The sequence below is a fragment of the Nycticebus coucang genome, chromosome 20, assembly GCF_027406575.1.
Source record: "Nycticebus coucang isolate mNycCou1 chromosome 20, mNycCou1.pri, whole genome shotgun sequence".
Taxonomy (NCBI): Eukaryota; Metazoa; Chordata; class Mammalia; order Primates; family Lorisidae; genus Nycticebus; species Nycticebus coucang.
Genome location: NC_069799.1, coordinates 25,893,469 through 25,963,646, shown reverse-complemented (window position 1 = coordinate 25,963,646; position 70,178 = coordinate 25,893,469). Strand labels below are relative to the sequence as shown.

The window sequence follows — 70,178 nt, the reverse complement described above, 5'->3', positions numbered from 1 at the left end:
GAGGAAGGCCCACACCACACAGGGCCCAAGCCAGAGCCTTGGGGAGGGCCACAAACCAGAGATGGTGAGGCCTGAGTGTGCAGGGTGGGAGAATGCTGCCTGAAGACACCAACATAGAAAGGAATCAAGTGACAAAGGTAGAGTTACAGTGAAGTCTAGGCTGAGAAGAGCTTTTGATGGGCAAGTCAACATACCAGAGGAGGCTGAAACAGCCCCTGAAACTTAACTATGGGAAATGGATTACAAAGAAGGGGACAATCCATGCAATTTATCGAGCTAGGAGGCCAAATCAGGTCAAAGAGAGAAATACTTCTGCATTGAACTTGTTTCCGTAGAAGTATTCTGCCTTGAGAGTCTATGTGTGTGTTTCTGAAGCCACAGGGACACCGGGAGTTACTGCTGTATTCCAGTCAGTCACCCAAACTACTTCCCCTTCCAGGAGCATCACCAGGAGTGGCACTTGTCAGGGAAAATTGCAGGACATTGCAGGGTGAAGGCAAGGCAGGGAGGTGAGGCAGTGGAAGCCCAGGGAGAAGGCGGTAAGGGCAGAGTTAGTGGTCAGGATGGAAAGATGTAGTGTGAGTGAGAACTGGGTCGCCATGACATGAATGGGCCATGACAAGAGAACTGCTGGGATGTAGGAGACAGGAGAGACAGAGGAACCTGCCCTCCACATCCACTCAGCCAGTCTCTCCCGGAAGGCACTGCCCTTTTGCTGCTTCTCTCCCTGCCACCTGTGTCCTCCCTTAGCACCACAAGAAGTACCAGCATGTCCATCAGAAGTCCTTCTGCTGCCCAGAGCCGGCCTGTGGGAAGTCCTTCAACTTTAAGAAGCACTTGAAGGAACACGTGAAGCTGCATAGCGGTGAGCAGTGGCACTACTTCCCTGTCACCAGGGCTCCCCCTGCGACAGGGCTCCCACTCTCCCCTCCTCTCACGTCCCAGGGTCCCCACCTCTCCTGAGCTCCTGCCTCCCTGTTGGGACTCCCCGCCTCCTCTGAGGGGCTCCCCTTGTGTAGGTTCCATAACCTCCCTCTATGGGTCCTGTCACTGCCCCCTGGGGCCCTTCCCCTCTTTCTGAGGGATGCCTCTCATTCATGCTACACTCCCTGTGTTTGGAGCACCTGCCTGCTTGAGGCCTTTCCAGGTGCTATGTGCAGCAGCGAGCAAAGCAGACAGCCCTGACCTGTCCACTCCAGTGGCATAGGGCTGTGAGGAGACAGGGAAGCAGGGGAAAGAATAGGGCATAGGAAGAGTTGCTGTTGTAGAAAGAGAGATGCTCTGAACAAGGACCTGAGTGAAGGGAGGAATGGAGACCTGTCCCCATAGTCTGCACACGTGTGAAAGCCCTAAGGTGGTATTTTCATAGTACAGTCCAGGAATAGGGAGGGAGGGAGGGAGGAAGGAAGGAAGTAAGGAAGGAAGGAAGGACACATAGATGGTTTGGCCCCTGCTTTGGGTAAGATTGGCACCATCACAGGGTCTTGAACAGAAGAGGAATGAGGCTGACCTAACAAGTCACTATGGCTGCCGTGTAAATAGGGGGACTGCAAATGGATGGAGCCAGGTGCTAAGCCTCGCTGTGACAACAGGTGTATATGCAGGCAGTGATGGATGTGCTGGTAGCTATCAGGTCAGGGAGAAGTGGCTGGAGGCTGACATGTGTACAAATGGAGCCAGGACAGAATCCAGCCATTCCTGGTGGCCTGGGCAGTGAGGTCAGGGATGACTTGGAGAACTGGGCAAAAGGTGACATAGTTTCCTGAAAACAAGGGAGAAACAGGCTTGGGGAGAGGGAAATTTCATTTGAGATATGTTAATTAAATATCCAGGAAAGCTGAGTCTAGAGACCAAGATAGGACAGTTGTTGGGCAGAAATATAAATTTGTGTTGGGAGCATACTGGTACTTCTTGGCGCCATGGGGCTGGATCATCACACACAGGGGTGAATGTGGATTTGGAGGGGTCTGCACTCAGGCCATTGCAGTGCAGGCCAAGTGCAGAAAGTGCTGGGGAGGTGGGTGACTGCCAGTGCCACAGGCCAGGATATTGTAGGGTGAGGGCGTGACAGGGAGGTCAGAGAATGGAAGCCCCCCCAGGAGAAAGGGGTGAGGGCAGAGTTTAGTGGGAAGCCATCCTCAACTAGAAGATGATAAGATGGCACAGACAAGAGGGGCAGTCGAGCTTTAGGGGTGATAGCCAGAAATGGAGTGGGTTCAGTCAGAGTGGAGCTGAGTAGAGACAGGAAGTCTGGACAACTGTGGAGTTGTACTGTGAAGAACGGAGAAATGGGGTTTAGCTAGAAGGCTGTAGGTTCTACGAATGATTCCACAGAGAGAGGAGTTTGCTGATGGGGACCTCAAATGAAAAGGGGTAGTTCTTGAAGGGCAGCCACAGAATAGCTGGACATTTTATGTGTGTGGGCACGGGGTACATTGGTTCATGGACTTCATGGGCATAGGATGTAGTGGTTATTTCCTGGTATGTTCTCTCTTCTTGGTGAGGATGATGGGCTGGGAGTATTAGAGGCTGGTAGAGAGAGGAGGTAGTGTGAGATGTCTTCTGGATTTCAGAAAGTAGAAGTGAACTGACTGTGGAAATACAGACACATAAGGACCTTTGAAGTTTGTGGTTGTAGAAGGAAAGGAGAGGCTGAGGGCAGGCCTATGCCTCTCAGGACATATGTGCAGGGCAGATTGAGGGCTGTGTTTACCCTAAGTCGGGCTTTAACAGAGCAGGTATAGACAGGGGCACAAGGGGCAGGCATATTGGTAATGAGTAAGAAAGGCAACAGACATGGTCTTGGAAGTGGACCTGAATGGGGATGGGGAAAGTGCCCCAGGACTGTCAAAGCAGGACAAGGTGGGACACCCTGGCCAGAACTGAGGCGGCTTGAAATTGCACATCTGCTGTGCTTGGACATAGTGTGGGAGTGGTGGCAGAGGAGGGTGGGGATGAGGTCATTGAGGTCAGGGAACAGAGGGCCAGAGGGCTGGATAGCAGCAGTAGCAGTGGCTGACGGGAGTAGAGGGTCTGGAGCCACAGCTGTGTGGACTGAGGGTGAGTAACAGGGATCAAGGGAGGCTATAGGTATGTGACAGTCTGGTGGTGGAGTCTTCAGAGAGGTGGTGGAGGTACAGAGGCACTATGAGAAAGAGACACCTCTTCTGTGGGCCCTGCAGTTTGGCAGTATAGGAGAAACACACAGCAGTCTGCAGGAGCTGCTGGGGTCACTGTGACACCAGCAATAGGCAGTTGTGTTGGAACTAGTAGGGAGGACAGGTACAGGGAGGAGAGAAAAACTGGGTGCCCACAGAGCACCACAGGGCACTTGCAGGGGCTGGGACAGGTGGGCTAGGCGGGCCAGAATGGGTGGAGGCTTCCAGGTGCCAGGGACTATCCTTGGGCCTTGGACTTCATTTCTAATTCCTGTCGCTGATTCCAGGCCCCTGCTTGGCTGCTGCCCAAAGCCTTCAGTCTACATGTGAGCACTTAGCTCTCTGTTCTTTGTGCCTCCTATGGCAGAGAGCCAGAGTAAAGACTCAGATGTGGGGAGGTTTGGGGTGGGGTGTCAGCATTCTCTTTGTTCCCATCTCACTCAGTTGTCCTGGCCCCGAAGGTGACAGAAGGCCAGACACACCCCATCGTTTGCACAGCTAAATAGAGCCCAGGCCTCCTGTTACCTAGTATGGGTGCCCTCCTGTGGGGACAGTGGGTGGGGGTGCAGAGGAGGGGTCCCAAGCAGGGGCAGGTATTAGAGTGTCCTTCCTGTGCCTGCAGACACCCGGGACTACATCTGTGAGTTCTGCGCTCGGTCTTTCCGTACTAGCAGCAACCTTGTCATCCACAGGCGCATCCACACTGGAGAGAAGCCCCTCCAGTGAGTGCTGGGGAGGGTATCTGAGGGCCAGGGATGGGGGTGGGGGTGGGGGTAGGGTAAGGAGGACATCTGGGCAGTGGGAAACAGGAAGAACCCTGGGGAAGTCAAGATGGGCCGAGACCCCTTCCTCCTTCCTATGTCCCTGGCTCCAGGTGTGAGATATGCGGGTTCACCTGCCGCCAGAAGGCCTCTCTGAACTGGCACCGGCGCAAGCATGCAGAGATGGTGGCCGCCTTGCGCTTCCCCTGTGAGTTCTGTGGCAAGCGCTTTGAGAAACCAGACAGTGTTGCAGCCCACTGTAGCAAAAGTCACCCGGCTCTGTTCCCAGCCCCACAAGAATCACCCAGTGGCCCTTTGGAGCCTTGTCCTAATGTTTCTGCCCCTGAACCCCCAGGGCCCAGTGAGGAATCCAGGCCCTCTCCATCTCCTCAGTCTCTACCCCTGTTCCCCCAGCAATAAGCTCTTCAGGGAGCCAGACCCAGAGACAGAAAAGCAGCAAGGAGAGAGCTCAGAGGACAAACTCCAGATGCTTGGTCCTCTAGAACTAGGGCGACCGGAGCACAGACTGGGGGCAAAACTGGGATCTAGGACATCTGGACTAACTCTAGTCTTCCTAAAGTCCAGAATAAACAGAATTTTGAGTGGGCATGTGTGGACAGAGCAACTGCTTTGGCAGCTGAGGTGCAGGAATCTGGGATCTCTTTGAAAGGAGGCTCTATTAGAATGTGCCAGAATGCAACTTAGGTGTAGGCTCTGTTCCTCCTGCAGGCCCTCACCTGCTTTGACCCTGGGGGCCCAAATTTCTTTCCAGGCTCCCTCTGGCAGCCCTTCCTGTGGAATAGGACATCCACCCTCACATTCAAGTAGAGCAGGCTATGACAGTCTAGAGAGTGCTGGGTCACCCCTGGGAGTGGAAGACACCCCTGGAGCAGAAATAGAGGTATACGATCCTAGGCCATCTTGTACTTGTCACTGAGAAAACCTAATGTGGAATTCTGAAGTCTAGCCTTCTAGTGCAGAATCTAGGGTCAGTCCCACAGGCAAGATCACTGAGTTGCCTTGGGAAGGGACAAGGAACTTGGGACTGGGAAAGAACCTGGATTGTGAGCCATTCCCTAAATCTGTGAATACAGCAGCCTTGAGTTTGATGAAAGGGGTTCTTAGCATCCGGAACCCAAACCACTCTTTATTTCAGGAGCCATAAACAAAAAGCTGTTGGCCAGTTCCAGGGGGGACTTGCCATCCTGCACATTCCTCCTCTGTGGGTATTCCCCGGAGTTCCAAGCCAGACTTAGAAACATTCTGATGCCCTACTTGATAGCACCTATCTCCATGGACATATGGTCTGGCCTAGGTACCAGGGCAAATGTCCCCAGTCTGGCTGGAGAACACTGTCCTGAGAGACACCTTGATCTGCCCTGGGGACAGGTAAGTGACCATGTGGAGGGCCCTGGCCCTCTCCTTCACCAGTTAGGCCACCTCTGCCAGGGATCAGGCAGCTCCCAGCATGGACACATCCTTCTCTTAACTGCAAATTTCCCACCTCTACACCTTCCTTCTTGGAAGCAGAGGGGTAAAACATTAGATTAACAGGTGGAATCAAGAGGCAAGACTACAGGGCCAGTGACCTGTGACAGGACAGCAAAGGGACCAGGGAAGGAGAAGCAGAGGAGATACAGGCTGCAATAAGGAGATGAGACAAGAGAAAACAACGCAGGCAGAGAAACAGGGAAGAAAACAGCACAGCACAGTCATAGCAATGGGAAATGCCAACACCTGGGCTCTCTCACACACAGGGTCTGAGAGGTATCCCCATTTCCCTGTACCTACACGGCAGTATGAGGACTAAGGTGGGGGAAAGACTTGACAAAGCAGGTGGAGAGGCAGGGCCGGTGAAGGGCTACATCAGAAGCTGAGAAGTCAGCTAGTCACTGCAAGGTCTTTTCCCAATCTCAGTCTGGGAGGTGACTACCATTGCTGTGGTGTGATGTTGATGCTCGCCCAACCACCTCCAGAGGAGCCTCTTAGCAAGTCTCTTTCAACTGGGACATGAAGAGCCCTGTCCTGCTGGCCCCACAAAGATGGGGGCTGCGGCCAGTGTGGTGGCTGCAGCAGAGCGGGTGCGTGCGTGGGTTCGCTGGTGTTGCGACAGTGAGCGGCTGTGGCTGAAGCATTTGCCGCACTCCGTGCACACCGCTGGGCGCTCACCCAGGTGCGTCTTGCGATGCAGTGCAAGCTTGGAGGCTACGCTGAAGGCTTTGCCACACTCAGGGCATTTGTGTGGCTTGTGGCCGGTGTGGTTGCGCCGGTGCACGTTGAGGTTTGACACACAGGTGAACTGTTTGCCACACAGCTCGCAGCGGTAAGGCCTCTCGCCCGTGTGTGTGCGCCGGTGCTTAGTGAGGTCTGAGCGGTCGCTAAAGCGGTGGCCACAGTTGGGGCATGGGAAAGGCCTCTCACCCGTGTGGATCCGCTGGTGCACTACCAGGTCAGATCGCTGCCCGAAGCACTTGCCGCAGGTGGTGCACGCGTGTGGCCTTGTGCCCTGGTGGCTGCGCCGGTGGCGCAGCAACGTGGAACTCTCACTGAAGCAGCGCCCACAGTCCCCACAAGTGTATGGCTTCTCTCCAGTGTGCGTGCGCTGATGGCGCACCAGTGTGGCACTCTCCAAGAAGCCCTTGCCGCATTCGGGACACCTGAAAGGCTTCTCCCCAGCATGGGTCTGCAAGTGTCGTGTTAGTGTGGAGTTCTTGCTGAAGCTTTTGCCACACACGCCACATTGGTGAGTGTCGGGGTCACAGGGGCCCTGGGACACGGGGCTCTGGGCCAGGTGGATGCGAGTGTGACTCTGCAGCCCAGCACCGCTGTGGAAGGCCTGCGGGCACTCGGCACAGCTGTAGGGTGAGTCAGCAGTGGCAAAGCTTACTCCCAGAGGGTGTGCCTGTGCCTGGTGGAAAGTCAACGCGCTCTGACGGAAGGCACGGACGCACAGTGGACAGCGGCGGGGCCGCTCAGGCGGGTGTCGGTGACGTCGGTGCACCAGCAGCGCCAGGAGGTGGGTGAAACGGCGGCCGCAGAGGTGGCAGAAGCAGGCCTGACCCCGCCGATGATAGCTCAAGTGCAGGTCCAGGCGGCCACTGTGGCGGAAGTTCTGGCCACACTCGCTGCAGACGTCGAGGGTCTGGCCAGCGTGTGTGCGCCTGTGTGCCCAGAGGTCAGTGGTCCGCGCACAGCTCGCCCCGCACTCCAGGCAGAGGAAGCCGCTGCCGCCACCCCGGCTGTGGGTGCGCTCCTGCCGCAACAGCGCTGAGCTATAGCGGAAACTCTTGCCGCACTCACTGCACGTCTAAGGTCTTCCTGGCGTGGCTGATACCGCCACGGTGAACGTGGCGAGGACAGCTCACGTGGAAGTATACCACTCACACCGTGGGGCTCGCCGCCTCATGCTGTGCCTTTTAGTTTTCTTAGGGCCTGCAAAGGGAAAGGTAACAGAAAAGGGAGAGGCCTCGAAAAGTGGTCTGTAACTTCTAGAATTCCTTCCCTCATAGGCAGGTGTTACAGCTGTTCCATAGGTGGGCAGTGCTCGGGTTTACCCTGCCCCGTGAGCCTGTAGGGAGAAGGTCTCAGTTAGCCCGGGCCACACCTGCAGCAGCTCAGTCTTAGAGAATGGGGACAGGAAGGTGAACTCTCTGTTTCCTGTCATTTCCTCAAGTGGTCCATTTCCCAATTCCCCTCTCCAACAGGAAGCAAAACTATAGGAATCCCAGAAATAGAGGGTGTACTACCTGGAAGGGCTGTGGGGGGGGGGAGGACAGACCACAGGCGTCCTACTGCTGGAGTTCCAATCCCCTGTGTAAACCAGTACCAGGCCTGTTAAGAACCAGGAGCACAGCAGGAGTGAGTGGCAAGAGAGTGAGGGAAGCTTCATCTGTATTTACAGCAGCTCCCCATCACTGGAATCATCGTCTGAGCTCTATCTCCAGTCAGATCATGGCGATATTAGATTCTCACAGGAGCATGAACCCTACTGTAAATTGGCATTGGAGGGATCTAGGTTGCTTGCTCCTTATGAGAACCTAATGCTCCTTTCCTCCTATTTGTGGAAAACTGTCTTCCAGAAAACCAGTGCGTTACCAAAAAGGTTGCTGACTGCTATCCTAGAGAACAGGCAGGAATGTATTCTGAGGGGAACTTATGTTCAGCAAGGGAGACATCAGTACTGCTTGGGAGAGGAGAGAATGCCCACCTGCTTTCTGGCCCTAGACTGTAGATCCCCACCTGGGATGCATTAGAAATAACCAAGAAGGGTGAGCCAGTGAGTAGGTCCCCCTGGGCTTAGACCACATCAACATCACCTTCTAACTCTTAAGCTTCCTGAGTCGTCATTGTGAACCCAGCCAGGCTTGGGCTGAAAGGACAAAAAGGACAATCTAATGAAGCACAGACCCTAATGTTACTGAAGTGGCTGGGGCCTGGGCAAGGGAAAGTATTTGAGAAACCCCCAAATATTGTTTTGGCTTTAGACAATACCTGATAAACAATGACCCCATACCACTACACAGCCCAAAGTTGAGAAAGCAACTCAAGTCCTATTTGGTGAATTAGCCAAAGCAACTCAGATAATAATAATCATAATTATTAATAATTCACACACATACACACAATCAAAAGTCGGCAGCAATATCCAAGAATTGGCTTTTACATTTTTTTTTTTTTTTTGAGACAGAGTCTCAAGCCCTGGGTAGAGTGCTGTGGCATCATAGCTCACAGCAACCTCAAATTCTTAGGCTTAAGCAATTCTCTTGCTTCAGCCTCCCAAGTAGCTGTGACTATAGGCATCCACCACAATAACTGGCTATTTTTTGTTGCAGTTGTCATTGTTGGTTAGCTGGCCCAGGCTGGGTTAGAACCTACCAACTTATGTGGCTGGCAATGTAACTACTGTGCTACGAGCGCCAAGCCGGTTTTCACATTTTTAAGAAAGGATAGGGATAAGGAAGGGGCATCTTTTCCAATTCTGAGTATCCAAACGGTGAACATTCTGCTGGCTTTCTTTAGGGCTCCAGCCCTAAGGATCTGAATATCCGGAGTAGCAGATAAATGCCTTTATGGAGACCACATCTGCTCTTTCCTGTGTATCTCAAATGGTAACCCCTGATAGCTTACTCTAGGCAGGCGACTGGGAGTAGGGTCAGCCTCTGTAGTACGCATGTCGAACCTCGAATGCCCTCCAGTTCTGAGTACAAATGTCACTGTGCTTCTCCTCTGGCTGGCCTCATTAATGACCACTTCCCTCAAGGCCCACAGTCTGTCCCCAGCCAATCCAGTGAGTAGGACACTGGAGATCAGATGTGGTTGTTAATTCAGTAGAGACCTGTGTTACCTAACAGACCAGAGAAAGGAAGCAAGCAAAATAGTCAGCATTTTCTTATTGGCAGATCCAAACTCATTATATACTCAGAACTTTGGTTTCTGAATACTCCCATAGTTAAAATCCTCATCTTTTTGGATGCAAATAGAGACATGAAAAAAAATCCTTGAAACCAGCAAAACTGCAATAGTGGGCTCTGGCATTTCTGTTCCCTTCCATGCTTGGGTAGGCATGGCCAGTGCAGAGTGTTCTCCTCCCATGCCTCTGGAAGACAAGGTACTGTGTCCTACCAGGTGAAGAGTAAAAATGTGAATTTCTTTTCTTTTTTTTTTAAGAGACAGAGTCTTGCTTTGTTGCCCAGACTGGAGGGCAGTAGTGAAATTATAGCTGCATTTAATGGTTAGGGCACTGGGCACATGCACCAGGGCTGGTGAGTTTTAACCTAGCCCGGACCTGCTAAAAAAAAACAACAACAAAATTGCCAGGCGTTGTGGCAGATACCTGTAGTCCCTGCTAGTAGGGTAGCTGAGGCTTGGGCTTGAGACCAAGACTTTGAGGTTGCTCTGAGCTATGACGCTATAGCACTCTACAGAGGGCGACAAAGTGAGACTATCTCAAAAAAAAAAAAAAAAAAAAAAAGAAAGAAATCCTGCACTCTAGTGATCCTTCTGCCACAGCCTGAAAATGAGGGACAGGAGGGGGAGAAAGAGAGGGAAATACTTACTGGAGGTTTTTTTTTTTTTCAAGGAACATTTTTTTTTTTCTTTTCTTTCTTTTTGAGACAGAGTCTCACTATGTTGCCCTTGGTAGAGTGCTATAGCATTACAGATCACAGCAACCTCAAACTCCTCATTCTCTTGCCTCAGCCTCCCAAGTGGCTGGGACTATAGGCGCCTGCCACAATGCCTAGCTATTTTTTTTGTTATTGTCATTGTTGTTTAGCAGGCCCAGGCTGGGTTCAAACCCGCCAGCCCTGGTTTATGTGGCTGGCACCCTAACCACTGGGCTGCAGGTACCAAGCCAGGGACATTTTCAAATATAAAAAACTAGGGAAGATAGTATCTCAAATCACTATTTTGCCACTCTTATTTTATCTGACACCACTCCTCTTCTTTTTCTTCCTTTTTTTTTTTTGGTTTAGAGTATTTTAAATCTCAAGACATCTTATTCAATGAAGATGATTTTTAAACAAAATCTGCAAATAGGGGCAGAAGCCCTTCTGCAGACACAAGAGCAGATTTTAGAGTCCCTTGGTTTGTCCAGAGGAAACTTTCACCCCAGACACTTGGGCTGCTGACTCCAGCTGGGCACAATTTCAAAAGAATGTTTGCTCTCATAAAAATAAAACATTCCCTGGAGACTCACTGGCTGATCCCAAGTACCCAGGAAAGAAATGCTATTTTCCCTCAGTGAATGTTCTGCCTCCCCTGGGGGTATCTGGAGACCATGGCACCTATTAAGACCATGTTTCTGGAGTTCAGGCTCTCCCAGGCCACCACTTTCCGAGGCATATGCCAATGGAAGGTAAGACAGAGGCACAAACAACAACATGCACATGTAAATGGCATAGAAACAAAGGTACCCTTTCTTCCCACTATAGACCTGGAGTAGGAGAGATTTTAACTAGGGTGCAGCTGTGGTGCTTGAAAGCCAGACAGAGCCCGTCAGGCCTCTCCTCTGTACATTACCTCATGCTGAAGCCTGCCTTAGAGGCAAAGGGGTCTGTGCTTGAGGGAGAAGCCTGAAAGAAAAAGTACTATAGGGCTCGGAACCTGTAGCTCAAGCGGCTAGGGTACCAGCCACATACACCAGAGCTGGCGAGTTTGAATCCAGCCTGGCCTGTCAAACAACAACTACACCCAAAATAATAGCCGGGTATTGTGGTGAGCGCCTGTAGTTCCAGCTACTTGGGAGGCTGAGGCAAGAGAATCGCCTAAGCCCAAGACTTGGAGGTTGCTGTGAGCTGTGACGCCACAGCCCTCTACGCAAGGCAATAGCTTGAGACTCTGTCTCAAAAAAAAAAAAAGAAAGTGAGATAATAAAAATCACTATCAAAAAAAAAAAAGAAAAAGTACCATAGGCCAAAAGAAGAATGACCTCTAGGCTGTCCTAACTACGAATCTCCTGATTAAACCTGAGTTTTGAAGTTATGTCACCAAATTTATTTTACTTTGGAAAAGAAGTATAGAAAAACTTAGAAAGGCAGGCAATAATCACGTGACTTTGAACAATAACATGTATTTTTTAGTAAAAATCCTTTTTTTTTTTTGTGGTTTTTTGGCCGGGGCTGGCTGGGTTTGAACCCACCACCTCCAGCATGTGGGACTGGCACCCCACTCAAAATCCTAACCGTTGAATACTTATTTTAGTAACTGTCAAGCACTTAATGCTTACTAGTTCCTTACATATAACTAATAAAACAGGTACTAAGTAAAGTAGTGGAAAAATTAACATTCAAAGTAGATTTGATAAATTTCAGAGTATCGTGTATTACTTTTTTTTGTTTCTTTAATAGATATTGCAGGTATTTCATACCATATCTAATGGGTCACAAATTACAAATCAACAATATCAAAATTAATCAAGATTTAGGACAGCCATTAATAATCTACTGCAGGAGATTTTTTTTATGGTTTGCATTCTTCAGTTAGGACTTTTTTCCCCTGGTTATGTTCTGCCATGCAGCATTTCTGGAGTGGGATAAGAGACCCCAGAAAGTCATGACTCATGAGAAGCCAAGTCGTCATCTTGCAATTCCTCCATCTTAATGCTAGAGTTGGGTAAACCCAGTCTGGGCAGCAGGGAATGGGGATATGGGGCACTGTCCAAAGCTGGGCTGTCTACTACAGTAGCCAAGAGTCACATGTGGCAACTGAACACTTGAAACCTGCCTGGTCCAAATTGAGATGAGTTGTAAGGATCAAATCACTCCTCATTTCATTAACGAGGAGTGATTAATTAATTAATTAACTTAATACTGAGTCATTAAGACTCAGTATTAAAAAAGAATGTAAACTATCTCTTTAATATTTAATATTGATCATGTGTTGAAATGAATATTTTGAATATATTGGGTTAAATAAAATATACTATTAAAATGCATTTCACCTTTTTAAAAGAAAATTTAAGATTACAAATGTTCATATTTTCTTCCCCCTTTTTGTCTTTTTTTTTGTAGAGACAGAGTCTCACTTTATGGCCCTTGGTAGAGTGCTGTGGCATCCCACAGCTCACAGCAACCTCCAACTCCTGGGCCCAAGCGATTCTCTTGCCTCAGCCTCCCAAGCAGCTGGGACTACAGGGGCCCGCCACAACGCCCAGCTATTTTTTGGTTCCAGTTCAGCCGGGGCCGGGTTTGAACCCGCCACCCTCGGTATATAGGGCCGGCGCCTTACCGACTGAGCCACAGGTGCCGCCCCTTCTTCCCCCTTTTTAAGACCTTTTTTTTTTTTTTTTGAGAGTCTTACTCTGTCACCATTGGTAGAGGAGGCGTCATAGCTCACAGCAACCTCAAACTCCCAGCTTCAAGCAATCCTCCTGCCTTAGCCTCCTAACTAGCTGGGACTACAGGCGCCCACCCCAACACCTAGCTACTTTTAGAGATGGGGTCTGCTCTTGCTCAGGCTGGTCTTGAACTCCTGAGCTCAGGCAAGTCACCTAGGCCTTCCAGTGTGTTGGGATTACAAGCATGAGCCACTGTACTTGGCCATATTTTATTTCTATTAGATGGTGCTTGCCCAAATAGCCTTTCCAAATTCTGGAACAATGTACAAAGGGAGGCTGGCTCACCTGGGAAATCTCACCTGGAAAGCTTTGGCTGGGAAAAGGTCACTGACCCTCTTAGACCCTCAGTAAATATGCAGAAGACCCTTTCCTTGTCCAAGGCCTCAGCCCACCCTATTTAGAGGAGTCCACCCACTCTTTTGGAAAGTGGATGTCTGTACTACTCACCAAGACCAGGTTGGGACCAGGGGCTGGGACTTATGAAGCACCTTTGCTCACTAAGCTCCTCTGTGGGTGGAGCCATCCCAGTGGTTACTAGCACCAACATGTGACCCTTTTGTTGTTTGTGTGTACTTCCAGCTTTCATCCTCCCAATAGCCCTTTAAGGTGGGTGTTACCTATCATTCAGCCCCTTGCGACCTGAGTTTCCTATGCAGGCTTGTCCAGAGTCGTCCAGCACCAGCGTCAAGGTGGGTCTGGGGAAAGGAGGCAGCACACATAGTGCCCTCTCTCTCTCACTCTCCCAGGGTAGCCCCTGCCCTTCCTTAAGGCCCTACTTGGGCTGCAGCAGCTCACTAAGCAACAGGGACAGGTCTGGCTGTGTGGCTTGCTGGGACTCACCAACCAGCCAAGAGATAAGGGAGAGGAATGCTGGCCCCAGGGATTTAGCACTGTGTTAGTCATGGGGCCTTGGCCCAGGAATGAAGAGGGAGCAAGAATTAGAGGTTGGGGAGCTAAGGCTGTACCAGGAGAGGCAATTCTGCTGCTGCCTTCTCCTGGAATCCTTCCCCCTTGGGAGCTGAGTGATGCTCTGTCTCCAGGATTCCCTGTCAATCCTAACCTTCTCCCTGAAATCCAGACCAGATAGAAACAAACCATCCATTTCCCACTGTGGGCAGGGTATGGAATAAAGTTTTCTTGGCCTTCACAAGCCTGATTTGGGGCCTTTCTACTTTAACTCCATCCACCAAGAAAGCTCTTTCCTCCTTCACTCAAGACTCTGCTCAAATAAGTCTGTTTTGAAATGACCCCCCCCCCCCCACACACACACCCTCTATATCCCCTTCTTACCCTGTTACTCTGTGTCATTCTGGTTTTTGTTTGTTTGTTTTGAGACAGACTCTCACTTCCTCGCGATTGGTAGAGTGCCCTGGTATCATAGCGCACAACAACCTCAGACTCCTGGGCTCAAGCTATTCTCTTGCCTTAGCCTCCCAAGTATTTGATACTACAGGTGCCCACCACAATGCCCGGCTGTTTTTAGAGGTGGAGGTCTCGCTCTTATTCAGGCTGGTCTTGAACCTGTGAACTCAGGCCATCCGCCCACCTCAGCCTCCCACAGTACTGGGATTACAGGTGTGAACCACCTCGCCTGGCCTACTCTACATAATTCTGAATCAGTGAAAGTAACAGGAAACAGACTGGATTTGGTGGCTCCCATAATCCTAGCCCTCTGAGAGGCTAAAATGGGAAGATCATTTACAAATTCGAAAACAGCCTTAGCAAGAGGAGACCCTGTCTCTACTAAAAATAGAAAAACTAGCTGGGCATCCTGGCACTTCCCTGTAGTCCCAGCTCCCTGGAAATTGAGGCATGGGGTCTTCATGAGCCCACAAGTTTGAGGTTGTTGTGAGCTGTGATCACACCACTGCACGCTAGCCTGGGCAACAGAGCAAGACTCTGTCACAAACCAACCAACAAAAAAAAGTTACAGGAAACAGTGATTCCTACGTATTCTGGAATGATTTAAGCCCAATTTTAGAAGGTGAAGACAAGGAATGGAATTCAGAGAACAAGAATGGCCACTCCTTGCTTCCTTCTCCCCTATAAAATAAACAAGGTCCAGTCAGTACTTCAAAACAAGTTGCTCTTGGCCAGGTTCGGTGGCTCATGCCTGTAATACCAGCACTGTGGGAGGCCAAGGCAAGTGGATGGCCTGAGCTCAGGAGTTGAAGACCAGCCTGAGCAAGACCACATCTCTGCTAAAAATAGAAAAACTAACCATGCATTGTGGTGGGTGCCTATAGTCCCAGCTACTGAGTCCCAGAGGCTGAAGCAGGAGGGTCACTTAAGCCCAGGAGTGTGAGATTGCTGTAAGCTATGACACCATGGCACTCTACCAACGGTGACAGAATGAGACTGTCTCACAAAAAAAAAAACAAACAAAAAACGAAGTTGCTCCTTCCAGCTTCAGATCCAGTCTGACATATTTAAGAAGCTATTGGAAATAGGACAACTTGCTCCCACCTAAGTCCCCAAGTCTGATTATGATCCAAATATATTATTTTGAAAGTTCTGGTTTCACAGATGTTTTACTGTGAAGTATGGAAAAAGTATGGACATAGGCAGGAAGAGAATATACATGGAGTTTATCTTCTGTCCTTTTGACAAACGGGTAAAAGTGAGTGGCCAGAGCATTCCAGATCAGGGATAGAAGGAACCACAGGGTCTCTTGTACCCTCCCTGGGCCTAGCAAGGAATTGGACACACATAGGAATTCAATGCCTCTCCCCCACGCCCCCCCCCCCACCTTTTTTCTAGTTCCAAGTATGGAGACTTTTTTTTTTTTTTACTAACCACTCATTCATCAGTCACTCAATGCTTTTCTAAAATGGCATATTAGGCCAGATGCAGTGGCTCACACTTGTAATCCTAGCACTCTGGGAGGCCGAGGTGGGTGGAATGCTTGACCTCAACGAGTTCGAGACCAGCCTGAGCAAGAGCGAGACCCCTGTCTCTACTAAAAATAGAAAAACTGAGGCAAGAGAATAGCTTGAGCCCAAGTTGGAGGTTGCTGTGGGCTATGATGCCATGGTATTCTACCCAGGGTGACAGCTTGAGGCTCTGTCTCTAAATATATAAATAAATAAAATAAAATAGCATATTAGAAAATCTAGTTCTCCCAGACATGAGGTTTCTGGAAGAGGGGCCTCTCTCTGTAGCCATCATACCTTCCACAGCCCTGCCCACGGCCTAAGTTTACAGAGTCAAAACTGCCATCTGCTAGACTAGAGGAACCAGAAAGACCAGCATCCCAACTCTGGTTCTTCCCATTACTAGCTGCCTGACCTAAACAAAGGATATTAGCAGGGTGTCTTCCTGCCTGGGAAAATGTTAAGAAAGTTATAATGTTTCATACGAAAAGGGAGAAGTCTGAAAACAGCAGTTTCCCAGTACTTAAGATTCACTCTCCTCTGGACAGTCCAGTTTAGGAGGACTCTAAGGGGCCGGGCTCCTGACCCACTCCCAGCATACTTAACGGTCTGCAAAGCCCTTATCAATCTTTTAGGCACGCCCCACCCCCGGGCCCGCAGCCCCGCTCCTGCGTGCCCCCTTAAAAAGGAAGGTGCCACTTGGCTACACGGAGGAGGAGCGTGGCACAGTGCAGGTCGGCCCCCGCCCCCGACCAACAGCGCTGTGTCTCAGAGCGCTCCGCAGCGCGCTAGGAGGTGCCAGGACTCTCCCCGTCCGCGCTTCCAGCCCTGGGCGTCGGGCCCTTCGCCCAGTGCGCCAGCCCATCCAGCGGGCAGGACCGAATCTGTTGTGGGGGCCTTTAACACAGAAGAAGCCTCGTGTGGTCCCTGCCTCATTTAACCGGCTTTTAGCCTGGTGATGACTGAGCGTTAGGGCCGCCAGCCCCGAAGGTCACCGGGAGGACAGGCCTGAGAGGAGCAGGCCGCCAGCGGCCCGCAAGCGCGACCCCGCCAATCGCTCGCTCCGTCGCATTTCCGCGTCACTCGTCGCCCGGGCCGCACCCGCGATAGCAGCAGACACAGTAGCCTGGGCAAGGGTAATAGACCAGCCACAGCTGAGGGCCGCTACCCCGTACCACCCTTGCCTGTCTGCCCCTTCGGTCCCCTCACCGGTCGCCGGCTGCCTCCTCTGACCCCGCGCGGCTGCCACTCCACTGGCGTGCCGACCCCCTCCCGGCGTGCGGGACTGGGGCAGGGAAGAGAGCGCACGGCCTAAGGCGCTGCGGCTACCGAGGTGGGCAGCGGGTAGGCGGCACAGCGTCTGCAGCTCCGCTGGACGGGGTCACGCCCCCATCCCACGCCTCCCCATTGGCCAGTGGTCAGTCTCGCGCGGGCAATGTCACTGGTTTCTGAGAAGACTGGGAAGTGCATTGGCTACCTGCCGATCACTTAGCCTCTGCCGCGGGAGCTGGAGTTCCGGAACAGGGGAGGGTCTCCGGTCCGGCCTAGCGCCCTTGACAAGGTCCCGCCCCTTCCGGGTTTAGCCGGTCCTATTTCCTCCTTTGTTATCCTTTCCCTGGTGCTCTAGGTCCCTCTTGCGCTGAGCCTGGTCCCGCCCACTGAGAGGAAAGGGCACAGAGGCCTGCAAGCACCCAACCTCGGCGGCAGACTCCAGTCTTCCCGAGCCCTTGTGAGCTGGAGCGCCGACTCCGTGGTAGCCAGTGCGGACGCAGCTTGTTCCCCGGGGGCTCTTCACCCATACTGTCCCAGCTGTAAGTTAGTGACTTCCTACAGTGAGGCCAGACCTAATACTTACTATCTCTCTTAATCTTCACTAGAGCCCTGCTGGGGACATTTCCTTCACTTTTCAGAGTTAGTGCCCCCGCAAGTTAATGACCCACCCAAGTTTGCAGCTCCGGGGATGGGGATGCTGCTGCTCTGCCTGCCAGCTGCCTTCCCAAGAGCTTGTTGGTGGAGCTTCCTGTCCCAATGTTGGCTCTAATGACGTCTTCCGCTGGGAGATGCTGCTAGTGTTGTTTTCTGGAAATGCCTTTGGGAGTTTAACCAAACGCAGTAACTCTCCATATTCAGAACCGACTCCCAGGCGGAGCCCGCAAGATTCTTCATTTTACTCATTCTAGTCTTTCTAAGGTCACTTAGTACCACTCATCTTGTTACACACGCAGAGCTCTGCTCAGGGGGCCTCCAAGTCGGTATACACTTAGACCTGTCATGCTTGACCTGGAAAGCTCATTTCCTTCTAATTCCACCAGTTTGTAAAGTTAATGTACAAGTTAAATGCCTTGTACATAAACCTACGCTGGAGTGTCGCGCTTCATCCAACAATCCACCCGTGCTGCAGTGCAACCCCCTACACACTGGTGTGGCTGTTACCGTTAGATCAACACTGATCCCCCATAGTTTAAGGGTCAAGCCTTGTCCTACTCAGGAACAGTCATCTAGAGCAGGAGCACAGGGCTGAACACAAGAGAAGTTAAGTGTTTGCTAACTTGCACATGACAACATGGCACAAGGACAGGTCTGGCAGTGGCAGGAACCGAAACTGAAAAACAAGACACAGGATTCAGGGCTGGATGATACAGACCTGAACTGGCAAGGGATAGAAGCAAAAGATGTAGAAAATGTGCCTTAAGTATGTATTTTTAAAATGGTGAAGTACCATACATAGAAGAGGTAGTGTTGTGCAGATGACTAGTTGAGGATAATTCCAAAGTACATCAAGACAGAGAAATGGACTACTTCAGACATTTCTGGACTCATGGCTCAGTTTTTGTTTTATTTATTTATTTTTTGAGACAGGGTATCACTCTGTCACCCTGGGTGAGTGCCCTGGTGTCAGCCTAGTTCATAGGGGCTCAAGCCATCCTCCTACCTCAGCCTCCCCAGTAGCTGCGACTATAGGTGCCTGTTACAACGCCCAGATAGTTTTTCTACTTTTAGTAGATTTGCAGTGTCCCTCTTCTTCAGGCTGGCCTCCAACTCCCAGGCTCAAGTGATCCACCCGCCTCAGCCTACATTGCTTAGTATTGATTGTCATTTTTTTTTGAGACAGAGTCTCACTCAGTTGCCCTGGGTAGAGTGCTGTAGCATTCTAACTCACAGCAACCTCAAACTCTTGGGCTTATGTGATCCTCTTGCCTCAGCCTCTGGAGTAGCTGCAACTACAGGTACCCACCACAATGCCTGGCTATTTTTAGAGACAGGGTCTCATTTTTGCTTAGACTGGTGATGTCATTTTTTTTAAGGGACACTGTTACACTTCACTGATTCCAGAAGCATGACTAGGATGATGTTGAGTAGGTCGTATAATTGAAGGGGCTGGGAATTTTTAACTTTTGACTGGTGCAAACAAAGCCTGTACGCACGTTCATTACTGACCAGCTCTTCAGTCAAAGGGTTAACCTTGAAAAGAAAAACACTTTTTTGTGTGTATAATAGCTATACACAGATTTTGACAAACTGTCATGTGAAAGAGGGCTGGATTAGGTAACTTTCCATTCTAGGGAAGCATTCAAATAATGGAAGTAAATATAAGAAGGTGGATTTTTGTTTCCTATGTTAAGGGAGTCATCACAGTGGGGGATAATAACTGGAACAGAAATACTTAGTGTATTTGAGAAATTCAGGTGAAGGATGAAGTTATGTGCATATTTATGAACTTGAAAATAATAGATCCTGGGCCGAGCATGGTGGCTTACACCTATACTTTGGGAGGCTGAGGTGGGATGACTTCTTGAAGCCAGGCATTTGAGCTTGCAGTGAGCTATGATGTCACAGCCCTCATGCACAGGCAACAGAGTAAGACCTTTTTCAAAAATACATACACAGGCTTGGCGCCTATGGCTCAAGCGGCTAAGGCGCCAGCCACATACACCTGAGCTGGTGGGTTCAAATCCCAGCCCAGGCCCACCAAACAATGATGGCTGCAACCAAAAAATAACTGGGCGTTGTGGCGGGCACCTGTAGTCCCAGCTATTTGGGAGGTAGAAGCAGGACAATCGCTTGAGCCCAGGAGTCGGAGGTTGCTGTAAGCTGTGATGCCAAGGCACTCTACCCAGGGCAACAGCTTGAGGCTCTGTCTCAAAAAAAAAAAAAAAAAATACAGGCACACACACACACCTATGTATACAGTAGAACTTCTGTAAGTTGACCACCCAAGGGTCAACATAAGAAACTGATATGTACATGTCTGGTCAATGAAAATTAGGTCAGTGAAACTGGTCAGTGTAGAGCAGTGGTCAGCTATATATCAGATTCAGACCCAAATGGTTTTATTTCCATACAAATCTACATCAATAAATGAAACCTCCTAATGTGGTTCTGTAAATATTCAAAATATTTATGAAGGTCTACTATATTCCACGTAGTGTAAAGCTCTGATTTGTCATATTCTTTGTCAAGTTTTATTTACCCTCAAATTGTTTATTCTCCTTGTATAATATTCAAGACTCTCTTTCACTTGTTGCAACCTGCTTTCCATTCTGTTCTCTCCAACTCCCCACCAATCAGGACTACTACTCACTCACATCTCTCTTAGCCTGAAAGGCATTTCTGTTACTCCTCCACCTCTCCTTGTATGCCAAAGTCCTACATATGCTTCAGGGCCCAGTTTGAACGCCAACCCATCCTCAAAGTGAAAACTCTTACCTCCTTTCTGCAGACCACCAAAATTGTTCATCCAGAAATTCCTTAAGTATTTAATTGAAAACATTTTGCCTTTGCAGGCCACAAGGTGCACAAGATACTTTATCTGCATTTACATCCTTTACCATGTACTTTAGAATAACATACATATTTATTTCGCCCTCTAAAGTGTAAGCTCCAGAGCAGGTTTGGCATGTGAGTGCACATTTCTGAATACTTGCATGTATAAGGAAATAGGCTGAGTGCTGAAGACAAAATGAAGACAAAGTCTTTTGAGGACATGATAAAGGAAAGCAGACCCCCGTAGACCTTGGCATCCCATCATGTGCAAAGTAGACAGTGGTATAAATATAGAAGGGGAAGAAAAGGATAATTCTGCCATAGATAATCAGCAAACTTCATTGACTCAATGTGTAGCCGAGATTTTGTATGGAAGTCTATGGCTAGAAGTAATAATTATTTTCTACACTCCACTCTCCCCCACCAGGAGCTTTCTGTTAATACAGGTGATGGGATTGGGTTGGGCAGAGGGATTGGATCAGTGGTTCTCAACCTTCCTAATGCTGCTACTCTTTAATACAGTTCCTCATGTTGTGGTGACCCCCACACGAGGGCCATGTCTCAGTTCTTAAGACCATTGGAAATATGTGTTTTCTGATAGTCTTAGGCGACCCCTGTGAAAGGGGAAAGGGTCATTCCACCCCCAAAGGGGTCACGACCCACAGGTTGAGAACCACTGGATTAGATGAACAGGAAAGGAGTGGGTATGCTCTCAATCTAGAATGAGGACACAAAGAACAGAGGAGGCTCAGAATCTTGCAGAGGATGACAAGTAGAGTAGGGCAAGAGTTCTAGAAAGTGGATAGGTGGAGGTGTTGAATTTCCTCAAGAAGTTTTAGACTCAGTTGAGGAATCCATTGTTTCCACAAGCTTTTATTAAGGGCCCATGAAGTCTGCACCTGGCTGGGTAACAAGACTACAGAGAAGAATCAAACAGCACAAACCTTTATGGTATAGTAGAGCAATCTGTCCCAAACCTAGAAGTGTGGGCTTCCTTCAGTGGGCAGGAGAGGAGCCGTGGCATATCAGGGTTTGTAATGCCTAGGAAGTTAGAGATCCCAGCACTTTGGGAAGCTGAGGCAGATCAGCCTGGGTAACAGAATGAGACCCTGTCATTGAAAAAAAAAAAGTAGAAAATCAGATTTGGAAGGTTAGCTCTGCTACTAGTGGTCTAAGGACAGGAATCTTATTTCAGGTTCATTCATCTTGGTCTTATAATACAAGGTTTTCCATACTTCAAATATTCTAATTTCAGTTCCACATGTAACAAAAATGCTGGCCTCTAGAGCACAAGTAGCTTTTAGGGCTTCTCCAAATGACTACACAGATGCCAGCAGACAGAGTTGAAAGAACCATGTACAGAAAAGTGAATCTAACAATTTAGGATAATGAGAACAGGAAAGACAGGGTTGACTACATCCTGAATTCCAGATTTTCCTTCCTTTTTTGTTTTTGAGACAAGAGTCTCACTATGTCGCCCTCAGTAGAGTGCAGTGGCAGCACAGCTCACAGCAACCTCAAATTCTTGGGGCTTAAGCGATTCTCTTGCCTCAGCCTCCTAGTGACTGGGACTACAGGCAACTACTACAACGCCCAGCTATTTTTTTTTTTTTTTGCAGTTGTCGTTGTTTAGTAGGCCTGGGCCAGGTTTGAACCCACCAGCCTCAATGTATGTGGCCGGCAACCTAACCACTGAGCTATGGGCACCGAGCCCAGATTTCCGTTTTTAAGGAATGAGGATTTTTATTAATCTCAAGACAAACATACCATAAATATAGATCAAATGGATTTCAGAAAGGAGGAAAACAAGTGAAAACTTACTAATTGTAGCAATAACACACAGTAATTTTAATGGTTTGATACAGAGGATTCAATGTCTTTTTTTTTTTTTTTTTTGGAGACAGAGTCTCACTCAGTCTCCCTGGGGTTGAGTGCCATAGCTCACAGCAACCTCAAACTCCTAGGATCAAGTGATCTTCCCACCTCAGCCTCTGGAGTAGCTGACTATAGGCACCCACAATGCCCGGCTAGTTTTTCTATTTTTAGTAGAGATGGGGGTCTCACTCTTGCTCAGGCTGGTCTTCAACTCCTGAGCTCAGGCCATCTACCTGCCTAAGCCTCCCAGAGTGCTGGGATTATAGGTGTGGGCCGCCACACCCAGCCTATTTTAGTTTTGCAGATGAGGTCTCACTCTGTTGCCCAGGCTAGAGTACAGTGAAACAAGTGATTGTCCTGCCTCAGCCTCCTGAGTAACTATAAGTACAGGCAAGCACCACCACATCAAGTTAAAATAAGTTTTCATAATTGAAACGACTTTAAAGGTAAAGAGTAGTAGTATAAATAATGATGGTATCACATGCAAGCATATAGCATATTTAGAAAATATTTTGAGTTTTATTATTCCACAAATTAGGGCATTTAAAATGTATGTTGGTAAATTTAAAGTATTATTACAAAGACTTTATTTAATAATCTTACATACTTTACTTACAAAACTTAATTGAGTCAGTGAAGTATTGTCTCTAAGGGCCTAGATCAGGCGTCCTCAAACTTTTTAAACAGGGGGCCAATTCACTGTCCCTTAGACCGTTGGAGGGCCGGACTATAGTTTAAAAAAAAAAACAAAACTATAAACAAATTCCTATGCACACTGCACGTATCTTACTTTGAAGTAAAAAAACAAAACGGGAACAAATACAATCACGCTGCCTCATGTGGCCCATGGGCCGCAGTTTGAGGACCCCTGGCCTAGATAATCTGAGTCCAAAGACTGACTCTGCCACTTGAACAAGTTATTTAACCTCCTTGTCCTTTAATTTCCTCAACTGTACAAGAGATACAATTTACCTCAGCTGATGATAATGAGGATCACATGAATAGATATAAACCATTCATAACAATGCCATTGACAGGACATATGCTGAACAAGTGTTTGCTGTTAGTGTTGTTATTATTGTTGTTATTAGAGATGGGTTTTGCTCTGCTGCCCAGGCTGGAGAGCAGTGACATGATCACAGCTCACTGCAACCTCAAATCCTGGGCTAAAGCAATCTCTTGCCTCAGCCTCCCGAGAGCTAGGGCTAAAGTCATGTGCCACCATGCCTAACTTTTCTTTCTCTCTCTCTTTTTTCTTTTTTGTAGAGATGAGGTCTTGTTGTGTTGCCCAGGCTGGTTCCAAACTCCTGGCTTCAAGCAATCATTCTTCCTCAGCCTCTCAAAGTGTTAGGATAACAAGCACGAGCTACTATGACCAGCTTAACTGGATTTTTATATTTTTTAACTTTTTTCTTTTTCTTTTTTTCATTTCCATGTTGGGTTTTTGTTGTCGTTGTTGAGAAGAGTCCCACTTTATGCCCTGAGCAGAGTGCAATGGTGGCATAGCTCACTGCAACCTCAGCCTCCAGAAGCCGCTGGGATTACCAGTGCTCAAAGCGGTGCTTGGCTGGGTTTTTCATTTTTTTTAATGAGTCAGGGGTCTCACTCTTGCTCAGACAAGTTGAACTCCTCAGCTGAAAGAATTCTCCCGCTTCAGCCTCCCACAGTGGTGAGATTATAGGCATGAGCTACCTCGCCCAGCTATTTAAAAAAAAATTTATTTTATTTATTTTGAGACAGAACCTCACTTAGTAGCCCTGGGTAGAGTGCCCCACATCACAGTTCACAGGAACCTCAAACTCTTGGGCTCAAGTGATTCTCTTGCCTCAGCCTTCAGGGTAGCTGGGACTACAAGCATCCGCCACAATGCTGGCTATTTTTAGAGAATGGGTTTCACTTTGTACTCAGGCTAGTCTTGAACTCCTGAGCTCAAGCAATCCACCTATCTTGGCTTCCCAGAATGCTAGGATTACAGGCATGAGCCACTGCGCCCAGCCTCCAACTAGATTTTTAAAAACAGTTTTATGGTGGTATAATTGACAAAGCATATTGAAATGTACAATTTGAAAAGTTCTGACATGTATATATACACCCAAGAAATCCTCATTCCCACCACACACAGGTTCTTCATGCCCCTTTGTAATTCCTTCCAGGCAACCACTCATGGGATTTGTGTCACTAATATGTTTAATCAGTCATATGTCATTATGTTAATATGTTAATTGATGATGGTGTTTGTTAAATATGTGACTGATGGCATGAAAAAAGTTAAAGAATATAAAAGGGCAGTTTTCTGTTGTCAGAAAAAGTAAACCAAAAAAGTGGTTTTCAATGATGGAAGGCAATTTAGGGTACCTATGTGAGGAGACTGAAAAATAGAACATGTGGGCGGCGCCTCTGGCTCAGGGGGTAGGTGCTGGCCCCATATACTAAGGGTGGCGGGTTCAAACCTGGCCCCGGCCAGCTAAAACAGCAATGACAACTGCAACAACAACAACAACAACAAGGCTGGGTGTTGTGGCAGGCACCTATAGTCCCAGCTACTTGGTAGGCTGAGGCAAGAGAATTGCTTAAGCCCAAGAGTTGGAGGTTCTGTGAGCTGTGATGCCACAACACTCTACCAAGGGTGACAAAGTCAGCCTCTGTCTCAAAACAACAACAAAAAAATAAAAGTTACCTGTACAAATTTATGAAAAATTAATTAACTAAGGAAAAAAGGTGGTTTGTGATATTAATCTATGGTACAGTTATTATCTTAATATGGTTTTCACATTTTTACATTTCACTTATTTCGTCAGTAGGGGTTAGCTGGCTTTCTACTTGTGCTAGGGACTAGAAGGGGATACAAGTGTAGCAGGATCATTTAGACCTGTCTAGTCCAATACATTAATCACTAGCCATACATGGCTATTTACTTTCATGTTTTTTATAAATCTAACAATATTTTTTTAAAAAAGCAAAATCAATCTTTTTCTAGAGATTAAAAACTGTCATTGAGTATGATCAACTGCTGCTACACCAACTCTAAAGCCAAATTTATACCCACAAATTTCTCATACATAAATGGAAACTAGTCTTGCCTTGATTTCCCTGTGAAGTCACTAATGAGCATCTGAAACTGTTGTACTACAGGCTTATATCAGCATCCTGAGGGCTGTGCCTGGTAGGGGGAGCCACGATGAACCAAGGAAGCAGACTCTGCACCCTGTCTGCCGCCTGGGCCCTGCTCTGGCAGCCAAACTCACAGCTTTGGATGAGCTGGCAGAGCCAAGAGCCATGGCTGCTCAGCACTGACATGTCTTCTGAACTATCATCTTTATCAGCAGCCACAGCTGACCATTTAATGAACTCAAGTGTTCTGCTTTTTTCTCATAAGACTGAACCCAGACGTTCCTTTTTTGTTAGCATCTTGAAGCTGCTGCTCTATTTGTCAAAAAACTTTCTCCTTTTTCATCAGGATCGTCATTAGTTGTTCTTTGACGACCATTTGTATTTTGGATCTGGGGAGTTATGTGAGCTGGAGAAGGAGAAGTTTCTGTAGTGAACGTAGCTGGTTGTTGAGATGACAGTGGTTAAGATTCCTCTGAGTCCTAACCAATCTCCTACCATGACCTTTGATGGTATTACTGTAGATAATATTGCCATGGGATGCTGCTGGCTCAAAGCAGCTTTTAATCTCATTTTTCTTCTGACTGTACTGGTTTGAGGGGCAGATAGACCTGGGATTCCTGGACCACTAGGCACTATGTTGACTGGCTGAATAAGTGGGACTACAGATGGAACATGCACATTAGAACTTGTAATTGATACAGGAATACCAACAGGCATAGTTTGTCTCTTATGAAGATACAAAGAAGAGGAAACGGACCTGGTACAGGAACAATTGGCCCCTTGGATACTTACACTTGAGTCAGAACTTGTAAGCAGCCCATTAGGAAGCTGTAATGACAGTAGATGAATGATAGCTGATGTGGGCTGTGCTGATGGCACTTCCTTTTCATCACTAATAGTAGGCTCTGAGTGAGGCAAAGGACTATCCTGGTGAGTTGGTTCTACAAGAGAAGGCTCCTCAATTTTGCTTCTTATGACAGGTGTTGCAAGAGGGGACAGATTTAGAAGCGTTTTTTTCATGTTGTCTTCTGAAGTCTTACAGAATTCATTCTCAAATAGACTTGCTAATTCATTAAACAAACCTGTTTCTTCACAGCTTTTCAAGAATCTTGTTTGTGTTGGGTTCTGATCAGCCACAACGACACTGTCTTCATGTGCTGGAGCAAATTTCAGTGTCATCTCATATTTATGTTTATTGACAGCCAAATCATCCTCATGTGTGTCGACCACATCCAAGCACAATACACAAAAAGGGTTTGTCATCACTCACATTCCACAGGTCCTTGTATTGCCTGGAAAAATTCACATGTAACTTAAATTTCATGAATTGAACAACTTATGATATCCTCTTTCTCATGGCAAGGATACTTTCTAGTTAGGGGCCGTGAGCTTTAATCACTCTGCTGCCAGGAATGCCTCGGCTCAGTGAGCAAGCAGTGCTTCAAGTTTCCATCTAGTACCTTCCCAGGTCACTAGTTCAAGATCCTTCTCATATTGAGTATGTGGCCATTTAAACTTAAAAATTTAGCTCCTCAGTCACACAAGCCATACTTTAAGTGCTCAAGAGCTATATACATGGTCAGTGGCTACTACTTTGGACAGTTCAAATATACAAATTTCCATCCTTGCTGAAAGTGCTATTGAACAGAGCTGTCTTAGAAGACCCTTGAGGTATGCTGTCTCTGATGCAAGTGAGGGGTCTAAACTGAAGCAATGGCAATGAGGTGGAAAGGAATGGTCTCTAAGATACTTAATGCGATGAAAAGCAATGTGGGGTGGGAATGAGGATTGCAATTACATCCAGGTTTTTCCCTAGGGTAAGTGGGTAGACTATAGAACCATTTACCAACATAGTAAATGTCAAAGGAACAGGACTTAGAAAAAGGGTACCAAATCAGATTTGGACCCACTGAGAGAAACAACACTGAAGACAGGCCTGCTATATCCAAGAGGATGCTGGGTCTCACAATGTGGTATGCTGGGAATCTGAGAAGACAGAGCTTCAAGGAAGGAGCAGTGGATATGGATAGGAGATAGAGCCATGTACTTGGGTAAGGGCACCCAGAGAATGTAGTCAGCCTGACACAGTCAGAAACTGACATCAGGGCCTGGAGTACACTGGCATTTAGGACACAGTTTTCAAACTGTGGGTGGGTCATGAATTTAACAAAAGTGGTCTCTATCAGCATTAAAAAGCAGTATAAAAGGGCAGCGCCTGTGGCTCAATGAGCAGGGCACCGGCCCCATATACCGAGGGTGGCGGGTTCAAACCCAGCCCCGGCCAAACTGCAACAAAAAAAATGTCGGGCATTGTGGAAGGCGCCTGTAGTCCGATCTGCTCGGGAGGCTGAGGCAAGAGAATCGCGTAAGCCCAAGAGCTGGAGGTTGCTGTGAGTTGTGTGACACACACACAAAAGCAGTATAAAAATATTAATGTACTTTGTGTACAATTTGGGTAAAGGTCTTTTCCTGAAACTCTTTAATGAATCTATTTACATACTTCTGTATATATATGTATGCATATATATATTTACATACATATATATATACACACACACACACACACATACAGTAGGTTGCAAGGTAAAACATATATCTGGGTTGTGTGAGCAAATGAGCAAAAAGCAAGACCCCGTCTCTACTAAAAATAGAAAAACTGAGGCAAGAGGATTGCTTGAGCCCAAGAGTTGGAAGTTGCTGTGAGCTATGATGCCACAGCTCTCTACCCAGGGCAACAGCTTGAGAATCTAGTTAAAAAAAAAAAAATTGAAAAACCCCCCAAAATAAAAAAATGAGCATGGAATACTATGTGGCCTTAAAGAAAGATGGAGACTTTACCTCTTTCATGTTTACATGGATGGAGCTGGAACATATTCTTTTTAGCAAAGTATCTCAGGAATGGAAGAAAAAGTATCCAATGTACTCAGCCCTACTATGAAGCTAAATTTTAGCTATCACATGAAGACTATAACCCAACTATAGTACAAGACTATGGGGAAAGGGCCAAGGAAGGGGAAGGGAGGGGGGAGGTTTTGGTGGAGGGAGGGTAATGGGTGCAGCCACATCTATGGTGCATCTTAGAATGGGTACAGGCGATTGCACTAATGTACACAGCTATGATTTAACAATAAAAAAAAGGGAAAAAATGAGCATCAGAGATTATAAGCTACATGGGAACTGGGATACTGTCCTTTTCCTTATCATCAATCAAAATTCTGGCACATAACAGACACTCAGTGAAGTTATACTACATACAGGAATAGATCAACAGGGCAGAGAAATAAAGGAACCCCAGGACAATGGTGACTCAGAAATAAGAAAGAAGAGAGAAATAACATAGTGCTAGATGTTGGTGACTTAGCAATATTGACAGCACAGATGACCTTATCTCTGCAACATCTATGGATTGGTTACACCAGAAGCCAGACTGCAGAGGTAAGTGTTAAGTGAGGAAGCAGATGCAAGACCAATGGCAGTGAAGATGAACAGGCATTTGCTTATTTTGTATTGGAGACATGAATGTTCAACATGTACCCAGAAAGATCAAACAGGAAAGATGAGCTGTAGAAATGTGCAAATAATGGAACTACTAGCCACATATAGCTATTAAAATTAAAAATAGTTCCTTAATCACACGAGCTCAATGGCGATATGGGGCTAGAGACTACCACTCCACACAGAGCTGATACAGACCATTTCCTTCATTGCACAGTGACACTCTAGAAAAAAAGTGTTAGTTCATCCTTTTTATGCTGGCTTCATTAAAACAAACCAAAGTTAAATCAATGTACAGCACTCCTTAACCTCTTTCTCCCTATAACATTATCTAAGCCCAGCAGAAAAACTATTGGGGGACTACATTAATATTAGAATCTACACATGACAGAATCACACTTGGTCTCTGTGGGTGAGAGTTAGCCTTGGGAGAGGACAGTAGAAACCCTAAAGAGGCTGCTGAACCTCAGGATGAGATCCAAGGGTCTGGGCTTTATTATGTATGTATTTATGATGTTTTCCCATTAAATCTAACAAAGGTCTGTGACAAATAGAAGCAGCTTGTGATTGTGAAGGATTGCACAGAAAAAAAGGATTTGGTAAGAAGAAAAAAAGAAATAAGATGACTGGTAGAGAACAAATAAATCATGTTTATGACTTCTGTATTTAACTTTCATGATCTATGCGTGGCACTTTTTTAACAAAAAGGAATGTAGTTTAAGACTGAGGCATCATTATCCGTCAGAAATGTCCACTTAGACGCTGGTATTTAGGGTCTCACTAACTTAACTGAAATGAGAAAAGTCACTTCTGGAATTCTAAAAATAAGACTTCCAGTTATATGGAAAAAAACTTCTGTCTTTTAAATCACCTCTTTAAAGGCTATCTTTGACCCACCTCAAATTTTTTTTTTTTTAGAGACAGTCTCACTTTACCGCACACAATAGAGCGCTGTCGCATCACAGCTCACAGCAACCTCCAACTCCTGGGCTTAGGATTCTCTTGCCTCAGCCTCCCGAGTAGCTGGGACTACAGGTATCCACTACAACGCCCGGCTATTTTTTTGTTGCAGTTTGGCCGGGGCTCAAACCTGCCACCCTCAGTATATGGGGCCAGTGCCCTATCCACTGAGTCACAGGCGCCGCACAACTCACCTCAATTTTTTTTAGACACAGGGTCACACTCCATCATTCAGGTTGTAAACCCCAGTAGTAGGATCATAGTACACTGCAACCTCAAATCCTAGATTCAAGCAATCCTCCTGCCTCAGCTCTTGAGTAGCTAGGACTACAGATGTGTGCCACCATGCCTGGCTAATTTTTTAAATTTTTTGTGGATACATGGTCTCACTATGTTACCCAGAGGGCCTTCAAACTCCTGGCACAAGTGATCCTCCCACTCCAATCTCAAGTAGCTGGGACTATAGATGTGCACTAACACACTCAGGTAATTTTTATTTATTTTTATTTTGCAGTTTGGGGTCGGGGCTGGGTTTGAACCCGCCACCACTTGCATATGAGGCCAACACCCTACTCCTTTGAGCCACAGGCGCCACCACTTTATTTTTTGTAGAGACAGGGTTGTGCAGGATGGTCTTGAACTCTTGGCTTCAAGCAATCCTCCTGCATTGGGCTCCCAAAGTGCTGGAATTACAAGCATTAGCCACCCTGCCCTGTCTCAATTTTTTTTTTTTTTAATGTGGTTATTCATCCATGAGGGGAGGGGAAGGGACTGAGAACTGCCACTCTTGGCACATCCAAACCTCTGCACTAAGAGACAACCCAATCCTAGCACGGCTTCTAGCAGCACAAGGTCGCATCCCTAGGATGACCACATGCATCCTTTCACTCCCATTAAAATGCCTACCTGAGAAAGTTCAATCCTTTCTCTTAGTAGAATTTAGTTTGGTCTAGCCTAAAGATAGGCTCCTGACCCCTTTCTTAAGAGCATTTACCAACAGCTTACACTTATGAGATCTTCAACCTTTCAAGATGTATTTGGGCCTTTACTCCCCAGAACCAGTGGGAGAATAGTACTTTATCTCAGATAACCGCCAGCTTGCAGACATACCTGGTCTAATCCCTTTTACTCTGATCAACCCTCTATAATTTTTCACTTTTTTGACTCTGCTGAGCCCCGTTCACCTTCTCTCCCTCATTCCTTTAAAATGCCAAATCACCTCTTACACGCCTTTACCGTTTTAATCACATTCTCGCTGTTTATCTTCCACAGGACCCAAAGGGAAGAGGGAGAATTCATTCCATTTGCCTTCCCCAGCCCCAGGGAAAAACCAGGTGGACTCTGAGGAAGTTCAGCCTTTTTTTTTTTCCTTTTTTTGGGGGGGTGGGGGGTGGGAGGTGGCAGAGTCTCATTGGTCACCCTCGGTAGAGTGCCGTGGCGTCACAGTTCATAGCAACTTCAAACTCGTGGGCTAAAGCGATCCTCTTGCCTCGGCCTCCCAAGTAGCTGGGACTACGGGAGCCCGCCACAACGCCCGGCTATTTTTTACAGACGAGGTCTCGCTCTTGCTCAGCCATCTCGCCTCCACCCGCCTCGGCCTCCCAGAGTGCTGGGATCACAGTCGTGAGCCACTACGCCGGCTAAATTCGGCCTTTTGTAAAGACAACACATTCAAGCCCTTCCCCGCAGGCCTAGGCTCCCGCTTAGAGGTGACAACCAAGTCGCTCACTCACTGATATGCAAGCCCAGGTAACAAACTCCTCCTCATGGGTATTCAACCAGCGAGTGCACGAATGTTGGAATTAACGCTAACTGAACTGCTGATCAGCGTTTACAATGCAACAGCTGGTCCCACCGAAACCACGTCCAAACAGGTCCTGGTTTAGGAGAGGCAGGGCCGGGGCCACAGCGGCCTCGGGCTCCAGGAGAGGGTTTACCCATCCGTCTGCCGTCCGCTTAGATGCCGTTATTAAGAATCTAACTAACTTCACCGGTGCGAGAAAAGCCGTTTCTGGAAATCTGTACTTTGCATCACGAGAGCACAGTCCGCTAATCCTCCGACTGGAGCTGCAGACCTCGTAGCCGGAAGTGCAGCAAGATACCGGTCACTTCCGGCATTCGGACCAAAGTCCCTTCCCCACAGCACGCGCTGCAGCTGCGTAACGCAAGATGGCAACGCTCTCTCTGAGGCGATTATCAGATCTCCGTTTCATTTCAACCGTTGTTCTACTCACTAGGGAATCTCGATTTTCATCACATTGCGTGGTCTCTTTTTAGCACCGTACCCTCATGTTTGTCCATGATTCATCCTTGGCAGAGAATAGACTGGAGGCACAGAACAGCAAGCCTGAGCGCCAAGGGAGTGGGGTGCCACGTTGTACGGATTCTGACAGCAGGGCGGAGCGGGGAATCCTGATTGGGCGGCAGACAAGGGCTCGCGTGAGATACGTGTTGTTTTCCTGTTAGCTAATTCCGGTTCCGCTCGACTGGGTCGGTTTTGGTTGGGCCGGCTTGTTGCGGAGAGGGAGGGGGAGGATTGTTTGCAGCCTAGGAACTCCGCGCCCGCGAAGGTACATTGAGGTAAGGCTGTGAAGCCCCTTTTTGCCGGTCTCTGTGAGGTGGCTGGGGCAAGAGGCCTTGGGGGTGCAGAAGAGTGTGGGGCTGGAAGTAGGAGGCTTAGTCCGCAGGGCTGGAAAGAGAGGAGGAGGTGGGGCGGGGCTGGGGGTTACAAGGTGAATTGTAGCTAGGTGGAGATGGGTGGGACGGGCCCGGGTTCGGGGATGGCGGGAAGGCACGAAGCGCCGAGGGAATACGGAAAGCGCTGGACTGGGAGAGGCTGGGGCGAGAGGAGCTGGGACGGGGCAAGGAGTAGAATCTAAAGTCTTTGAGGGCTGAGGAAAGAAGTTGAGGCGGAGACTGGTTCGAATACAGGGCTGGGGGATTGAGAGTGGAATCCTTCGGAGGCTGGAAGGTTGGAAGGTGGCAGAGATTCTGATACTGGCATGACATGTATTTGGCCTTTGTTTCCTCTACAGCTTCCAGAGAGACACTGTCCCGCGGCCTCTGCTCGGGCCCAGCTTTTTCTCCCCAGCTGCCACCACATCCCTCCTGAATGGTGCTCCTCTTTGCCGGCCTCGGCCCCAAATCCAGGCCTCTTTTACCCTCTGCTTCGGAGCTCTTGCTCCGGCTGTCCTGGTGGATTACCCGTGGTGGGCAGGAAAGAACTTTGGCACAGACAAGTCTTTAGCTCTAGGAAGCCCACTGACAACTTTACTCTCCACCTCTGTCTGAGGTTCCATTCTCCCTGTGCCCCATTTTTTTTGCGTTTTGAGAAGAAAAACACTTCTCATTGGCATCCAGAGTGAGCCCAAGAAGCCCCCAAGCTGGGGCCCTGGCCCCAGCATGTCAGTCCTCTCTTGTGCATAGGGCTCTACCCGCTCCCTGTCAACATGGCTGAGCTCAGGCAGGTTGCAGGGGGCCGGGAGACCCCGCAGGGAGAGCTTCGGCCTGAGGTTGTAGAGAATGAAGTCCTCAGGAGCCCAGTCGCGGAGGAGCCTGGAGGAGGTGGAAGCAGCAACAGTGAGGCCAAGTTGTCTCCAAGAGAGGAGGAAGAACTGGATCCTAGAATACAGGTGAGGAGACTGAGTGGGGGCGGAGAAGGGGGGACCCCACATTCCTGCCTTCTTGAAGAGTGATAGATCAATGAGGGCTTAGACCTGTTCTTTCTCCAGCGTACTGGGACAGGAAAGAACAAGTTTGTTAACAGATCACTGCAGTATAGTCTGACCAGGAGAGTTGTGTGTCTGAAGTGCTGATGGAATGCAGAGAAAGACCTGGCTAGAGAAGGTGGCGTGTGTTGCTGGGAACCAAAGTGAAGTGCCACATTGGCAGCAGGTGCAGAAGGCACTCTCCAGGTCAATGTGGGGCCAGGTCAGTTTAGGGCAAATGTGCTCCTTTCCCAGTAGGTAGAGTGACCCTCAGCTGTGAGTGGGAAGTCAGAGGAGGTGACTTTGAGACTGAGAGGCAGATTTTGAGTCTGAGTAAGGGAATCTTGCCCCCTTTCTCATCTTTTGAGCAGTGCTTTCCATGGATGTTTATTCCTGAGAGCAGTGTGACGTTCAGGCATTAGAAGTGTGGCAGCATCTTTAGGCCTATAAAGAAATTCCATCTGTTCAAGGATTTATGTTAGTTGTGGTCAGTTATTAGTAATATACATTCCTTGCTTGCAAGATGGTTGATCCACTAAAAGAGGTGGAAGAGTGGTTTATTTATTGCCTTGGTGTGTTTGCAGTCTAGTTGGCAGGACAGGCAGATCTTTGTGTAGGAGACTCTGGGGCAGTGGGTGAGGAAGACCATCAACATGTGGAAGAGATGCTTGGGTGGTCAGAACCAGGTCAAAGTGTTTCAGGGCATGAGCCAAGAAGGGCTTCCTGGGTAAGCTGCTTGGGTAGGTAATGACCAGGACACTCCAGTGTGTTTGGGGTGTGTCTGCCATTTGGTCTGGTCACATCTCTAAGACTGATGTTGTGGATGTGACTCACCACACCTCTGTAAGTGAGCAAGGGCAGCCCAGGGCTCTCATTCCTAGGCTTCTCTGATAACAAACATTTGCTGGATTACCCTAGCCAGTGGGGAAGAAATCAAAGCTAGTCCATGCATCGTTCCCCCTCTGTGTGTGGGTGCCCAGTATGTGTGCATGTGGGCTCCTCTTCGACCGTGTCCATGCTTGTAATGGAGCAGCAGTGAGCTGTTCATCTCTGGCATGAGTCAGTAGTTTATTTCTGCTCTGCCTCATAGGAATTGCATTTAAAACAGCCAGTTCTTTCTGCTAATTCTACAGATTTGTTCACTGAGAAAATAAGTTGTAGTAAAAAAAAAGCTTTGGGCTGAGAGTCAAACAACCTCCAGCCCCATGATTTTTGATTTTTATTATGAAGGTTACTTACCTTCTCTGAACCTCAGTTTCTTCATCTGTACAGTGGGAAGTTGGTATAAATGGTTTGCGTGGGTCACTGTCACTCTGCTCTGACACCTGTCTATAATTCTTTCATAACCCTCTTTGCTTTTTCCCTTGGTAAAAGTTTATAGGTAGTACTTTGGGGAAGAGTTCCCTTTCTGTCACTTGGGGAGGAGGGCTTTGTAGCCTGCTGGTACACCTTCCTGCGGAATGCCTTGCCCTGCTCCAGCCAAGATGTCTTGGCAGCCTTTCCTGTTTCTTTGTGTTTTCTAGCATCCACAGAGGCAAAGACAATGATATGAAGCATCACTCTTGGACAGTGCTATCTAATAAGGTAGCTGCTAGCTTCATGTATCTACTTAAATACAATTAATTAAAATTAAAAATGCAGTTCCCCCAGTGCCATAGTGACAGTGCAGCAATGTAACATTTTTGTCATCACAGACAGTTCTTATAGACAAGCTCTGTGAGGGTCAGAGTATTCTGTGGAAGCATACGATTTACTTTGCCTCCAATGAACCTGGTGCAAGAAACCCTAGTCTCTCTTGCTGAACAGTGTTGCGCATGTGGAATGCTGTGGGTTACCTAGGGAGGAAAGGTCTTGTGGTGACCACCCTCAATTGATGACAATGGCATGGTGTGGATGGGTGAGTGCTCCAGTCTTGCCATGTGGGAGGGGCATGCTTTACAGAGGCCAGTGGAATTTGGCTCTTCTGTGTTTGGGCTCCTCTCTCAGATGAAGAGGAGATTGGGGTATGTCTTCTGAAGTCTCTTTTAGTTTTGACAATGTGTCAGACTACATTGCCTGACAGTATGTTTCAGTGCTTTAAATGGGATTCATCTCTCTGGATTCTCAAGTGCAGTTACTGGGTCTCTACCCATAGATCCATCAAAACCCGCCAGAGGCAGAGGCTCATGCCTGTAATCCCAGCACTCTGGGAGGCCAAGGCAGGAGAATTGCTTGAAGTCAGGAGTTTGAGACCAGCCTGAGCAAGAATGACACTCTGCCTCTAGTAAACATCGAAAAATTAGCTGGGCGTTGTGGTGGTTACTACTTGGGAGGCCAAGGCAGGAGCATTCTGCTCAAGCATTCTATGGTCTCAAGTTTGAGGTTCCTGTGAGCTATGATGACACCACTACACTCTAGGCAAGGGTTACAGAGTAAAACGGTCTCAAAAACAAAAACCACCAGGGACCTTTAAAAACATCTTTTCCTGAGCCTCACCAGATATGTGGATTCTATATCTGGGTGAAGTGAGAAAGGATTCTAATGTACAGCCAAAGCTGAGTCCACCAGGCCAGGCAAGCTCCCAGCAGTGGCTGTCCTGAAAGTGAGGCACTCTCTGCTGTGGCATGCCCACTATCTGGCAGAACCCTTATGGAAATTGAAAGGAGGCCAGCTGGCACCTACTTGGAGTGTGCTGTCCCCTTAGAGGACAGCTGTGTATCCGTGTCATGACCTAGGTGAAGTTCTCCAGATCCTCCAGGCTGATCCTCAGCTTTCTCCCCTCCCTTCCCCCATTTCTAAAAAAATTAATTAGGCGGCGCGTAGCTCAGTGGATAGGGCACCGCCCATATACACTGAGGCTGGCAGATTTGAACCCAGCCTGGGCCAGCTAAAATCGACAATAACAACTGCAACAAAAAAATACCTGGGTATTGTGGCAGGCACCTGTAGTTCCAGATACTTGGGAGGCTGAGGCAAGAGAATAGCTTCAGCCCAAGAGTTTGAGGTGCTGTGAGTTGTGACACCGTGGCACTCTACCAATGGCAACATAGTGAGACTCTCAGAAAAAGAAAAACAAAAGGACAAACAAAAACCAAACTATTGACGGTGCCTGTAGCTCAGTGGGTAGGGCACCGGCCACATACATACACCAAGGCTGGTGGGTTCGAACCTGGCCTGGGCCAGCTAAATAATAATGATGACAACTGCAACCAAAAAAAATAGCTGGGTGTTGTGGTAGGCGCCTGTAGTCCCAGCTACTTGGGAGGCTGAGGCAAGAGAATCGCTTAAGCCCCCATGAGTTTGAGGTTGCTGAGACACTACATCACTCTACCAAGCATGACAGGGAGACTCTGTCTCAAAAAAAAAATTGTTTGGAGACATTCTTTCTCTATCACTCAGACTAGAGTGCAGTAGCACAAACATCACTCACTACAGCAGCTAACACTACAGCCATTGCCACCACTCTGGGTTAATTTGATTTTATGCAGACAGGATCTCACTGTGTTGCCCAGGCTGGTCTTAAACTCCTGGGTTCAAGTGGTGCTCCCATCTTACCCTCCCACAGTGCTGGGATTACAGGCATTAGGCCCCTCCCCGCCCTCTGCAGGCTTGTCCTCAGTATTCTGAGAGGGACTCCTGGTGGAGAGGAGGAGGAACAAGGACAAGGAGGGTGGGGCTTGCTGGGCCTCACCTGCTCCTGCTCCATGACTTTCTGGACTTTCTCTGTGAAGGGCGTTTTCTTTTCTTGGTGTGTGGATACAGTCACCTACTTCTCTCCAGACTCTTCAGGGTGTCTCTCTCTGAAAGTGGGGGGTTTAGCTTCCCTTAAGACTGTCATCATCCTGGCCCCACATACTAACTATCAGAGTCTTTGGATAGTCTGTGTGAAGCAGGGTGGGAGCATCAGTAGCCTGAGTGCCTGTTTATGTCTCTGACTTGGTGTCCTGACATCTTGGGAATGTGCCTGGTATGCTTGGGGAAGGTCACCCTCCCTGCTGGCTGCTGGTTCACTGATGGATGATATGTGCTGACTCAGGCTTTGTCCTGCCCAAACTCTACTTCAGGTGAGTGCCAGGAGTCCCTGGTGGAGCAAGGCAAATGGAATGTTACTGGCTGCCTAAAACAGTCCCCTGGGTCCTCAGTGTCTTCCTGCTCAGTCTTTTCGGGTGTGCCCCAGCCTAGCTGTCTCCTCCACCTCCCATGCTTATCCTGCTCTCAGGGCTGTTCTGCTTCCAGGCCACCTTCCTGTCCTGTTAGAGCATTTTACCTCCAAGGAGCAGACATATCAGCAAATGGGGTTTTAATTGCTGGAGGTGCAACTGGCGTATGGCTTCCCCTAGAAAAAGGTAATGCCTGCTCCCACCCCTTGCCAATAGCAAGAGCCCTTCTGTACTTTCCAATAGGGACAACTTAACAAGCCATTCACTCCTTTGGTCATTTTGTCGGAGCTGGGGATAGGAGCACTCTGGGCCATGGAACTCAGCAGGGATCCAGAGTTGGAGGGTAACTTTTACCCAACTCTCTTCTTCTCCCCTAGAATGAATGCTCACAGTATTCCAGAGGCCCGTCCTTTGCTTACCTGTGCTGCAGTTTTCCTGGTCCCAAACTCCTTTCTTTTCTGAGGTGTCCTTCCAGTGATGTCTTCAGTCCCAGGAGGGTGGTCATAGTGGCAAGAAAGTGAAATCAAAAGTCAGGTCCTAGGCTTTGCACAGTGGTTCATGCCTGTATTCCTAGTACTCTGGGAGGCTGAGACAGGTGAATTGCTTGAGCTCAGGAGTTCAAGACCAGCCTAAGCAAGAGCAAGACCCAGTCTCTAAGAAAACATAGAAAACGGGGCGGTGCCTATGGCTCAAAGGAGTAGGTGTAGGCCCCATACACCGGAGGTGGTGGGTTCAAACCTGGCCCTGGCCAAAAAAAAAACAACATAGAAAACTTAGCTGGATGTTGTGGCAGGTGCCCAGTAGTCCCAGCTGCTTGGGAGGCTGAGGGAGGAAGATTGCTTGAACCCAGGAGTTTGAGGTTGCTATGAGCTATGATGGCAGAGTGAGATTCAGTCTCAAAAAACAAACAAAAAAAATCAAGTCCTGGACCCAGACTCCACTCTGTGACAAGCCTACTGTACTCTCTTCTCCTGCCTCATTGTTTCCTCTCTGTCATAGGTGAAGGATATACTCCCTAGCAGGAGCTGTGAAAGAACTGGTCACCTTGTCTCCCAGAGAGCCTGAAGCCCTCTGTGGACCAGGTTGTGCCACAGGAAGCTGGGCCTACAGGGAGAGAGGTGGCCTGTCACCCTGACAGGAATTGCCTTTGGGGGAGCCCTTTAGGGTGATCCCAGCAGCTGATGGTGACACCACATTAAGGAGGCTCTGTAGAACTTGGTTCTGTGTTGCTGGCAGCATGGCACTGTCTGTGGTTCCAGAGTGGAGGTTATTTTATGAACAGTGGGCTATGTGGCTAGTAGGATCCCCATGTACACTATCTTCTAGACTTAAAAAAGTAAAAGTCTAGTTAATATTATTATGTTTTTACATGTTGAAACAATAATGTTTTGGATAGATTGGGTTAAATGAAATGTATTATCACTTCATGCTTTGCTTTTTAAAAACGTGGCTGCTAGAAAACTAAAAATTCCACATGTGGCTCAGGTGATACTTCACAGCAGTTGGACCACTGTGTTCAAGAAAGTTCAAGCTACACATGTAGCCCTCCTGAGGCAGGGCCCTGCTGCTGTAGGTGTGCACATTCCCACATCCTTGTTTCTAGTCCTTCACACATTTCTTCTTTTGTAGTAATTAACACTTCTGACTGGTTTCCTGTATTCTATTGATTTTTTTTTTTTTTAAGAGGTAGAGTTTCACTTTGTTGCCCTCAGTAGAGTGCTGTGGTGTCACAGCTCACAGCAACCTCCAGCTCTTGGGCTTAGGCAATTCTCTTGCCTCAGCCTCCCAAGTAGCTGGGACTACAGGTGACTGCCACAACGCTCAGCCATTTTTTTTGTTGCTGTTTGTTGCAGTTTGGCCAGGGTCAGGTTTGAACCCGCCACCCTCAGTATATGGGGCTGGCGCCCTGCTTACTGAGCCACAGGCACCACCCTGGTTTCCTGTATTCTTGCTTGCTGACCCCCAAATTTTCAGGATCAAGGCAGGGAGTGGGGATAAAGTAGTAGTAAAAGGACTCAAAGGGGGTGGCGCCTGTGGCTTAAAGGAATAGGGCGCCTGCCCCATATGCCAAAGGTGGCCAGTTCAAACCCAGCCCTGGCCAGAAACTGCAAAAAAAAAAAAAAAAGACTCAAAGGGAGATCATGCTTGTCAGCCCTTCTTCGGGTTGTTGGAAGGCCCAAGCAAGGTGAGCAGGAGCTGAGTTCACAACCTTAGGCATGGGGAGTTGGCAACAGGTCAGTGCTGGGCTGCATCTTGGCAACAGGTCAGTGCTGGGCTGCATCTACCTGGGTGGCCAGAGACCTGCAGCTGAGCACTAGGTACCTCCTTGGAGCAGAGCTGTGATGCTCCTTGCCACTTTCCTCAGCTTGCAGGGGCTCCAGGAAGATGTGTGTTTTCTCTGGCAGGAAAGGATGGATTGAGGCCAGCTCCTTGCCTGGTGCTCTGCCACTTCACTGAAAGCCCTGGGATGATTCCATTGCTTCTTTCTGCAGCCCAGGGCCCAGAGAGATACTCAAACCAGCACATCTGGTGGCTTCTTCCTAAGACTCCCCCTCTCCCTCCCAACCAACTGCGGGGATCTGGGCTCACATCATCAATTGTCCAAGCAGGCCAAGAGGCTTCTCAGACCCTGCACTCTTCCCTAACTTTGACCTTAATTATCCACCCAGCCCTTATTTTATTATTATTATTATTATTTTTTTTTTTTTTTTGAGACAGAGTCTCACTCTGTTATCCTGAGTAGAGTGCTCTGGCGTCACAGCTCACAGCAACCTCAAACCCTTAGCCTCAAGTGATCCTTTTACCTAGCCTTTCAAGTAATTGGGAGTATAGACACTCCCCCAGCCCCCCCATGGAGATGCTGCTATCTATTTCTGGTAGAGATGAGGTCTCACTGTTATACTCAAGTGATCCATCTGCCTTGGACTCCCTGAGAGCAGGATTATAGGTGTGAGCTATTGCCCCTGGCCATACCCAGCCCTTGTGTTTCTGGGTCCTGCTCTCCTTGGGACCTGCCCTCTTCTCTCCCACTGGTAGTACTGCAGACAGCACCTGGTCTCACCTGGTCAGTCTCCTGCTTCCCCTTCATTGCTAACTTCTGCCTTCCTAGGCCACAGGCTGAGTGGCACCTGGCTCTGAAGGAGCCGTTGGAAAAGTACTGGTTTCTCCTCCCTGGTACCTCAGCTTCATTGGCTTCCTCCCCTGCCAGCTCATCTGCCCAGGGTACCTGCGTACCTTTGTTGCCTGGCTCCCTCCCCTTCACTGGCACTTTTATGTCTGTCAAGTCCTAGCTGGGAGCAAGTGTTCCAAGTGTCCTACCCTGACTGCTGCTGCCCAGGTAGGTGACCCTGCCTCCAGGGGGCTTCCATGTCCACTCTCAAAAGTCCCAGGGCCTGCTGCTTACTTGTGGGTCTCCTTACAGCTGTGAGCTGCCCACTCTCTGTGTCCTGAGTTCTAGGGTCTCACAGTACTGATGGGTAGTAAATGCATGGTTAAGTGTATGCTGAGTGAGTGGCTGTGCTCTGCCACATGTGCTTTCTCTCCTCCCATGAGGGAGAGCAGCCCTTGGACCCGAGGACACTCGCCCATTTTGAAAAAGCAATGTGGTCTGATGGAGAGAGAGAAGGCTCACTGCCACTTGGCTGTGTGCATATTAGCACTGAATTCTCTGAGCCTTAATTTCCTTCCTTATTTATTTATTCATTCATTTGTTCATTTATTTTTAAAATAATAGGCTATTTTATGTTGCAGTTGACATTGTTGATTAGCTGGCCCAGGCCGGGTTCGAACCTGCGACCCTCGGTTTATGTGGTCAGCGCCGTACTCACTGTGCTATTGGTGTCCAGCCAATTTCCTTATTTTTTAAATTGGGGTTTTACTACTAATAAAGGTAGAGTTGCGATGATTACATGGGGTTGTGAGTCTTTGATATATTCAGAAGCATTTGGCAGTTCTTCCTCCATTTTTGTCTTTCCTTTCCTGAGTATATCACCTGTCCCTGGGCATTGCTCATGCACTGAAAAGTTCGCTGGAGGCTCTTCCCTTCCCCACTAACCTCCTCCCTCTCTGAGGCAGGAAGAGCTGGAGCACCTGAACCAAGCCAGCGAGGAGATCAACCAGGTGGAGTTGCAGCTGGACGTGAGTAGCCTCCTGCTCCTCAAGCCCTAGGGCTGGTCCCTGGGGGTGTCTCAGGCTGCCTCTTTCTCAAATTGAGACAGTGGCAGAGGGAAGAGTGTGGCTGAGAAACAAGAGAGGCTGGGACCCACACGCATGCCTTCTCTCTGCCCTGTCCCTTTGCCAGGAGGCCAGGACCACCTATCGGAGGATCCTGCAGGAGTCGGCAAGGAAGCTCAACACTCAGGGCTCCCACCTGGGGAGCTGCATTGAGAAAGCCCGTCCCTATTATGAGGCTCGGCGCCTAGCCAAGGAGGTAAAGCTGCTGACGTGTATTCCAGGAGGGCTGCAGCAGACCCTGACCCTGGACTCTTCTGTCTCTGTATGGAGTGTATGGACTGGTAGACAAAGCACCAGACCTAAGCACAGAGCACTGAGCCAGACCTGGCTGCTCTGAGCCAGCTCTGTGGGCTGAGGAGGCTCCCCTACCACTACAGGTCCTAGACTTGTGGTCTTTAAAATGGTGAGAGGTAAGGGAAATGCTCCAGAGCACTTACTTCAGCCCTGCTGATGTTTGAGTGTTTTCTGTGTGTTAAGGAGCCAAGCTTCAGGGCATATCAGGTATGTCAGCTCTAGTATCATAGTAACATACTGTTTCGATAGCCTCCCATTTCCTCTTTCTCTTACTTTTCTTTCCTTTTATTCACTCTTTTGTCTGCATCTTGTCTTTGTTAATTGCTGCCCTTGCAGCCATTTTTTGACACAAGTAATGTGTCTTAACTTGGAAGACTGTAATAAAAGCACAGAGCAAATCAAGGTTGCCCACAATTCTACCATGCACCTGTTACATGCTTTTTGTGCCTGGAATTTGTTTGAATCCGGTACGGTAAGGTAATACACTTGGGGACAGCTACCTGGGAAGAAGAGTTATTCCTAAGAGGAGAGGACATGGCATTCTAAGCAGGGGAGCAACAAGAATCAGGCAGCAGAAGCAGTGAGGGAGATGAAGCTGACATTGCCAGTAGCTTTCTCCTTTGTCCTTATACTCTTGATGGGTCTCCATGGGCAGTTTATGGGAAGAAATGGTGAGGCAGAGCAGGCAAGCTTGAATAGGTTTAGGGTTGGATAGTTTGAATAATTTGGTAGGCTCTGGGCTACAGGAGTGGTCTTTGGTTGTCTAGTCACCTGGCCCGAGGATGATTTAGGGCAGGGAAATTACTGGCTCAGTGAATGAATTAGATGGAGGCCATGGTCAAGGCCATGGTCAAGGCCATGGTCAAGGCCCTCCCAAATGTCAAAGCATCATAAAATATAGAAAATAAAAACATGTATTAATTAAAAGTTTTAATTAATACAGCACAGATAACTTTTTTTTTTTTTTTTTTTTGGTAGAGACCGAGTCTCACTGTACCGCCCTCCAGTAGAGTGCCGTGGCGTCACACGGCTCACAGCAACCTCTAACTCTTGGGCTTACGCGATTCTCTTGCCTCAGCCTCCCGAGCAGCTGGGACTACAGGCGCCCGCCACAACGCCCAGCTATTTTTTTGTTGCAGTTTGGCCGGGGCTGGGTTTGAACCCGCCACTCTCGGCATATGGGGCTGGCACCCTACTCACTGAGCCACAGGTGCCGCCCATAACTTTTTTTTTTTTTTTTTTTTTGTGGTTTTTGGCCAGGGCTAGGTTTGAACCTGCCACCTTCGGCATATAGGACTGGCACCCTACTCCTTGAGCCACAGGCACCGCCTAACTTTTTTTTTAAAGGAAACATTTTGGCATATATTTTTCCAGAATGGAATTACATAGTAAATGCTATTTTTGTTCCTTTGTTTTACTTGGTATTATGGTATAGTTCCATATCAATCAATATACATCCATGCTGTCAGTTTTAAGGATGATGGGTTATCTTATGTTAGATGGACTATTAACTCATTTTCCCAATGCCTTGTAAAAGTTAGATTTGTTTCTGGATTTTTCTTTCTTTTTTTTGAGACAGGGTTTCAGTCACCCTGTGGTGATTTGGGGTCGCCATCATCAATTGCCCAAGCAGGTCAAGAGGCTTCTCAGACCCTGCACTCTTCTCTAACTTTGACCTTAATTATCCACCCAGCCCTTATTTTATTTATTTATTTTTTTTGAGACAGAGTCTCACTCTGTCACCCTGAGTAGAGTGCCCTGGCGTCATAGCTCACAGCAGCCTCAAACCCTTAGCCTCAAGTGATCCTTTTACCTAAGCCTCTCAAGTAGTTGGGACTCCAGACACCCCCCATGGAGATCTGGCTAGTTTGGGATCCTGCAGGGCTGCCTACCCTTATGGCCCTCTCCTCCAGGCTCAGCAGGAGACACAGAAGGCAGCGCTGCGGTATGAGCGGGCCGTGAGCATGCACAATGCTGCCCGGGAGATGGTGTTTGTGGCTGAGCAGGGTGTCATGGCTGACAAGAACCGACTGGACCCCACATGGCAGGAGATGCTCAATCATGCCACCTGCAAGGTAAGCCGGGGGGTGCTGGCAGGTCCCCTTTGCTGGTTCCTAAACATGTTTACTCTTCCTTCATTGCCTTATCTCCTCACTACTACTTCTCCTCTGCTCCAGCCTTCCTTCATCTTGGCTTCTGTTTCAGACAAAACCTATTCATAGCCTTCTGCCCTGATTTTTCACATTGCCTTTCCCTCTGACTTAGAATGTCATTCTGGGCCTTTGGCAAGCTTTTATGTCCAGCTATGAGACTAACCCACTCACTTCCCTGGCAAGTGCCCAGGGAAGACATGGCTGCTGAGGCATTTGCCTCAAATGCAGTCCTCAGAGGCCAAGATCCCAGGCAGCAGGTCCCAGAGTGAGGGAAAAGAGCTGTCTTGGAGCTCGCTGCCACTGTTACCCTGAGCATTCGGGCTGCAGTTGGTGGAGCCTGCAGAGGTACTATCAGGGCAGCTCAGATCAGCAGCCTGGGGAGATGCGGGACTGAGGCATGGGCCCCCCTCAACGTTGTGTCTCCCTTGGCCAGGTGAATGAGGCAGAGGAAGAGCGGCTTCGAGGAGAGCGGGAACATCAGCGGGTAACACGGCTGTGCCAGCAAGCCGAGGCCCGTGTCCAAGCCCTACAGAAGACCCTTCGGCGTGCCATTGGCAAGAGCCGCCCCTACTTTGAGCTGAAGGCCCAGTTCAGCCAGATCTTGGAGGTAGCTGAGTGGGAGGGGAAGAAGGATGGGCAGGTGAGGTGTAGGAAAGAGGCAGATGTGGAAAGGGGGCAAGCAGAGGGGTGCTGGTCTGCCTGTCTGAGCCATGTTGGGGGGTAGGCAGGGTGAGGCCTCCAGCAGACCAGCCAGTGGTGGGGATATGTGCTACGCATGTCTTAGAATGAACCCGCAGGAGTGGGAGGCAGGCTGGGGGCTGGTGCTGGCAGAGGACATAGCTGAAGGAAGGAGTAGACAAAAAGAAAAGTGAGAATTGGTGGAAACTAAGGGACTGGAGAGAAGTAGCAGCCAGATGGTGAGGGGCACTGGAGAGTAGAGAGAGCAGCTGGTGGAGATGGAGTCCCGGCTCTAAAAGATGGGTCTCAAGTTAAGTGCAGGGCAGGACTGTGGGGGAAGGACAACCTGGGGACAGTGGCAAGGCCTGGGAAGGCCTGGAGCTCATTGCAGAGTGTGAGTAGGTAGGGAGACCCCATGGGCCACTGTGCCCTCTTTGCCCTCTGCAGGAGCACAAGGCCAAGGTGACAGAACTGGAGCAGCAGGTAGCCCAGGCTAAGACCCGCTACTCAGTGGCTCTACGCAACCTAGAGCAGATCAGCGAGCAGATCCATGCCCGGCGCCGTGGCCTGCCTCCCCACCCCCCGGGCCCGCGGCGCTCTTCCCCCGTGGGGGCTGAAGCAGGACCCGATGACATAGAGGACGGGGACAGCGGTATCGAAGGGGCCGAGGGCGGGGGCCTGGAAGAGGGAGGCAGCCTGGGACCCAGCCTTGCCCCTGATGCGGACACACTGAGCCTGCTGAGCCTGCGCACTGTGGCCTCTGACCTGCAGAAATGCGACTCCGTGGAGCACCTGCGGGGCCTGTCGGACCACGCCAGTCTGGATGGCCGGGAGCTAGGGCCCCCAAACAGTGGGCGCCGTGGCAGCGATGGCGTGGTCCGTGGGGGCCGCCACCAGCGGAGCATCAGCCTGTAGCCTGGCGGCCATGGCCGCTGTATTGACCGACTCTTCAGCATGGGCCAGCTGAGGCCCCAGCTTCTCACTCCCCTCTCTGGGGTCCTGTCTTCCCTGAGGTTTCTTCTCTAATGCTTCCCTGGGAGAATCTAGCTGTGTTGGGGCCCAGGGCTGGCCTCCCCTGTCCTGCACAAGGCAGCTCTCTCCACCTGCTCCTCTTGCTCTTGGCGCTCCTCTCTCTGCAGCCTCATGGTCTGCAGGGTGTGGACCCTTTGCTTTCCTCTTCATCTGAGCCCACCTCCATTTGTCTGGCTTTTCCCCTCAGGGAACTTGATGTAGCAGGCATAGGGACGCCCCCAAGAGAACATGGGTGCTGGCCTGAGTGCCCTGCCCACGTGGATGCACAGGTAACCTCCTGCTGGCTCCTCCCCTGCCTGGCCTCAACCCTGTTTCAGTTGACCAGCAGGCACTGTGAGCACCTGTGTGCCTCTGGAAGACACTGCCTTCCTCCCACAGTAGCTGTGCCCCAGGCTACTCTGCTGTGTGTGTCCAAAAGCAGAATTTGAAGAATGTGGCTGTCAGAGAGAGAAGCCTTGCTACGCATCAACATAAGAAAGATCACCAACTCCAGACTGGCTCCTGTGGGCTAGGCATTTCCCCAGCTGGGCTGGGTCCCTGACATTGCCTGGGTGCTACCAGGTCCCTAGCAGGGTCCTTATTGGGAGTGAAGATGTGAAGAGGTCCTGGAGGCCTAGGCCCTGTCACTTCCACCTCATACCCTTGTTTCTGTTTACTTTTTCTGGGTGGAGGGTACTGAGGCGAATCTCAGCACCTCTTGCAGGGTGGGGTTAGGGAATTTGGTGCTCTATTGCTCTCCCTGCTCTTCCTATACCACACAAGGCCTACTCCAGAGGACACCCTGAGGAGTGTCAAGCCTGGCTGTCTCTGGTGCAAGAAGAGATTGGCTTGTTTGAGGGGTCCTACTCCCAACAGGGAGCCACCGCTCAGCATGGCAGTGCCCCCAGGCTGTATGTAGGGGGACCACATCAGGTCTGGGTGCCTTGGAAGGGTGGGTTCCCTGGGAGAGCAGAGAGGTCAGAGGAGATCACTGCTGCACTCACAGGTTCTGCTGGCACAGGGGGTGGTCACAATGAGAGCCTCAGAGTTTGAGGTGGCCACAGAGAACAGATGGGAGGGAGGGAGACATGGGCGTGTGTGTGCATGTGCTGGTGTGTGTGGGGAAAGGGCTTGCCCTGGTTTTATTTAAATAAAATAGTTTATGTAACAGCAACAGTCACTGTCCCTGTTGGGGGAGAGAAGAGAAGGGTGTGAGGATGAGGCAGCAGCCAGAGTAGGGGAGAGCAGGGTGAGCTGTGGTGGCCAAAGGAGGGAGGTAGAGGGCCAGTCAAGCAAGGCAGATGCTATGAGGCCATGATTGGTGCTTACCATAGGGCAGATTAGACCTGGCCATAATGTGAGAGACAGGCATCCCAGTGGGCTTGATACAGGGCCTGCAAGGTGGCATGGGTGTGGTTGGAGCTGAGGGTGTCCACTGATACTTAAATTTCAGGTAGACAACGACTTTTGTCCCCTGCAATTATGTGTTGTGTTTCTGATTAAAATGTAGGTAAGAAGCAACTGCAAAGTCAGGGTTTAAGTGTTTGGGAGATGAGAGGGAGATGTGAGTACATTTGGACTCATAGGTGGGATGTGGAGGAGGGATGTGAAATCAGGAACCTCAGAAATGAGCAAAAGATTGTCTTGAGCTGCACTTGGGGTGTGCTGGTATTCAGAGCTGGGTTAAGAGGGATCAACCAGGGGAAGAGATGCCACCAGGGTAGAGGGCTGGAAATGTGAGATGCCAAGAAGGGGCAAGGTAAAGGTCAAGAATTGGAGGGATACGAGTGAGCAGTGACCTTGGTAGCCTGGCACATGAGAGAGGCCATCTGGTGTGTGCAGTGTGTGACCTCAACACTCAGTATGTGCCTTTCCATAGGTGCTGTCCAGGTCCCTGAGACTGCCCTCCCTAACCTAGTAGACAGGTGCCCAGATAGTTCCTTTATTACCAGAAAAGCTGCTCTGAGAATGTATGGCTTATGTTTTGGGGCTTTAACAACATTTAAGAAAATTGGATATATTTAAGGTGTACAAAATGATGTTTCGATACACATATTGAAATAGTACTATAGTCAAGAAATCAGCATATCCCATCATTTTGATACCTCCCCCCTTTTTTGTGGTAAGAGCACTCAAAATCTATTCTTAGTAAATTTCCAGGATATAGTAGTATAATTACTATAACATAGTATCTGGCTCAGCGCCTGTAGCTCAGTGGTTAAGGTGCCAGCCACATGCACCAGGGCTGGTGGGTTTGAACCCAACTTGGGCCTGTTAAGCAACAATAACAACTACAACAAAAATATAGCCAGGCATTGTGGTGGGCTCCTGTAGTTCCAGCTGCTTGGGAGGCTGAGGCAAGAGAATTGCTTAAGCCCAAGAGTTTTGAGGTTGCCGTGAGCTGTGATGCTACGGCACTGCACCGAGGGCAACATAGACTATCTCAAAAAAACCAAAAAACCAATGTGGTGGGTGGCTTGATGAGATGGTACCATGGTGTTGACCTTCCCCACCCAGTTCGAGGCAGGCAGGACCTGTGAGGCTCCCAGTGTGGAGAAGCTCCAGAAAGGAAGGGCTGGACTGTGTATACAATTTTTCACAAAGCCTGGCCAGAGAAGATGGGGTAGAAGAGGGTAAGAGCTGATGGTACTTCAAGTAGAGAACTGATGCCACAGCAGACCGACCCTGTACTCACCCTGTGCACCTCTCTCACTGGGGACACACATCCACTAAGTCTTCACATTATAGGACAGACAATACTGTGATTCTCTGTCCACTGATGAGAAAATGAAGCACAGTGAGGGTACCTGCTGTCTGCAGCTTCTCACAGAAGGTAGTGGAGGGAGGTACTTCCAGTCTGGAATCTAAACTCTTGGAACAGAGGTAGGAAGGTGGAGGAGTGGATGTATTCATCTAGGAAGTTTTGCTGGGAAAGAAAACTGACATATGAGAATTTCAGCTTCTTTGTCCATCAAAAAGAATCTCAAGGTTTTTTGGGGAGTTGGGGGGTGGGTCAGAGTCTCACTATGTTGCCCTTGGTAGAGTGCTGTGGCAAAGAGTTTAAGCCCTCAAACTCTTAGGTTTAAGTGATTCTCCTCAGCCTCCCAAGCAGCTTGGGACCATAGGTGCCCACCACCACGCCTGGCTATTCTTTGCTGCAGTTGTTTAGCTGGCCCTGGCCGCGATGGAACCCACCACCCTCAGGGTATGTGGCCGGCGCTGTACCCATCGTGTTACAGGCGCTGAGGCCTCAAGGTTTTTTTAAATTTGAGGTGAGCAAGAGATGGTCAAGGTGGGAGGCATGTGGAGCCTCCTCATTCCTGTACCATGATATGTCACATGCCATATTGGTTATGAGTTCTGATCTGCACTTCCCAGGTGAGGGTCTGGGGCCTCAGTGTCTGTGCACCCAGCTCAGTAAAGTGCTTTTGCTTTTTGCCGCTACACTGGAGAGCTCTACAGGTGCAGCCATTAGGAGGTCAGGATTTGGTGATACACCGTCCAGGGTCACATCTCCACATCTCTTGGAGGGGGTGGTGCTTGGATTTCTCTCCACTACAATTTTATCTCCTATAAAATGGGATGGTATAGGTGTGTGTGCATGATGCTGTACTAGTGGCTCCTTGTCACAGTGATTTTTTATTTAATTTCAGATTAATAAGAGGCTACAAATGACTAGGTTACACAGTTCATGGTAGCGTTCCAATCATAGTTGAGTCCTTCACCCAGAAGGTGTGCTACCCCCACCCTTATGCCCCTACGTGGGCGCTTACTGAACCCCCTGCCCTGTGCTCTCCCCCCCACTTGAATTTAACTGTGAGTCAGTGACTTTTTGTTGTTGTTTTGCAGTTTTTGGCCGGGGCTAGGTTTGAACCCACCACCTCCGGCATATGGGGCCGGCGCCCTACTCCTTTGAGCCACAGGCGCCGCCAGAGTCAATGATTCTTGGTAGTGCTTGACCTGAGGTGGCCTCATCCTCTCTCATGCAGGACAAGGAAACTTTATGAAAGAGTCGTTTCCCTCCTCGTCGGGATGCGATTTTGGCCAGCCTAAAGTCAACGGGCCTTTTACAAAATTTCAGTTTTTGAATCTTTGGTGGACATGTTGTAATCATACATATATATTACAGGTGCGCAATCGCCCCGCCTCTTGCAGACGCTCGGGTAGATGGTCCGGGAGACTACCTAGTGCAGGGTCGTGTATTTACGGTAGAGGGCAGCAGCCGCCAGGCAGTATGGGCCTCCGAGTTGCGTCCCTGCGCCCGCGCCAGGGCGTCCGCAGCCTGAGACGCTGCCCATGAAGGATGCGGGCACGAATCTGTCACAACCGAGCTACACCGGTCCCCTTGCAGGCTTCTGGCATCCTCGCCTGTGTGGGTGAAAGCTGTCCCTAGTCTGTAGGGCTGCTGGTCCTTGGGCCCAGTTCTCTATGCCTGCTGCTGCATCTTGTTCTTGTAGCTGACTTCCCTGCTAGGTCTCTTCCTCCCGCTGGCCGCAGCCTCCTCCGTGTCCCTACCTAGAACCTTCCATTCAAGGGAACCACGGGACCATTTCACTGGCTGGCGAACGAAATTTTTAACTAGTGAACTGGCCCATGAATTTTCTTAGTATTTCTTCAAATATCCATGAGGATCTTAAAGCATATAAAACAGTGGTAGAGCTTGTTAGGGACGCCACAAATGGAAATGCTTACCGGGTAAGGAATGCAAGCGTGCCCAGGAAACAGCGCAGGGCCGTGAGAAATAGAAGACTAAAGCAGACTGCAGTCAAGGACTGGGTGGTGGGACAAACTTGGTCTCAGACTCCAGAGGGAGTGGCCAAAGTCTCCCCGTCTCCTGTCGTTCCCAGGCTCCCAGTCTGCTCACTCTTATTTCAAAATCGGTCCTGAACTCTTAGAGTCAGAGCCTCATCTCCCTCACTTTAGTGTTCTCAGGGCCTGGGATGTGGCATTTTACATCACACATCTGTGCACTGACGTCTGCTTGACTTCCACTGGCACAAGTTATTTCCTTTTTCAGTCTGTTGAACTTGTCTGTGGTTTGGGGCTCAGCACATGTGTCTTTTTTTTTTTTTTTTTTTTTGTGACAGTCTCATTCTTTTGCCCTGGCTAGAGTACCATGTAATTCTCATCCTGTTGCCCTGGCTAGGGTACTATGTGGTCAACATAGCTCACTGCAACTTCACACTCTGGGCTCAAGCCATCTCCTGCCTCAGCCTCAGTAGCTGGCACCATGAGGTGCCACCACAATGACCAGCTAATTTTTCTATTTTTAGTAGAGACAGGCTCTCTTCTCAATTCTGCTCAGGCTGGTCTCGAACTTCTGAGCTCAGGCAGTCCTCCTGCTTTGGCCTATCAGAGTGCTAGGATTACAGGCGTACCTGTGCCCAGGTTCATGTGGTCTTTGACCAAAGGTCTTCCTGGTTTTCTAGCTCTCTATGCCTTTCTGAATTAATCCCTATCATCCCAAAGTTCCCTATGGCTCTTTTTGCTTGTTGAAGAACTGTCACGATTTTCTAGACATATGTCTCCTGCTGGTCCTAAGCTCCCAGAAGAAGGGCTAGTTGTCACCACAGTAGACACATGTACAGGAACCATTAATGTTAAGTGGTCCAAATCAGCACAGTTAAGTGTGAAAGGGAACAAGTGACTGAGGACATGTGATCTCCATCCTTGTAGATACCCAGGAAACATTTGTTGCTTCAAGAGCTCAGCTGTTGAGAACACTGAGGTTGCGGTTGGCCTGCCCCTGCCATGAGGGCCATACGCATATGGACAGGTCACTCTCTCCTTGAGGCCTCAGTGTCCAATGTGAAGGAGGATAGACCCCTGAGATAACCTCAGTGTTCAAAGCTCTGAAATTACCACTGGCAGTGGTGGTTGGGCTGTGTCAGGAGTTTGGGGAGTGGATGATGAGAAGTGGTGCATATTTACAGAGAGGATTGGGTGCCAGAGGATGAGAATTCAAGAGAGCCTTGGTAGGCCATCTAGCTGTTACTGCCTGGGAAGGGAGATGGTGCTGCCAGTCAGTGCACTCAGAATGAGGGGTAGTGGCTTCTCTTTCCCCAGAGCAGGTGAGTGGCTTCACCATGGTGCAGACAGACTAGTTGGTTTACTCAGACATAGCGGGGAGGAGGGGCACCCATGTCAGGGTGAGTTTCTTCCCCATTTAGAAAGGAATAATGTTCTGGTCCTAGGATGGGAGTGGAGGAGCAGGTCTGTGGTTTAGAAGAGCAGGTAAACACCTCCTTCCTCACCTGTTGCTTGGTCTCGCTTGCTGCTTCTAAGCTGCCTTATCTTCTTCCCTCTCTCGTGTGACTTCTGCAGTAACAGAAGGCAGAGTTTTCTCCACACCAAGGGGTCTCAGTCATGCCAGAATTCAGAGGGATTCTGAAGCAGAATTCCTATAGGAATAGGGAGCCTGGGGAAGCAGTGGAGGCCGAAGGAAGCTTATGGAGCCCTCTCAGGGGCTCTTGCTGTTCAGAGGAGAAAGAGGCCATCACTTAATGTCACCTCCCCCTCCTTCTAACCTCAGTGTTTTGGATGTCGTTTCAGCCTCCCACTAACCTTGGAGAAAATGACTAGGAAGCTACCTGCCCTTGTACCCAAGAGTGGGGATATGGCAGTTTCTGTTCTCACATCTGCTCTCTCATCATCTGACCTTTGTTCCTTTACCTGATGACCTATTTCACTTGACAGGGTTTCAGAAGCCTCTGATCAAAAACCTCTTCCTCTCCTCAAACTGCTGCACTTGGCAGTAGGGACCTGTCAATAAGAAAGGGCTCAGGTCTAAGACCAACAGGGAAGGAGCTATCTTTTCATTGCACTAACAAAAACAAACTCAAGGTTTAAAAAAATGCAACTACATATTTAGCTCATTTACCACCTTGGATATGCTTTTTATTTTTTTTCCAATTTTTAAAACACAGTTTAAAGACATTCAGAGAGAATATGACAGAGGAAAAAGGCAGAAAGATGGGAAAACTGATTTGGAAGCGTAAATGAAGCTGGAGGAGAGAAAACTTCCAGCAGTTAGAGAAACCCAAATAATTGGATGCTGGCGCCTATAATCCCAGTACTCTGGGAGGCTGAGGAGAAGCACTTAAGGCCAGGAGTTTAAGACCAGCCTGGGCAACATAGTGAGATTCCATCTTTACAAAAAGTTAAAAAAAATTATCCAGCATGGTGGCACTTCCTGTAGTCCCATCTACTTGGGGGGCTGAGGCAGGAGGATTGCTTGAATCCTGGGAGTTTGAGGCTGCTATAAACTTTTATCAGACCACTGCATTCCAGCCTGGTCAAGGAGAACTTGATAAAAGTGGAGCAGCAGAGAAAGACATGAAGGTATATGTATTCAGCTAAAGGGAGGGACCCAAGAGAAAAGAAGAGCAGTCCATCTGGAGGTGACAGAGCCAGTAGCACATACTGGCTGGTGCCCAGAGTGCCTGGACTCTAACTCAGCTGTGTTAGATTTACAGCCTCCTTTATCTTGACCTGTTTCAGGGTTCCAAGATGAGAGGGGCTGTTCCTGGTGCTGCCTAAATTCTGCAGGCATCTGCCAGCCGGAGGTTTATGGCTCTAATGTCAGGGACATCAGCAATCTGATTTCAAATGTGTCCACCCTTGCTTGTCTCCAAACAATGTTGATACCCAGTAACAGGTCCCCAAGACACAAGCAGGGACTATGGGAGGCACAAGGGAAGAGCTTGCCTTCCTAAAAAAATCTTTGAATTTTTCCTTGGAAATAGTTCATCTCTGTATCAGCCAGAAGAGGACCAACGTGGGGGGATCCTTAGGACATGCCTGAGGGTCCCTCCATAGCTCCTCACTGTTAATCCCATGGGGATTCATGTGCCTGCAACCAGCCACTCTCTAATTAAAACAGTGTTTTCATAAGGACTTGAGGGCTGTGAGAGATGTATTCTTCTATGTGAGATGTTTCCTTTCAGTCATGAACATAAAAATCTCACAATGAAATGAGGACAGAGAAACGTTTATTTCTTCCAGCAGTTAGAGAAAGAGGCCATCACTTAATGTCACCTTCCCCTCCTTCTAACCTCAGTGTTTTGGCTGTCGTTTCAGCATCCCACTAACCTTGGATAAAATGACTAGGAAGCCCACGCTTCATCTTGACCATTGTTCATTAGGGAAGTATCATTCAGAGACCCTGACCCAGAGAGGATCCTTCTAGAACTCTGTTTCCTAAAATGTATCCTCTAGATCAGCGACATAAACTCCCTCTAGAACTTGATAGAAGTGCATGTTTTCAGGCTCTCTTCTTGTCCCCCAGGCATGCAGTAATGGAAATTCTAGGAGTGGGCTCTAGCATCTGTTTAGCAAACCCTATGGGTGACTCTTTTGTATGATGGAGTTTGAGAACCAGATCGTCCAGGCAGGGGGAGGGATGTGGCACACAGGGCTCCTAAGACTTAGCACTTCCCTTAACCTTTCAGGGGCCAAAGTAAGTCACCTAGCCAATCTTCAAAGTGGCACTTCAAAGAATGACTCCACCATGCATCCCAGGGAAGGATTCTAGGATACTTTTGGCCATAGATGGGAAAAAACAATGGCCATGAACATTATCAAAAGAGGTGGCAGAAGCTAGAGTTTGTCCTTTCTATTTTTAGAATATATGTCTAAGAAATATGGACTTTTGAGTATAAGCACAATACCATTATTACACTAGACAAAATTAACAGTGACTTCTTGGTATCATCTATCAGGCCAAATTGACGTTTCCCCAATTACCTCACAAATGGTCCATTACTAGAGAGGTGTCTTGGCCCCAAAGAAGCCCTATACATTGCATAGGATGTCAGATGGCTTTTGTCTGTGCCTTTGTGGCTGCCATCTTTATGAATAACATTGGGATGTGGATAAAATGTAGTTACTGATTTGGCGAGGCTGGTTGGGCCCTGGGCCTCGGTGCGACAGTGCCTCTGACTGTCAGGCCACACTTGGAGTAGGAAGGTCCTAAGCCCCTCAAGAGTTCCTCTGCAATGCACACAACAATGTTGTCAAGGAGTTTCCACTTAACTATGTACCATACTGCCTGGTTTTTGTCATTAAAAAAAAACAGATCTGGGGAATAAATTAATTTTAGGTTTGTTCCTCCAAAAATTATCCATTTTGCAAATAAATGGTTATATGTGTATAACCATTTTTTTTTCTTTTTATTCTTTTTTTTTTTTTTGTAGTTTTTGGCCAGGGCTGGGTTTGAACCTGTTATCTCTGGCATATGGAGCCGGCACCCTACTCCTTTGAGCCATAGGCACCACCCCCCTTTTTTTTTTGAGACAGAGTCTCACTTTGTCACCCTAGGTAGAGTACTGTGCTGTCATAGCTCACAGAAACTTCCAACTCTTGGGCTCAAGCAATTCTCTTGCCTCAGCCTTCCTAGTAGCTGGGACTACAGGTGCCCACCACAACACCTGGTTAGTTTTTGTTTAGCAGGCTCGGGCCCGGTTCTAACCCACCAGCTCCGGACGGAGCATGTGGCCGAACGTTGTAACCACTATGTTATGGGTGCCCAGCCTATTAATGAAATTCTTGGAACCGTATTAATTCATTAAATAAGCAAACAAACAAAAATCCTGCAAACCCATAGAAATATGCAGTTATCGAGATCCTCATTTTGGGGACTTCCAATTTCAACTCAACTTTTCTTTTTTTTTTTGAGACAGAGCCTCAAGCTGTCCCCTGGGTAGAGTGCCGTGGCATCACAGCAACCTCCAACTCCTGGGCTCAAGCGATTATCCTTGAGCTGGGACTACAGGCACCCACCACAACACCCTGCTATTTTTTGGTTGCAGCCATCATTGTTCTTTGGCGGGCCCAGGCTGGATTTGAACCCACCAGCTCAGGTGTATATGGCTGGTGCCTTAGCTGCTTGAGCCACAGGTGCCGAGCCTCAACTCACTTTTCATGTAAAGAGCTTAGAAGTTGTCACTTCCGTCCTTACACCAAGAAAAAGCTGAACAAACTGAAAATCAATGACTTTTCTTGGACCCCTCAGAGAACTGAATTTTGACTCAAACTGCCACTTCTAAATCTAGAGACACAGGCAAATCCAGGAGACGTAGCTGAGATCTGCTAGCCTAGGAGGCACTGCAGCCAAACATTGATAAAGACACTGAAATGGAAATTTTTTTTTTGAGACAGAATCTCACTTTGTCACCCTGGGTAGAGTACAGTGGCCTCATAGCTCACAGCAACCTCAGTCTTTTGGACACCAGCAATTCTCTTGCCTCAGCCTCCCAAATAGCTGGGACTAAGGCATTGCCACAATGCCTAGCTATTTTTAGAGATGGGGTCTCACTTTGGCTCAGGCTGGTCTTGAGCCACCCCAGTCTCCCACAGTGCTAGGATTACAGGTGTAAACCTGGGCTCCCAGCCTAAAATGGTAATTTTGACAAATTGCTGATGGCCGAGTGTGGACTAATGCTCACTAGAGGGAGAAACTCCTGAGGCACCTACGGCACCCACACTCGTGGGTTTTATTTCCACTAACCTTGCTAGATTCTTATTGTGAAGATTCTACTAAGTTGCCCTGCTGGCTGTGGCAGCAGGAGGGGCAGAATAGGAACTGAGAAGGCTCAGGTCTGCTAGTGCGAAAGACTTCTCATTGTATTTAAGTAGCATTCTCCAACTTCTACAAATTAAGGTTAGAAAAAATCTGAGGGTCAAGCTTTTGAAGGGCATCATAAACCCATCATAAACATTCTTCAAGGAGGCTGCAAAGAATTGATTTTTAAATTTGTATTCATTTTCTAAAGTCTGAAATGTGTAGTGTAGGCTGACAGGCTGGAAACAAGGAAGAGGGAATTGGATGAACTTCTTGTGTGTGTAGACTTATGGTTTCCAATAAATGTAGGAAGTTTTCAGTCATTATTTCTTTGATTATTTTTTACTGCTTCTTTCTCTTCTCTCTACTTCTGGTACTTCCATTATTGGTCTGTCATATCATATATATGACTTAATGGTGTCCCACATTTCTCTCTTGTTCTAGTTCTACCTGAGTTGCTGCAAAAGACTTTCATTCCCTTTGATGGCTGAGTAATATTCAATGGTGTGTGTGTGTATATATGCGTATATATCTATATCTATATATGTCACATTTTCTTTATCCGCAAGATTAATATTTAAATCTGCAGGCTAAGTAAAGCAGATTACCCTTCATGATGTTGATGGGCCTCATCAAATTAGTTGAAAGCCTTAAAATGAAAAGACTAAGCTCCCTGGGGCGGCGCCTGTGGCTCAGTCGGTAAGGCGCCGGCCCCATATACCAAGGGTGAAGGGTTCATACCCGGCACCGGCCAAACTGCAACCAAAAAAAAAAAAAAAAAATAGCCGGGCGTTGTGGCGGGCGCCTGTAGTCCCAGCTACTCGGGAGGCTGAGGCAAGAGAATCGCTTAAGCCCAGGAGTTGGAGGTTGCTGTGAGCTGTGTGAAGCCACGGCACTCTACCGAGGGCCATGAAGTGAGACTCTGTCTCTACAAAATAAAAAAAAAAAAAAAAAAAAAAAGACTAAGCTCCCTGATGAAGGAAGAAATCTGTCAGCAGACTGTCTTTGAACTCAACTTGCAACGCTTTCCTCCCTGGGTTCCCAGCCTGCCAGCCTACCCAGAGCATCTTGGACTTGCCAAGCCTCCACAATTGCATGAGCCAATCATTTAAAATAAATCTCTCTCTCTTTGTCTCTTTCTTCCTCTCTCTCTTCTAGACAATATTGACTAATATATCATGTTATAGACAGTTTCTATTACCTGCCTTTCTTTGGTTTACGGCCTGTTTCTTTGCATTTCTCAGAACTTTTGTTGGAAAAGGACATTTTAGATAATATACTTGGCACCTCTGGGACCTCCCCCACCCCAAGGAGCTTGTTATTGTTATTTGCCTACTTACTTATGTAGTGACTGGATGGATTATTTTTATGGAGTCCACCCTCCCACCACACCCCCATTTTTCCCTACTTGCTATAGCAGGAAGCCCCTAATGTTTCTTCTAAGGAGACACAAAATTTGGGATGCCCACAGGCACCTGTAGGAGGGATGATGGTGGCTTTGGCATGTCTCTTTTTGACTGTCTTTCTTAACCTTATTCAAATGTTAAGCTTCCTGATTGCAGGCTGATTGCTCAATTATTTTCAATAATGCTCTGGGCATAAATTGTCTTATAGATATATCTATCAAACTCAGTTCCTTTGAAGGGATGGTTCCCAAAGTCAATGTCTGAAATTTGTTCTGTCTCCAAGAGGGCTCTTTGCATCTATGTGTTATCTTGTTTCTCTCTGGCCAACTAACTGGTCCATAGTTTAGCTTATATTTCTGTCTTAGTCATCTTGGGACACTGTAATAAAATACTATAACCTAGAGCACTTATTAGCAACATAAATTTACTTTTTACAGTTCTGGCTGCTGGGAGTCCAAGGTCAGAATGCCAGTGTGATTGGGTTCTGGTGAGAACCCTCTTCAGCTTGCAGAGTGTTGATGTTTTGTCCTATCTTCACATGGTAGAAAGAGGGCATGAGAGCTCCCTGGGATCCTTTTTATGAGAGCACTAACTCAAATTATGAGGGCTCTATCCTCATGATGTAATCACTCCCCAAAAGCCCCACATTCTTTTTATTTATTTATTTATTTATTTTTTTGAGACAGAGTCTCACTCTGTCACCCTTGGTAGAGTACTGTGGCATCACAGCTCACAGCAACCTCAAATTCTTGGGCTTAAGCGATTCTCTTGCCTCAGCCTCCCAAATGGCTGGAACTACAGGTGCCCGCCACAATGCCTGGCTATTTTGTTGTTGTTGTAGTTGTCATTGTTTAGCAGGCCCAGGCTGGGTTCGAACCCACCAGCCCCACGGTATGTAGCCGGTGCCCTACCCACTGAGCTATGGATGCTGAGTCAAGGCCCCACATTCTAACACTATCACGTCGGGGGTTAGGTTTTCAACCCATAAATTTTGGGGGGATACAAGCATCCCATCCATAGCAACCTCCAATATGTCTATCAAATGCTTTCAACTTCCCTTCACTATAAACTTCATTGTTTTTCCACCACTGTTTTACAGGACATTTAGTCTTGAATATCTCCACACTTTGTTATAAAGGATCTTTGTTTCTGTGAGGAGAAATTTGGAGCATTCTGTTCTATGGCCCATTTCTTCCCTGGGCACAATTTCTGAGCCAGGGCTTTGGAACTGGGGTGGAGAAAATGGCATGTTAGTCCTGAATAACATGCCTACTTTAGGAGCTGAACACTTAATAATATGGTGGGCAGAAGCCCCTGAACTCTGAGCTGCCCCTCTTGGCATGGAACTGCTGCCAAGTTCCTGTAGGAGCATGGTAATTGGAGCCAGTATTTTTAGTGTTTGTAAACTGTATTGTTTTGTTTTGATTTTTTGAGACAGAGTCTCACTATATCACCCTCTGTAGAGTGCTATAGCATCACAGCTCACAGCAACCTCAAATTCTTAGGCTTAAGCAATTCTCTTGCTTCAGCCTCCCAAGTAGCTAGGACTACAAACACCTGCTTGTCATTGTTGCTTAGCTGGCCTGAGCCCCATTCAAACCCGCCAGCCTTGCTATATGTGGCTGGTGTCGTAACCACTGTGCTACTGGCTCTGTGACTCTTTTTTTTTTGAGAGTCTCACTCTGTTGTGCTGGGTAGAGTGCTATGATGTCATGGCTTACAACAATCTCAAACTTCTGGGCTCAAGATATTCTCTTGCCCCAGCCTCTTGAGTAGCTGGGCCTACAGGGGCCTGCCATATCTCCTGGCTAATATTTTAAAAAATATTTAAGTTCTTTTTTAAAAATTTCAGATTAACATATAGGCACAAACAATTAGGTTATATTGTTTGCATTTGTTAGGTAAAGTCCAAGTTTTAATTTTTTATTTTTAGTAGAGATGAACTAAATCCATTCTTGTTCAGGCTGGTCTGGAATTCCTGAGCTTAAAGAGTCCACCCACTTTGGCCTCCCAGGGTGTTAGGATTATAGGCATGAGCTTCTGCACCTGGCCATAACTTGCAAACCTTTCAAAGTACAACCTTTATCCCATGAGTAGGTCTGCAAGGAAGGAGGGTACCCGTTCCTTTTAGCCATATGGACCTCAATGAGAAGAGGCTGGGGCAGGATGAGACATGCTCCTGCTTCTTTTGGGAAGTGTAAAAGTTGTCAGAATCAACACTGAGTCTATTGCATTATCAAAACTCCGATAAATAAAGCTGAAGAAGGCCATAAAGGGAAGATTCTCATGCATAAATATCTGAACACAAGAACTATCACAAAAGAATCTGCAAAACCACAATTTGCACAAAACCTTTTGAAAGCTTACATGAAAATATGCTTCTTCAACGGCACCTGCCCAACCTTGGACTGGCACCATGCTTGTTGATCCTTGTAGCCAAGGAAAATTATTCCCAAACAATTATTTAATTGTCCTCCATTTTACTTAAAACGCTTTGTCTTCCTTTATCTCCCTGAATGTGTATAGAGAATATTATGGCATGCTTATTCCCATGGCAATGTCTATTTCTGAATAAACATCATTTCTTGTACAGAGCCTCCGGTCCCATCAGTTACTTTAGTGGACAGGAGATGGTCCTCTGAGAGAGCAGGGAAGACAGGAGGCCTTGTTTTCAAGGCTAGAGTGGAGTTTCTATCTCACTGAGTCAGGAGGAAGGGCAGAGAGAACAGATCTCGGTCTTCCTATCAAGTTGCAAAGATGATGGCTGTTTTGGGGGAACAGAGTCACCTTTAGGGATGCTGCTGGACTCAAGGGGTGATTGGCATGTTTGTGAGCACTTTTTATGGGTCTGCTATTTTTGTTGATGCATTCACTGTTCTGGACCCCACCATGCATTTCGCACAGTTCACTTCCACACCTTCTCTGGTGACACAGGTTATGGGATATAATGAGAGTAATCTGCTTTGAACAGACATGAGAGTGACTTGGGCACTGAGGGCAGGAGCAACATGCTTTATCCAGCTCATGGTGGCTGATGAACTACACAGAAGGTCCGCAGAAGTGGAAGGTCCTGTATACCTTTATACCCAGGGGGACAATAAAAAACAGGTACCCAGCAGCAGCTGCATAAGCGTGACAAGGAAAAACACAGAGACTTCTGGTAACACTGTGGATGAGAAAGCCCAGACAACTTTGTTTAACCCTGCATGGGACAATAGGTAAAGCAGAGGCTTTTGGTATTAGACCCTTAGGAGTCCTGAGCTTTTGAACGTGCTGCACAGAGCAGACCCTCTGCTTTCCATGTCTGTCACATCATATGGCTGGGAGTGGGTGTCTGGCCCCTACTGGGACAGGGGTGTGGAGAGCCCAGAAGGTTCAGGGTGCATTGATGATGTGGTGATGTATTTAGTCAACCACCTCATACCTGTTGGTGTGCTTTATTGCTGTGAAAACTCATCACTGTTAAAAGTGGATTGACATGTGGATATTGCTAATACCCATCCTTTGGGAATTTCACTCCATACCCCTGAACGGAGAGGGGAAGTGACTTTTGTCTCTTCAGGGTCAAAACATAGACTCAGAAGGGATGTAAGGTTACCATGTACTCCTTTCCCTTTCTGGGAAAATGTGTGACTTCATGTTCCAGAAGACTCTGCTATAGTAAGGTCTCCATCAAGAAGGGACCCTGAGTGATTTTGTGGAACAAATCCACCCTGCAACTCAACTCTCCACTCCCCACTCATTTGATATGTACTTTGAGGAAGAAATAAATACTTGTTAAGCCAATAAAATCTTGAGGTTAATTTGTTACCACAGTGTAACCTAACCTATCCCAAATAATATAAGGCTATTAAAAGAGGAGCAGGAACAAGCTTATGTTTATCTTTTTTTTTTTTTTTGAGATAGAACCTTAAGCTATCACCCTGGGTAGAGTGCAGTGGTGTCACAGCTTATAGCAACCTCCAATTCCTGGGCTTAGGTGATTCTCTTGCCTCAGCCTCTTGAGTAGCTGGAAGTACAGGCACCCACCACAATGCCTGCTATTTTTGGTTGTGGTTGTCATTGTTTGGCAAGCCTGGGCCAGATTTGAACCCACCAGCTCTGGTGTATGTGACTGGCGCCTTAGCCGCTTGAGCTACAGGCACCACCCTTTTTTTTGAGACAGAGTCTATATCACCCTTGATAGAGTGCTGTGGCATCATAGCTCACAGCAACCTTAAACTCATGGGCTTAAGCGATTCTCTTGCCTCATCCTCCCAAGTAGCTGGAACTACAGGCAAACTTATGTTTATCTTGAGGGTTTTACTAGGCTAGGGTTTAGCACTTTTTTCTTAAAGAATCACACAGTAAATATTTTAAGCACATGGTCTGTCTACATAGAGTCTGTTGAAGCTAGTTGAGGCTGCAGTTTACAGAGTAAAAGCAGCTACAGACAACAACAACAAAAATGATGTGTGTGTCTATGTTCCAATAAAACTTTATATATAACAACAGGCACCAGCTGTGGGCTGCAGTTTGCCAACCCTGGTGTTAGGTAATTATGGTCCTCCTCTGGGATCTCTGTTCAAATAGGCCTCCCCTAGACTGCATGCGAATTTCTGAGGAAGATTTAAAAATATGGATGCTACGGCCCCTTTCCTGGCAGGTTAGATAAGAATCTCCCAGGGGAAAATGGACATAAATGATTCCCCGGTGGTCTTAATTTATGAGCACTGACACCTACAGCCATGGCTCTAGATAATTACTCCTAAAGACTCCTACTCAGATCAGGTGTACTAGGAATGGGTCTTGGAGACCTCTGTACTCTCCTAAACACCTGGCAGCAATTAACTGCTCTAAGAGGGCTCAGGTAGTTTAGAAAGGGTTGTCTAAACCTGCCTTTCAAGTTTGGGAACTCAATACAAACCTTTGCCCTTGGGTTATTCTTCAACCAGAAGAGGCCTACCCTGTTTCAATCCCCTTTATTGATTTTACACTGGCATTGTGACCAGACCTTGGGGCTGACAGAAATACCAGAGCCAAACCATGTCCTATCTTGTCAGCAAAATGAATATTAATCAAGACACTCAGGCTATCCACTCCCTTCTCCTGATTTCTCTGTGTCTGTCAAGATACAAATGTTGAAGCTTTGCATTGATCATTCCCTGAGTTTCCTGCTTATTTTCTTATAGCCTTCACCCTGATTTGCACCTGTTTACTTCAAAACCTAAGTCAGGGTTGCCACAATGGTCTCAGCAAAAATAACAAAAATGAATAGATTAAAAAAAATCCATCATGTTGGAAGTGTATATTTTATATTAATTGTTTAACTTTAAAAAATTTATTGATCCATATATAACTAACACAAGTCACACAATCATATTTGCACTTGCTTTCTTTTTTTATTTTTAAACAGAGTTTCACTCTGTCACCCTGGGTAGAATCCCTGGCCTCAGCCTCACTCACAGCAAACTCAAACTTCTGGGCTCAAGTGATCTTGCCTTAGCCTCCCAAGTAGCTGGGACTACAGGCACCCATCACCACACCCAGTTAGTTTTTTTATTTTTAGCAGAGATAGGGGTTCCACTCTTGCTTAGACTGGGTTGGAACTCCTGAGCCCAAGGGATCCTCCAACCTCACTCTCCCAGAATGTTAGGATTACAGGTGTGAGCCAATATGCCCGGACCACACCTGCTTTTTACAAAGAAATTACAGTGTTTTTTTTTTTGTTTGTTTGTTTTTAAACAGAGTCTCACTATGTTGCCTTTGGTAGAGTACCGTGGTATCACAGCTCACAGCAAACTCCAACTCTTGGGCTTCAAACAATTCTCTTGGCTCAGCCTCCCAAGTAGCTGGGACTACAGGTGCCTGCCACAATGCCCGGCTATTTTTTGTTACAGTTGTCATTGTTGTGTTAGCTGGCCTGGGCTGGGTTTGAACCTGCCAACTTTGGTGTATGTGGCTGGTGCCATAACCACTGTGATCCCGGTGCTGAACCAAGGCAAGTTTAGTTTTTTTAGAGATAGGGGTCCTCAAACTGCGGCCCACGGGCCACATGAGGTGGTGTGATTGTATTTGTTCCCGTTTTGTTTTTTTTACTTCAAAATAAGATATGTGCAGTGTGCATAGGAATTTGTTCATAGTTTGTTTTTTTTTAAACTATAGTCTGGCCCTCCAGTGGTCTGAGGGACAGTGAACTGGCCCCCTGTTTAAAAAGTTTGAGGACCCCTCATAGAACAACAATATTTTTGATGGAAAAAAATCAGTCTGGACATACATACAGGGAATGCTAGGTGGTGCATTTTCTCATGAGAACCACATCCACAGCTGAATGTCTTCACTGGAAGATGATTTCTCCCTACCAGACAAGCTCAGAGCACCTTGAATTCATGATGGTAAAAGTTTGAAAGGAAACCTTGAGAGTGGACCCATACTCGAGGCATTATAGGAAAAACCACTGACCATGTGAATTTCTTTGTAAATCATCCTTCTGCAATGAAAATCCTATTTATTCCTATTTAAACATTTATGGTGTTTTTAAAGTAAAAAGTTAGAATTAGATGAAATCTAAAAATTCATTTAAGAAGACTGAAATGACTAAGTTCAATACATTTATGGAACTGAAGAATAGTCCTTCCTTGAAAGACCACATTAGCCAATAAAGAAGAAGGATTCAAGGACAACACCTGCAAATTGTGTGTTTAGTAGAAAAATGTTCACCAGTGACATCTGTAGGTTTGATGTTTTTCTTATTCTGATTTTAAGACTGGCAGTGAAAACTTCAGGCTTCCCAGATTAGCCACAGTCACCTGTAGGAAGGTTGTGCCTCACCCCCACCTACTTGTCCTGGCTGGACTCTTCCTGGCACTCACCCACCCTGTACTTCAGCCACTGGTTACATCTGCTGTGTCCTTAGCCCACTCTCCTGCTCAAGAACCTATTTCTGACCATATTAAGTTGATTGAAGTTGATTATTTAATTTAGTGTTAATTGGATACTAAGTTTATAATTAAATGTATGTCAGTGATTAACATTAATATTAATCCATGTAAACTCAGCCTTGGAAAAGAAAAATAATATTTTTCTTTCTTTCTTTTTTTTTTTTTGAGACAGTCTCACTCTGTCATCCTAGGTGGAGTGTCATAGTTTACAGCAACCTCAAACTCCCGAGCTCAAGAGATCCTCTTGCCTCAGCCTCTAGAGTAGCTGGGACTAAAGGGACCTGCTGTAATACCTGACCAGTTTTTCTGTTTTTAGTAGAGACGAGGTCTCACTCTTGCTCAGGCTGGTCTCAAACTCCTAAACTAAGTGATCCACCCACTTTGGCCTTCCTGAGTGCTAAGATTACAGGCATGAGCCACCATGCCCAGCCCTTTTTTTCTCAAACTTGTTTATGCCTTGCCTTTTTAAAAACCATCTTTATGCATAAAGGTTATTATAAAGAATACATGTTAGTTTAAAAAAAAACTGAGAGTGTAGGTGTATATAAACAAAAAGTAGAAGTTACTTTTCCCTCTTTCTTCTTTTATTTTTTTTAAGACAGAGTCTCACTATTTTGCCCTCAGTAGAGTGCTGTGCTGTCACAGCTCACAGCAACCTCCAACTCTTGGGCTTAAGTGATTCTCTTGCCTCAGCCTTCCAAGTAGCTGGGACTATAGGTGCCTGACACAATGCCTGGCTATTTTTTGTTGCTGTTGTCACTGTTGTTTAGCAGGCCTGGGCCAGGTTCAAAACTGCCAGCCATGATATATGTGGATGGTGCTGTAACCACTGTGCTATGGACACTGAGCCTCTATGTCCTATTGTTTGTTTCCGAACTAGAACATTTCGTGGCATAGCTTTCCTGAGAAAACAGCTCCTCCTTAGCTGTAGGGAGTGTTTAGTGTAGTCGTTCTGTGTATGCATCCTAGGCCCATCCTTCTCTGTGTTCAAATCCCCACCCCTTCTGCTATAAGCTTTCCCAACTTACCTTAATTTCTTTGTCTTTAAAATGATAATGATATCTCCCTCACATTGCTGAGAGGATATTATTTTCCGTAGAGACAGGGTCTTCATATATTCTTCAGGCTGGTCTCAATGAAGTGTTGCCTGACTGAAAATAAAAGCCAATTAAGATTTTTACATGTGTCATAATTTCGTCTTTTGACAGGCCCAATTTCTTAGATAAGCACAGGTGGGTCAGGCAGGGGCTATTAGTCTCTGTTAGTCTCCACCTCCAATGTGTGGGACCAGGTTTAGGATCCCGAGTCCCAGCATTTTGTGTGGGCTGGTGACTTCTCCACACACAACTACTGTGTGGGGTTTCCACAGACCAGTGGCCCGGGACCCATCTGAACCCCACTTATCTTCCACGTACCTGTGGGACTAGCCCTGGCACATCAGTGCTCTTGGATTATAGGCTGCAGGAAGTGACAGTGGGAGAGGCACTGGGGCAGCCACTAGAGCCCACTCAGAACAGTTGTGCCAGCTGCTGTTCTAGGTGCCCAGACTGCAGGCCTGTGGCTCTTGGCAGGGGTCCTCAAACTGCGGCCCACGGGCCACATGAGGCGGTGTGATTGTATTTGTTCCCGTTTTGTTTTTTCACTTCAAAATAAGATATGTGCAGTGTGCATAGGAATTTGTTCATAGTTTGTTTTTTTTTAAACTATAGTCCGGCCCTCCAATGGTCTGAGGGACAGTAAATTGGCCCCCTGTGTAAAAAGTTGGAGGACGCCTGAAACTGTTTGTGTAAGAACATGGCAAGATTTTATATCTCCCTCTGCTCAAGTTCTTTGAGGCAAATGATAGATTATTGGCAGTTTGAGAGGGGCCTGGGGATGAGAGAAGCTGTGTAGCAGGTTGCCTTTCTCTAGTACATCCCTGTTATGGGCTGCACTCCATGATCAGCCCTATTCTCCCTCCTGCAAGCTTTTTCCCGGCTCCTGGCTCTTTGACCATGTCATTTTGCACCCGTCTTATGTTAGAAGGATGGAACTTTGACCAGATGCCCAGCTGCCAGATGTATAGATGGGGCCATAAAAAGGGATCAAGTATATTTATGGAGTCTCTATTTCCTCCTCCACCTTCTCAGGACACAGGTTTATCCTTGAAAGACATGAAAACATCCGTCCCTTGTCAACATGGGGCAGAATCCTCAGACCCTCTGGGAGGCCCTGTTCTACTGGAGGGAAACCTGCCAGGAGTTATGAAAGTGGCAGATGACCCCAGGCTGGATGCCTTGACACCCTCACATCTCTGCATCTCTTGAGCCTGCATCTATCCACATGTTACTGGGGGATGCTGCAGTAAAACTTGCAAAGTATGATGCTGATCAGGGAACAGCTTTACCTTTGTTCTGTATACTTGTCCTTTCTGCCCTTCTCTGTAGAATGAGAAAATTGGATTTGACACCCTTCACTATTCTAACCTTTCTCAAAAGATTCCCTTATATACAAAATCCTCCCTCAACAGCCCCAGGGGTGTCAGGCCATTAGAATATGTCCACACTGCTGAGCACATCTGTTAAATTTTTAACACCCTCCAGGATGCAAACTGCACAAGCAAAATCATTCAACCCTCTGCACACACACAAAGCAATATCAATGATTTGGGTTTCTGAAAGCAGATAATAACCAACAAGTGTGTTCATCCCTTTACATAATTTCCAGGCATTTACATCTGGCTTGCTGAGGTATGTCACTCAGCAAACATCAAATGCCTCATCTGTCTCATGTGACCTATGAGAATAGCAACAAATTAACTGGATAGTGGCAGTGGGCCAGCGGGCCAGAGACTGGAACAGGTGGGATGCATAGGCCTTGAGGCCCAGCCAGGGAGAGGTAGAGAGCAGTTGAGAGCAGTCCCCACAAGATGGCAATCCTGGCATTCAGGCTAAGGCTGGAGTAAAGCCAGGTGTGAGCTGTGGGCTGCTCTGGGGGTGTGAGGGCTGGACTCATGCATGGAATCACAGTGGTCTGAGTATCTTCCACTTTCATACAAGGTAGATGCTTTAGCATGGAATCTTTATGGGTTTTTGCCAGCAGTGTAGATTGATAGCAAGTGAGAGATGACAGCTCTGTTGTCCTATGTATTAGTCAGACTAGGCTAGGTAATGCTGCTATATAACAAGTGACTCCAAGGGTCCAGAAGTTACAGCATACAAGATTTACTTCTTGCTTAAGCTGAGTTGCTCTGCTTTGTGCCTTCTTAACCTAGGACCCAGCTGAGGGAGAAGACCCTGTACAAAGAATTGCTAGTTATCACGGTGAAACAGAAAGAGAGCATGGCAAACCACATACTACCTTCTGCTGCAAAGAGACACATATCACTTTTCACTTTTCATTGATCGGAGCAAGTCATTTGATCAAGACTGACATCAGTGAGGCAGGAAAGTCTGCCCCAGGTAAGGTCGGTGTATCTCTGGGTACAGTAACACACTCTTCCAGACCCTTGGCTGTTCTTCTCAAAACTGGGGAGGTGGGACAGCATCCAAGGCAATGCCAGGCCTTTCTTGGCTCTCCTGATGTTGATGGCAGTTGACAGTGTGGAAAATGGATGTTAGAGGGAATCAGGAAACCCAGAACAGCTCTCTTCAGCTTCAGCCAAATTTAGCATTTTCTCTGAGCCACAGATTCCTCATCTGAAAAAGAGGGGATTGGATAGATAAGTGCTGAGGTTGGAGCCAGCTGGAGCTGATTATAAGCATGACAAAAATACAGATATGGGCTGGGCACATCCCTGTAATCCTAGCACTCTGGGAGACCAAGGTGGGTGGATTACCTGAGCTTACAGGTTCCAGACCAGCCTGAGCAAGAGGGAGACCCTGGTCTCTAAAAATAACCGGGTGTTGTGGTGGGCACGTGTAGTCCCAGCTACTTGGGAGGCTGAGATAAGAGAATAGCTTGAGCCCAAGAGTTTGAAGTTGCTGTGAACTATGATACCACAGCACTCTACTCCTTTTGGAGACTCTGTCAAAAAAAAAAAAATGTAGATCCATTAGGAGAATGACTTAGCATGTGTCTCAAGATAGCAGAGAATAACTGAGAAATTCCAGAAACATTTTGCCATGTCTCACCAGCATGTGACTTTGGAGTCCCTGTCCCAGATTGGAGAATTTTTTTTTTTTGAGACAGAGTCTCAAGCTGTCACCATGGGTAGAGTGCCGTGGCATCACAGCTCACAGCAACCTCCAACTCCTGGGCTTAAGCAATTCTCTTGTCTCAGCCTCCCAAGTAGTGGGATTTACAGGTGCCTGCCACAATGCCCAGCTATTTTTTGGTTGTAGTTGTCATTGTTGTTTGGTGGCCTGGGCTGGATTAGAACACACCAGCTCTGGTGTATGTTTCTGGTGCCCTAGCTGTTTGAGCTACAGGCGCCGAGCCCAGATTCGAGAATCTTGACCTGTCTCTGTGCTTCAGTGTATCCTTCCCCCAGCTTGATGTCTGTTCTTTCTTTTCTGTTTCCTCACAACCTGATTTTATTTCTCCTCAGAGTTCTCACAGCAAGGAGAGTGTCTCCAAGTGTTCTTATCTTCCCAATTGCCTCTAGCTTTATTGAAAGTTGTGTCTGTGTCTTTGTTTTCCTTGAGCCTTCCACCATACTTTTTCCCCACCTCTTACTGTATCTTTCACAAAGCTGAGCTCCATTGTAATTATTAAAACACCAACTAATGTTTCCACACAGTATCTCATTTGGTTCTCATAACATTACTGTACAGAAGATACTATTTTCCACATGATAACATCAACCTCATAGCTTTTCTGCCAATCCAGTGAAATGTCAGATGTTTTGTGATCAATAAGCAGCAGCAACTATAATAATTTTTGTTACTATTACTCACAAGAAAACTGAGATCTGGAAGGGCCAAGCAACATGCACATGTGGTCAAAAAATAGAAAAACTAGCTGGGTGTGGGTTAAACTGTCCCACATAAGCCACACAAGGCAAGTCTGTAATGGGTTAAAAATGGCTTTTGTTAACACAAAGGCAAAAAGGGAACTGAAATCCCCTCTGAGGCATACTCAGAGCCTGTTTTGGAACAGTTTCTCTGATGTTATGCTCCCGTTAAGCCCACGTGGTCAGAGGTTGACAGGTATTAAAAATACATTGTCTTTGGAGCCTAAAGGTCTCTGCCTTGTGGAAGAACAAAGTCATTACTCCATTATGAGGCAAATTAAGTGTGTGCTTGAGGGATTTTGTTTCCCCT

General features: G+C 47.6%; 3 protein-coding genes and 1 pseudogene across 5 annotated transcripts in view; 2 read left to right on the top strand and 2 right to left on the bottom strand.

The window, feature by feature from the left end:
• Nucleotides 1–5,539, top strand: part of ZNF692 (zinc finger protein 692) — a 9,716-nt gene extending 4,177 nt beyond the window's left edge. For both annotated transcript variants that reach the window (XM_053573339.1, XM_053573338.1), the window contains exons 10-12: nucleotides 751–865; nucleotides 3,781–3,880; nucleotides 4,033–5,539. In XM_053573339.1, coding sequence (XP_053429314.1) covers nucleotides 751–865; nucleotides 3,781–3,880; nucleotides 4,033–4,339 — 522 coding nt within the window. In that variant the 3' untranslated portion in view covers nucleotides 4,340–5,539. The remainder of the gene's footprint in view (nucleotides 1–750; nucleotides 866–3,780; nucleotides 3,881–4,032) is intronic.
• On the bottom strand, nucleotides 5,047–7,325 carry ZNF672 (zinc finger protein 672). The gene is given in 2 exon segments (XM_053572559.1): nucleotides 5,047–7,246; nucleotides 7,304–7,325. Coding segments are annotated over 2 exon segments (1,350 nt in total). The 3' UTR covers nucleotides 5,047–5,918.
• Nucleotides 7,326–21,553: 14,228 nt separating this feature from the next.
• LOC128573147 (cyclic AMP-dependent transcription factor ATF-2-like) lies at nucleotides 21,554–27,620 on the bottom strand (annotated as a pseudogene).
• Nucleotides 27,621–32,307: 4,687 nt separating this feature from the next.
• SH3BP5L (SH3 binding domain protein 5 like) lies at nucleotides 32,308–49,965 on the top strand. 2 transcript variants are annotated; one of them, XM_053573340.1, is made up of 7 exons: nucleotides 32,308–32,413; nucleotides 32,869–33,465; nucleotides 41,754–41,816; nucleotides 41,980–42,108; nucleotides 44,120–44,281; nucleotides 44,793–44,966; nucleotides 45,485–49,960. In XM_053573340.1, exons 2-7 carry the CDS (start codon nucleotides 33,283–33,285, stop codon nucleotides 45,950–45,952), a joined length of 1,179 nt encoding a protein of 392 aa, XP_053429315.1. In that variant the 5' UTR covers nucleotides 32,308–32,413; nucleotides 32,869–33,282; the 3' UTR covers nucleotides 45,953–49,960. The 2 variants fall into 2 exon arrangements, with proteins under 2 accessions (XP_053429315.1, XP_053429316.1); XM_053573341.1 differs by lacking the exons at nucleotides 32,308–32,413; nucleotides 32,869–33,465 and adding an exon at nucleotides 33,496–37,583 and having other exon boundaries at nucleotides 45,485–49,965.
• The last annotated feature ends 20,213 nt before the right edge of the window (nucleotides 49,966–70,178 follow it).

What these genes read in the sequence shown, in the direction of transcription:
- SH3BP5L (XM_053573340.1), top strand. Translation starts at nt 33,283, where the DNA reads ATGGCTGAGCTCAGGCAGGTTGCAGGGGGCCGGGAGACCCCGCAGGGA. An exon ending in AACTGGATCCTAGAATACAG is followed by an intron (nt 33,466 to 41,753) that starts GTGAGGAGACTG and finishes TCTCTGAGGCAG; the next exon opens with GAAGAGCTGGAGCACCTGAA. An exon ending in AGTTCAGCCAGATCTTGGAG is followed by an intron (nt 44,967 to 45,484) that starts GTAGCTGAGTGG and finishes TGCCCTCTGCAG; the next exon opens with GAGCACAAGGCCAAGGTGAC.